General features: G+C 42.3%; 2 protein-coding genes across 2 annotated transcripts; both read right to left on the bottom strand.

The window, feature by feature from the left end:
- Window positions 1–33,918: 33,918 nt before the first annotated feature.
- On the bottom strand, window positions 33,919–58,162 carry LOC129838996 (zinc finger protein 436-like). The gene is made up of 2 exons (XM_055906262.1): window positions 57,554–58,162; window positions 33,919–39,138 (listed from the first exon to the last, which is right to left on the bottom strand). The coding sequence occupies exons 1-2, from the start codon at window positions 57,879–57,881 to the stop codon at window positions 38,006–38,008; spliced, it is 1,461 nt and encodes a 486-aa protein (XP_055762237.1). The 5' UTR covers window positions 57,882–58,162; the 3' UTR covers window positions 33,919–38,005.
- A 10,117-nt stretch (window positions 58,163–68,279) lies between these two features.
- LOC129839612 (zinc finger protein 436-like) lies at window positions 68,280–71,800 on the bottom strand (the record flags this gene model as incomplete). The annotated part of the gene is made up of 2 exons (XM_055907142.1): window positions 68,280–69,872; window positions 71,527–71,800. Coding segments are annotated over 2 exons (891 nt in total), but the record flags the coding sequence as incomplete, so codon positions are not given.
- Window positions 71,801–72,089: the final 289 nt, after the last annotated feature.

Below are 72,089 nucleotides of genomic sequence, written 5' to 3'. Positions count from 1 at the left end.
TAAGATAACTGCATATAGCTAACATTAGCTGGCTGGCTAAGATAACTGCATATAGCTAACGTTAGCTGGCTGGCCAAGATAAATGCATATAGCTAATGTTAGTTGGCTGGCTAAGATAACTGCATATAGCTAACGTTAGCTGGCTAGCTAAGATAACTGCATTTAGCTAAAATTAGCTGGCTGGCTAAGATAACTGCATATAGCTAAAATTAGCTGGCTGGCTAAGATAACTGCATATAGCTAATGTTAGCTGGCTGGCTAAGATAACTGCATATAGCTAATGTTAGCTGGCTGGCTAAGATAACTGCATATAGCTAACGTTAGCTGGCTGGCTAAGAAAACTGCATATAGCTAATGTTAGCTGGCCCGGCTAAGATAACTGCATATAGCTAATGTTAGCTGGCTGGCTAACAAGATAACTGCATATAGCTAATGTTAGTTGGCTGGCTAAGATATCTTCATATAGCTAACGTTAGTTGGCTGGCTAGCATATAGTTAATGTTAGCTGGCTGGCTAAGATAACTGCATATAGCTAATGTTAGCTGGCTGGCTAAGATAACTTCATATAGCTAACGTTAGTTGGCTGGCTAGCATATAGTTAATGTTAGCTGGCTGGCTAAGATAACTGCATATAGCTAATGGTAGCTGGCCGGCTAAGATAACTGCATATAGCTAACATTAGCTGGCCCGGCTAAGATAACTGCATATAGCTAACATTAGCTGGCCGGCTAAGATAACTGCATATAGCTAACGTTAGCTGGCTGGCTAAGATAACTGCATATAGCTAAAGTTAGCTGGCTGGCTAAGATAACTGCATATAGCTAATGTTAGCTGGCTGGCTAACAAGATAACTGCATGTAGCTAATGTTAGTTGGCTGGCTAAGATAACTGCATATAGCTAACGTTAGCTGGCCGGCTAAGATAACTGCATTTAGCTAACGTTAGCTGGCTGGCTAAGAAAACTGCATGTAGCTAACGTTAGCTGGCTGGCTAAGATAACTGCATATAGTTAATGTTAGCTGGCTGGCTAAGATAACTGCATATAGCTAATGTTAGCTGGCTGGCTAACAAGATAACTGCATGTAGCTAATGTTAGCTGGCTGGCTAAGATAACTGCATATAGCTAATGTTAGCTGGCTGGCTAACAAGATAACTGCATATAGCTAACGTTAGCTGGCTGGCTAAGATAACTGCATATAGCTAATGTTAGCTGGGCCGGCTAAGATAACTGCATATAGCTAATGTTAGCTGGCTGGCTAACAAGATAACTGCATGTAGCTAATGTTAGTTGGCTGGCTAAGATAACTGCATATAGCTAACGTTAGCTGGCCAGCTAAGATAACTGCATTTAGCTAACGTTAGCTGGCCGGCTAAGATAACTGCATTTAGCTAACGTTAGCTGGCTGGCTAAGAAAACTGCATGTAGCTAACGTTAGCTGGCTGGCTAAGATAACTGCATATAGTTAATGTTAGCTGGCTGGCTAAGATAACTGCATATAGCTAATGTTAGCTGGCTGGCATAATAACTGCATAAAGCTAACGTTAGCTGGCTGGCTAAGATAACTGCATATAGCTAATGTTAGCTGGCTGGCTAAGATAACTGCATATAGCTAGTGTTAGCTGGCTGGCGAAGATAACTGCATATAGCTAACGTTAGTTGGCTGGCTAAGATAACTGCATATAGCTAACATTAGCTGGCTGGCTAAGATAACTGCATATAGCTAATGTTAGCTGGCTTGCTAAGATAACTGCATGTAGCTAACGTTAGCTGGCTGGCTAAGATAACTGCATATAGCTAACGTTAGCTGGCTGGCTAAGATAAATGCATATAGCTAATGTTAGCTGGCTGGCTAAGATAACTGCATATAACTAATGGTAGCTGGCTGGCTAAGATAACTGCATATAGCTAACTTTAGCTGGCTGGCTAAAATAACTGCAAATAGCTAATGTTAGCTGGCTGGCTAAGATAACTGCATATAGCTAATGTTAGCTGACTGGCTAAGATAACTGCATATAGCTAATGTTAGCTGGCTGGCTAAGATAACTGCATATAACTAATGTTAGCTGGCTGGCTAAGATAACTGCATATAGCTAACTTTAGCTGGCTGGCTAAAATAACTGCATATAGCTAATGTTAGCTGACTGGCTAAGATAACTGCATATAGCTAATGTTAGCTGACTGGCTAAGATAACTGCATATAGCTAATGTTAGCTGGCTGGCTAAGATAACTGCATATAGCTAGTGTTAGCTGGCTGGCTAAGATAACTGCATATAGCTAGTGTTAGCTGGCTGGCTAAGATAACTTCATATAGCTAACGTTAGTTGAATGGCTAGCATATAGTTAATGTTAGCTGGCTGGCTAAGATAACTGCATATAGCTAATGGTAGCTGGCTGGCTAAGATAACTGCATATAGCTAACATTAGCTGGCCCGGCTAAGATAACTGCATATAGCTAACATTAGCTGGCCGGCTAAGATAACTGCATATAGCTAACGTTAGCTGGCTGGCTAAGATAACTGCATATAGCTAATGTTAGCTGGCTGGCTAAGATAACTGCATATAGCTAATGTTAGCTGGCTGGCTAACAAGATAACTGCATATAGCTAACGTTAGCTGGCTGGCTAAGATAACTGCATATAGCTAACGTTAGCTGGCTGGCTAAGATAAATGCATATAGCTAATGTTAGCTGGCTGGCTAAGATAACTGCATATAACTAATGTTAGCTGGCTGGCTAAGTTAACTGCATATAGCTAACTTTAGCTGGCTGGCTAAATTAACTGCAAATAGCTAATGTTAGCTGGCTGGCTAAGATAACTGCATATAGCTAATGTTAGCTGACTGGCTAAGATAACTGCATATAGCTAATGTTAGCTGGCTGGCTAAGATAACTGCATATAACTAATGTTAGCTGGCTGGCTAAGATAACTGCATATAGCTAACTTTAGCTGGCTGGCTAAAATAACTGCATATAGCTAATGTTAGCTGACTGGCTAAGATAACTGCATATAGCTAATGTTAGCTGACTGGCTAAGATAACTGCATATAGCTAACGTTAGCTGGCCAGCTAAGATAACTGCATTTAGCTAACGTTAGCTGGCTGGCTAAGATAACTGCATTTAGCTAACGTTAGCTGGCTGGCTAACAAAACTGCATGTAGCTAACGTTAGCTGGCTGGCTAAGATAACTGCATATAGTTAATGTTAGCTGGCTGGCTAAGATAACTACATATAGCTAATGTTAGCTGGTTGTCATAATAACTGCATAAAGCTAACGTTAGCTGGCTGGCTAAGATAACTGCATATAGCTAATGTTAGCTGGCTGGCTAAGATAACTGCATATAGCTAGTGTTAGCTGGCTGGCTAAGATAACTGCATATAGCTAACGTTAGCTGGCTGGCTAAGATAAATGCACATAGCTAATGTTAGCTGGCTGGCTAAGATAACTGCATATAACTAATGTTAGCTGGCTGGCTAAGTTAACTGCATATAGCTAACTTTAGCTGGCTGGCTAAATTAACTGCAAATAGCTAATGTTAGCTGGCTGGCTAAGATAACTGCATATAGCTAATGTTAGCTGACTGGCTAAGATAACTGCATATAGCTAATGTTAGCTGGCTGGCTAAGATAACTGCATATAACTAATGTTAGCTGGCTGGCTAAGATAACTGCATATAGCTAACTTTAGCTGGCTGGCAAAATAACTGCATATAGCTAATGTTAGCTGACTGGCTAAGATAACTGCATATAGCTAATGTTAGCTGACTGGCTAAGATAACTGCATATAGCTAACGTTAGCTGGCCAGCTAAGATAACTGCATTTAGCTAACGTTAGCTGGCTGGCTAAGATAACTGCATTTAGCTAACGTTAGCTGGCTGGCTAACAAAACTGCATGTAGCTAACGTTAGCTGGCTGGCTAAGATAACTGCATATAGTTAATGTTAGCTGGCTGGCTAAGATAACTACATATAGCTAATGTTAGCTGGTTGTCATAATAACTGCATAAAGCTAACGTTAGCTGGCTGGCTAAGATAACTGCATATAGCTAATGTTAGCTGGCTGGCTAAGATAACTGCATATAGCTAGTGTTAGCTGGCTGGCTAAGATAACTGCATATAGCTAGTGTTAGCTGGCTGGCGAAGATAACTGCATATAGCTAACGTTAGTTGGCTGGCTAAGATAACTGCATATAGCTAACATTAGCTGGCTGGCTAAGATATCTGCATTTAGCCAACATTAGCTGGCTGGCTAAGATAACTGCATATAGTTAATGTTAGCTGGCCCGGCTAAGATAACTGCATATAGCTAATGTTAGCTGGCCCGGCTGAGAAAGCTGCATATAGCTAATGTTAGCTGGCTTGCTAAGATAACTGCATGTAGCTAACGTTAGCTGGCTGGCTAAGATAACTGCATATAGCTAACGTTAGCTGGCTGGCTAAGATAACAGCATATAGCTAACATTAGCCGGCCCGGCTAAGATAACTGCATATAGCTAACGTTAGCTGGCTGGCTAAGATAAATGCATATAGCTAATGTTAGCTGGCTGGCTAAGATAACTGCAGATAGCTAACATTAGCTGGCCCGGCTAAGATAACTGCATATAGCTAACATTAGCTGGCTGGCTAAGATAACTGCATATAGCTAATGATAGCTGGCTGGCTAAGATAACTGCATATAGCTAACGTTAGCTGGCTGGCTAAGATAACTTCTTTTAGCTAACATTAGCTTGCTGGCTAAGATAACTGCATATAGCTAACATTAGCTGGCTGGCTAAGATAACTGCATATAGCTAACGTTAGCTGGCTGGCCAAGATAACTGCATATAGCTAATGTTAGCTGGCTCGCTAAGATAACTGCATATAGCTAACGTTAGCTGGCTAGCTAAGATAACTGCATTTAGCTAATGTTAGCTGGCTGGCTAAGATAGCTGCATATAGCTAATGTTAGCTGGCTGGCTAAGATAACTGCATATAGCTAATGTTAGCTGACTGGCTAAGATAACTGCATATAGCTAATGTTAGCTGACTGGCTAAGATAACTGCATATAGCTAATGTTAGCTGGCTGGCTAAGATAACTGCATATAGCTAATGTTAGCTGGCTGGCTAAGATAACTGCATGTAGCTAACGTTAGCTGGCTGGCTAAGATAACTGCATATAGCTAACGTTAGCTGGCTGGATAAGATAAATGCATATAGCTAATGTTAGCTGGCTGGCTAAGATAACTGCATATAACTAATGTTAGCTGGCTGGCTAAGATAACTGCATATAGTTAACTTTAGCTGTCTGGCTAAAATAACTGCAAATAGCTAATGTTAGCTGGCTGGCTAAGATAACTGCATATAGCTAGTGTTAGCTGGCTGGCTAAGATAACTGCATATAGCTAACGTTAGTTGGCTGGCTAGCATATAGTTAATGTTAGCTGGCTGGCTAAGATAACTGCATATAGCTAATGTTAGCTGGCTGGCTAAGATAACTGCATATAACTAATGTTAGCTGGCTGGCTAAGATAACTGCATATAGCTGATGTTAGCTGGCTTGCTAAGATAACTGCATGTAGCTGACGTTAGCTGGCTGGCTAAGATAACTGCATATAGCTAATGTTAGCTGGCTGGCTAATAACATTCTTTGATTTTTTGTTAGATGGTTGATTTAACGTTAGGTGGTTGGCTAAGATAACTTCATTTAGCTAACATTAGCTTGCTGGCTAAGATAACTGCATATAGCTAATGTTAGCTGGCCCGGCTAAGATAACTGCATATAGCTAATGTTAGCTGGCTGGCTAAGATAACTGCATATAGCTAATGTTAGCTGGCTGGCTAAGATAACTGCATATAGCTAACGTTAGCTGGCCAGCTAAGATAACTGCATTTAGCTAACATTAGCTGGCTGGCTAAGATAACTGCATATAGCTAATGTTAGCTGGCCCGGCTAAGATAACTGCATATAGCTAATGTTAGCTGGCTGGCTAAGATAACTGCATATAGCTAATGTTAGCTGGCTGGCTTAGATAACTGCATATAGCTAATGTTAGCTGGCTGGCTAAGATAACTGCTTATAGCTAATGTTAGCTGACTGCCTAAGATAACTGCACATAGCTAACGTTAGCTGGCTGGCTAAGAAAACTGCATATAGCTAATGTTAGTTGGCTGGCTAAGATAACTGCATTTAGCTAACGTTAGCTGGCTGGCTAAGATAACTGCATATAGCTAATGTTAGCTGGCTTGCTAAGATAACTGCATGTAGCTAACGTTAGCTGGCTGGCTAAGATAACTGCATATAGCTAACGTTAGCTGGCTGGCTAAGATAAATGCATATAGCTAATGTTAGCTGGCTGGCTAAGATAACTGCATATAGCTAATGTTAGCTGGCTTGCTAAGATAACTGCATGTAGCTAACGTTAGCTGGCTGGCTAAGATAACTGCATATAGTTAACTTTAGCTGGCTGGCTAAAATAACTGCAAATAGCTAATGTTAGCTGGCTGGCTAAGATAACTGCATATAGCTAATGTTAGCTGACTGGCTAAGATAACTGCATATAGCTAATGTTAGCTGACTGGGTAAGATAACTGCATATAGCTAATGTTAGCTGGCTGGCTAAGATAACTGCATATAGCTAGTGTTAGCTGGCTGGCTAAGATAACTGCATATAGCTAACTTTAGCTGGCTGGCTAAAATAACTGCATATAGCTAATGTTAGCTGACTGGCTAAGATAACTGCATATAGCTAATGTTAGCTGACTGGCTAAGATAACTGCATATAGCTAACGTTAGCTGGCCAGCTAAGATAACTGCATTTAGCTAACGTTAGCTGGCTGGCTAAGATAACTGCATTTAGCTAACGTTAGCTGGCTGGCTAACAAAACTGCATGTAGCTAACGTTAGCTGGCTGGCTAAGATAACTGCATATAGTTAATGTTAGCTGGCTGGCTAAGATAACTACATATAGCTAATGTTAGCTGGTTGTCATAATAACTGCATAAAGCTAACGTTAGCTGGCTGGCTAAGATAACTGCATATAGCTAATGTTAGCTGGCTGGCTAAGATAACTGCATATAGCTAGTGTTAGCTGGCTGGCTAAGATAACTGCATATAGCTAGTGTTAGCTGGCTGGCGAAGATAACTGCATATAGCTAACGTTAGTTGGCTGGCTAAGATAACTGCATATAGCTAACATTAGCTGGCTGGCTAAGATATCTGCATTTAGCCAACATTAGCTGGCTGGCTAAGATAACTGCATATAGTTAATGTTAGCTGGCCCGGCTAAGATAACTGCATATAGCTAATGTTAGCTGGCCCGGCTGAGAAAGCTGCATATAGCTAATGTTAGCTGGCTTGCTAAGATAACTGCATGTAGCTAACGTTAGCTGGCTGGCTAAGATAACTGCATATAGCTAACGTTAGCTGGCTGGCTAAGATAAATGCATATAGCTAATGTTAGCTGGCTGGCTAAGATAACAGCATATAGCTAACATTAGCCGGCCCGGCTAAGATAACTGCATATAGCTAACGTTAGCTGGCTGGCTAAGATAAATGCATATAGCTAATGTTAGCTGGCTGGCTAAGATAACTGCATATAGCTAACATTAGCTGGCCCGGCTAAGATAACTGCATATAGCTAACATTAGCTGGCTGGCTAAGATAACTGCATATAGCTAATGATAGCTGGCTGGCTAAGATAACTGCATATAGCTAACGTTAGCTGGCTGGCTAAGATAACTTCTTTTAGCTAACATTAGCTTGCTGGCTAAGATAACTGCATATAGCTAACATTAGCTGGCTGGCTAAGATAACTGCATATAGCTAACGTTAGCTGGCTGGCCAAGATAACTGCATATAGCTAATGTTAGCTGGCTGGCTAAGATAACTGCATATAGCTAACGTTAGCTGGCTAGCTAAGATAACTGCATTTAGCTAATGTTAGCTGGCTGGCTAAGATAGCTGCATATAGCTAATGTTAGCTGGCTGGCTAAGATAACTGCATATAGCTAATGTTAGCTGACTGGCTAAGATAACTGCATATAGCTAACGTTAGCTGGCTGGCTAAGAAAATTGCATATAGCTAATGTTAGCTTGCCCGGCTAAGATAACTGCATATAGCTAATGTTAGCTGGCTGGCTAACAAGATAACTGCATATAGCTAATGTTAGTTGGCTGGCTAAGATAACTGCATATAGCTAATGTTAGCTGACTGGCTAAGATAACTGCATATAGCTAATGTTAGCTGACTGGCTAAGATAACTGCATATAGCTAATGTTAGCTGGCTGGCTAAGATAACTGCATATAGCTAATGTTAGCTGGCTGGCTAAGATAACTGCATGTAGCTAACGTTAGCTGGCTGGCTAAGATAACTGCATATAGCTAACGTTAGCTGGCTGGATAAGATAAATGCATATAGCTAATGTTAGCTGGCTGGCTAAGATAACTGCATATAACTAATGTTAGCTGGCTGGCTAAGATAACTGCATATAGTTAACTTTAGCTGTCTGGCTAAAATAACTGCAAATAGCTAATGTTAGCTGGCTGGCTAAGATAACTGCATATAGCTAGTGTTAGCTGGCTGGCTAAGATAACTGCATATAGCTAACGTTAGTTGGCTGGCTAGCATATAGTTAATGTTAGCTGGCTGGCTAAGATAACTGCATATAGCTAATGTTAACTGGCTGGCTAAGATAACTGCATATAACTAATGTTAGCTGGCTGGCTAAGATAACTGCATATAGTTAACTTTAGCTGTCTGGCTAAAATAACTGCAAATAGCTAATGTTAGCTGGCTGGCTAAGATAACTGCATATAGCTAGTGTTAGCTGGCTGGCTAAGATAACTGCATATAGCTAACGTTAGTTGGCTGGCTAGCATATAGTTAATGTTAGCTGGCTGGCTAAGATAACTGCATATAGCTAATGTTAGCTGGCTGGCTAAGATAACTGCATATAACTAATGTTAGCTGGCTGGCTAAGATAACTGCATATAGCTGATGTTAGCTGGCTTGCTAAGATAACTGCATGTAGCTGACGTTAGCTGGCTGGCTAAGATAACTGCATATAGCTAATGTTAGCTGGCTGGCTAATAACATTCTTTGATTTTTTGTTAGATGGTTGATTTAACGTTAGGTGGTTGGCTAAGATAACTTCATTTAGCTAACATTAGCTTGCTGGCTAAGATAACTGCATATAGCTAATGTTAGCTGGCCCGGCTAAGATAACTGCATATAGCTAATGTTAGCTGGCGGGCTAAGATAACTGCATATAGCTAATGTTAGCTGGCTGGCTAAGATAACTGCATATAGCTAACGTTAACTGGCCAGCTAAGATAACTGCATTTAGCTAACATTAGCTGGCTGGCTAAGATAACTGCATATAGCTAATGTTAGCTGGCCCGGCTAAGATAACTGCATATAGCTAATGTTAGCTGGCTGGCTAAGATAACTGCATATAGCTAATGTTAGCTGGCTGGCTTAGATAACTGCTTATAGCTAATGTTAGCTGACTGCCTAAGATAACTGCACATAGCTAACGTTAGCTGGCTGGCTAAGAAAACTGCATATAGCTAATGTTAGTTGGCTGGCTAAGATAACTGCATTTAGCTAACGTTAGCTGGCTGGCTAAGATAACTGCATATAGCTAATGTTAGCTGGCTTGCTAAGATAACTGCATGTAGCTAACGTTAGCTGGCTGGCTAAGATAACTGCATATAGCTAACGTTAGCTGGCTGGCTAAGATAAATGCATATAGCTAATGTTAGCTGGCTGGCTAAGATAACTGCATATAGCTAATGTTAGCTGACTGGGTAAGATAACTGCATATAGCTAATGTTAGCTGGCTGGCTAAGATAACTGCATATAGCTAGTGTTAGCTGGCTGGCTAAGATAACTGCATATAGCTAACTTTAGCTGGCTGGCTAAAATAACTGCATATAGCTAATGTTAGCTGACTGGCTAAGATAACTGCATATAGCTAATGTTAGCTGACTGGCTAAGATAACTGCATATAGCTAACGTTAGCTGGCCAGCTAAGATAACTGCATTTAGCTAACGTTAGCTGGCTGGCTAAGATAACTGCATTTAGCTAACGTTAGCTGGCTGGCTAACAAAACTGCATGTAGCTAACGTTAGCTGGCTGGCTAAGATAACTGCATATAGTTAATGTTAGCTGGCTGGCTAAGATAACTACATATAGCTAATGTTAGCTGGTTGTCATAATAACTGCATAAAGCTAACGTTAGCTGGCTGGCTAAGATAACTGCATTTAGCTAATGTTAGCTGGCTGGCTAAGATAACTGCATATAGCTAGTGTTAGCTGGCTGGCTAAGATAACTGCATATAGCTAGTGTTAGCTGGCTGGCGAAGATAACTGCATATAGCTAACGTTAGTTGGCTGGCTAAGATAACTGCATATAGCTAACATTAGCTGGCTGGCTAAGATATCTGCATTTAGCCAACATTAGCTGGCTGGCTAAGATAACTGCATATAGTTAATGTTAGCTGGCCCGGCTAAGATAACTGCATATAGCTAATGTTAGCTGGCCCGGCTGAGAAAGCTGCATATAGCTAATGTTAGCTGGCTTGCTAAGATAACTGCATGTAGCTAACGTTAGCTGGCTGGCTAAGATAACTGCATATAGCTAACGTTAGCTGGCTGGCTAAGATAAATGCATATAGCTAATGTTAGCTGGCTGGCTAAGATAACAGCATATAGCTAACATTAGCCGGCCCGGCTAAGATAACTGCATATAGCTAACGTTAGCTGGCTGGCTAAGATAAATGCATATAGCTAATGTTAGCTGGCTGGCTAAGATAACTGCATATAGCTAACATTAGCTGGCCCGGCTAAGATAACTGCATATAGCTAACATTAGCTGGCTGGCTAAGATAACTGCATATAGCTAATGATAGCTGGCTGGCTAAGATAACTGCATATAGCTAACGTTAGCTGGCTGGCTAAGATAACTTCTTTTAGCTAACATTAGCTTGCTGGCTAAGATAACTGCATATAGCTAACATTAGCTGGCTGGCTAAGATAACTGCATATAGCTAACGTTAGCTGGCTGGCCAAGATAACTGCATATAGCTAATGTTAGCTGGCTGGCTAAGATAACTGCATATAGCTAACGTTAGCTGGCTAGCTAAGATAACTGCATTTAGCTAATGTTAGCTGGCTGGCTAAGATAGCTGCATATAGCTAATGTTAGCTGGCTGGCTAAGATAACTGCATATAGCTAATGTTAGCTGACTGGCTAAGATAACTGCATATAGCTAATGTTAGCTGACTGGCTAAGATAACTGCATATAGCTAATGTTAGCTGGCTGGCTAAGATAACTGCATATAGCTAATGTTAGCTGGCTGGCTAAGATAACTGCATGTAGCTAACGTTAGCTGGCTGGCTAAGATAACTGCATATAGCTAACGTTAGCTGGCTGGATAAGATAAATGCATATAGCTAATGTTAGCTGGCTGGCTAAGATAACTGCATATAACTAATGTTAGCTGGCTGGCTAAGATAACTGCATATAGTTAACTTTAGCTGTCTGGCTAAAATAACTGCAAATAGCTAATTTTAGCTGGCTGGCTAAGATAACTGCATATAGCTAGTGTTAGCTGGCTGGCTAAGATAACTGCATATAGCTAACGTTAGTTGGCTGGCTAGCATATAGTTAATGTTAGCTGGCTGGCTAAGATAACTGCATATAGCTAATGTTAGCTGGCTGGCTAAGATAACTGCATATAACTAATGTTAGCTGGCTGGCTAAGATAACTGCATATAGCTGATGTTAGCTGGCTTGCTAAGATAACTGCATGTAGCTGACGTTAGCTGGCTGGCTAAGATAACTGCATATAGCTAATGTTAGCTGGCTGGCTAATAACATTCTTTGATTTAACGTTAGGTGGTTGGCTAAGATAACTTCATTTAGCTAACATTAGCTTGCTGGCTAAGATAACTGCATATAGCTAATGTTAGCTGGCCCGGCTAAGATAACTGCATATAGCTAATGTTAGCTGGCTGGCTAAGATAACTGCATATAGCTAATGTTAGCTGGCTGGCTAAGATAACTGCATATAGCTAACGTTAGCTGGCCAGCTAAGATAACTGCATTTAGCTAACATTAGCTTGCTGGCTAAGATAACTGCATATAGCTAATGTTAGCTGGCTGGCTTAGATAACTGCATATAGCTAATGTTAGCTGGCTGGCTAAGATAACTGCTTATAGCTAATGTTAGCTGACTGCCTAAGACAACTGCACATAGCTAACGTTAGCTGGCTGGCTAAGAAAACTGCATATAGCTAATGTTAGTTGGCTGGCTAAGATAACTGCATTTAGCTAACGTTAGCTGGCTGGCTAAGATAACTGCATATAGCTAATGTTAGCTGGCTTGCTAAGATAACTGCATGTAGCTAACGTTAGCTGGCTGGCTAAGATAACTGCATATAGCTAACGTTAGCTGGCTGGCTAAGATAAATGCATATAGCTAATGTTAGCTGGCTGGCTAAGATAACTGCATATAGCTAATGTTAGCTGGCTTGCTAAGATAACTGCATGTAGCTAACGTTAGCTGGCCAGCTAAGATAACTGCATTTAGCTAACGTTAGCTGGCTGGCTAAGATAACTGCATTTAGCTAACGTTAGCTGGCTGGCTAACAAAACTGCATGTAGCTAACGTTAGCTGGCTGGCTAAGATAACTGCATATAGTTAATGTTAGCTGGCTGGCTAAGATAACTACATATAGCTAATGTTAGCTGGTTGTCATAATAACTGCATAAAGCTAACGTTAGCTGGCTGGCTAAGATAACTGCATATAGCTAATGTTAGCTGGCTGGCTAAGATAACTGCATATAGCTAGTGTTAGCTGGCTGGCTAAGATAACTGCATATAGCTAGTGTTAGCTGGCTGGCGAAGATAACTGCATATAGCTAACGTTAGTTGGCTGGCTAAGATAACTGCATATAGCTAACATTAGCTGGCTGGCTAAGATATCTGCATTTAGCCAACATTAGCTGGCTGGCTAAGATAACTGCATATAGTTAATGTTAGCTGGCCCGGCTAAGATAACTGCATATAGCTAATGTTAGCTGGCCCGGCTGAGAAAGCTGCATATAGCTAATGTTAGCTGGCTTGCTAAGATAACTGCATGTAGCTAACGTTAGCTGGCTGGCTAAGATAACTGCATATAGCTAACGTTAGCTGGCTGGCTAAGATAAATGCATATAGCTAATGTTAGCTGGCTGGCTAAGATAACAGCATATAGCTAACATTAGCCGGCCCGGCTAAGATAACTGCATATAGCTAACGTTAGCTGGCTGGCTAAGATAAATGCATATAGCTAATGTTAGCTGGCTGGCTAAGATAACTGCATATAGCTAACATTAGCTGGCCCGGCTAAGATAACTGCATATAGCTAACATTAGCTGGCTGGCTAAGATAACTGCATATAGCTAATGATAGCTGGCTGGCTAAGATAACTGCATATAGCTAACGTTAGCTGGCTGGCTAAGATAACTTCTTTTAGCTAACATTAGCTTGCTGGCTAAGATAACTGCATATAGCTAACATTAGCTGGCTGGCTAAGATAACTGCATATAGCTAACGTTAGCTGGCTGGCCAAGATAACTGCATATAGCTAATGTTAGCTGGCTGGCTAAGATAACTGCATATAGCTAACGTTAGCTGGCTAGCTAAGATAACTGCATTTAGCTAATGTTAGCTGGCTGGCTAAGATAGCTGCATATAGCTAATGTTAGCTGGCTGGCTAAGATAACTGCATATAGCTAATGTTAGCTGACTGGCTAAGATAACTGCATATAGCTAATGTTAGCTGACTGGCTAAGATAACTGCATATAGCTAATGTTAGCTGGCTGGCTAAGATAACTGCATATAGCTAATGTTAGCTGGCTGGCTAAGATAACTGCATGTAGCTAACGTTAGCTGGCTGGCTAAGATAACTGCATATAGCTAACGTTAGCTGGCTGGATAAGATAAATGCATATAGCTAATGTTAGCTGGCTGGCTAAGATAACTGCATATAACTAATGTTAGCTGGCTGGCTAAGATAACTGCATATAGTTAACTTTAGCTGTCTGGCTAAAATAACTGCAAATAGCTAATTTTAGCTGGCTGGCTAAGATAACTGCATATAGCTAGTGTTAGCTGGCTGGCTAAGATAACTGCATATAGCTAACGTTAGTTGGCTGGCTAGCATATAGTTAATGTTAGCTGGCTGGCTAAGATAACTGCATATAGCTAATGTTAGCTGGCTGGCTAAGATAACTGCATATAACTAATGTTAGCTGGCTGGCTAAGATAACTGCATATAGCTGATGTTAGCTGGCTTGCTAAGATAACTGCATGTAGCTGACGTTAGCTGGCTGGCTAAGATAACTGCATATAGCTAATGTTAGCTGGCTGGCTAATAACATTCTTTGATTTTTTGTTAGATGGTTGATTTAACGTTAGGTGGTTGGCTAAGATAACTTCATTTAGCTAACATTAGCTTGCTGGCTAAGATAACTGCATATAGCTAATGTTAGCTGGCCCGGCTAAGATAACTGCATATAGCTAATGTTAGCTGGCTGGCTAAGATAACTGCATATAGCTAATGTTAGCTGGCTGGCTAAGATAACTGCATATAGCTAACGTTAGCTGGCCAGCTAAGATAACTGCATTTAGCTAACATTAGCTTGCTGGCTAAGATAACTGCATATAGCTAATGTTAGCTGGCTGGCTTAGATAACTGCATATAGCTAATGTTAGCTGGCTGGCTAAGATAACTGCTTATAGCTAATGTTAGCTGACTGCCTAAGATAACTGCACATAGCTAACGTTAGCTGGCTGGCTAAGAAAACTGCATATAGCTAATGTTAGTTGGCTGGCTAAGATAACTGCATTTAGCTAACGTTAGCTGGCTGGCTAAGATAACTGCATATAGCTAATGTTAGCTGGCTTGCTAAGATAACTGCATGTAGCTAACGTTAGCTGGCTGGCTAAGATAACTGCATATAGCTAACGTTAGCTGGCTGGCTAAGATAAATGCATATAGCTAATGTTAGCTGGCTGGCTAAGATAACTGCATATAGCTAATGTTAGCTGGCTTGCTAAGATAACTGCATGTAGCTAACGTTAGCTGGCTGGCTAAGATAACTGCATATAGTTAACTTTAGCTGGCTGGCTAAAATAACTGCAAATAGCTAATGTTAGCTGGCTGGCTAAGATAACTGCATATAGCTAATGTTAGCTGACTGGCTAAGATAACTGCATATAGCTAACATTAGCTTGCTGGCTAAGATAACTGCATATAGCTAATGTTAGCTGGCTGGCTTAGATAACTGCATATAGCTAATGTTAGCTGGCTGGCTAAGATAACTGCTTATAGCTAATGTTAGCTGACTGCCTAAGATAACTGCACATAGCTAACGTTAGCTGGCTGGCTAAGAAAACTGCATATAGCTAATGTTAGTTGGCTGGCTAAGATAACTGCATTTAGCTAACGTTAGCTGGCTGGCTAAGATAACTGCATATAGCTAATGTTAGCTGGCTGGCTAAGATAACTGCATATAGCTAATGTTAGCTGGCTGGCTAAGATAACTGCATGTAGCTAACGTTAGCTGGCTGGCTAAGATAACTGCATTTAGCTAACGTTAGCTGGCTGGATAAGATAAATGCATATAGCTAATGTTAGCTGGCTGGCTAAGATAACTGCATATAACTAATGTTAGCTGGCTGGCTAAGATAACTGCATATAGTTAACTTTAGCTGTCTGGCTAAAATAACTGCAAATAGCTAATTTTAGCTGGCTGGCTAAGATAACTGCATATAGCTAGTGTTAGCTGGCTGGCTAAGATAACTGCATATAGCTAACGTTAGTTGGCTGGCTAGCATATAGTTAATGTTAGCTGGCTGGCTAAGATAACTGCATATAGCTAATGTTAGCTGGCTGGCTAAGATAACTGCATATAACTAATGTTAGCTGGCTGGCTAAGATAACTGCATATAGCTGATGTTAGCTGGCTTGCTAAGATAACTGCATGTAGCTGACGTTAGCTGGCTGGCTAAGATAACTGCATATAGCTAATGTTAGCTGGCTGGCTAATAACATTCTTTGATTTTTTGTTAGATGGTTGATTTAACGTTAGGTGGTTGGCTAAGATAACTTCATTTAGCTAACATTAGCTTGCTGGCTAAGATAACTGCATATAGCTAATGTTAGCTGGCCCGGCTAAGATAACTGCATATAGCTAATGTTAGCTGGCTGGCTAAGATAACTGCATATAGCTAATGTTAGCTGGCCCGGCTAAGATAACTGCATATAGCTAATGTTAGCTGGCTGGCTAAGATAACTGCATATAGCTAATGTTAGCTGGCTGGCTAAGATAACTGCATATAGCTAACGTTAGCTGGCCAGCTAAGATAACTGCATTTAGCTAACATTAGCTTGCTGGCTAAGATAACTGCATATAGCTAATGTTAGCTGGCTGGCTTAGATAACTGCATATAGCTAATGTTAGCTGGCTGGCTAAGATAACTGCTTATAGCTAATGTTAGCTGACTGCCTAAGATAACTGCACATAGCTAACGTTAGCTGGCTGGCTAAGAAAACTGCATATAGCTAATGTTAGTTGGCTGGCTAAGATAACTGCATTTAGCTAACGTTAGCTGGCTGGCTAAGATAACTGCATATAGCTAATGTTAGCTGGCTTGCTAAGATAACTGCATTTAGCTAACGTTAGCTGGCTGGCTAAGATAACTGCATATAGCTAACGTTAGCTGGCTGGCTAAGATAAATGCATATAGCTAATGTTAGCTGGCTGGCTAAGATAACTGCATATAGCTAATGTTAGCTGGCTTGCTAAGATAACTGCATGTAGCTAACGTTAGCTGGCTGGCTAAGATAACTGCATATAGTTAACTTTAGCTGGCTGGCTAAAATAACTGCAAATAGCTAATGTTAGCTGGCTGGCTAAGATAACTGCATATAGCTAATGTTAGCTGACTGGCTAAGATAACTGCATATAGCTAATGTTAGCTGACTGGGTAAGATAACTGCATATAGCTAATGTTAGCTGGCTGGCTAAGATAACTGCATATAGCTAGTGTTAGCTGGCTGGCTAAGATAACTGCATATAGCTAGTGTTAGCTGGCTGGCTAAGATAACTGCATATAGCTAACGTTAGTTGGCTGGCTAGCATATAGTTAATGTTAGCTGGCTGGCTAAGATAACTGCATATAGCTAATGTTAGCTGGCTGGCTAAGATAACTGCATATAGCTAACATTAGCTGGCCCGGCTAAGATAACTGCATATAGCTAATGTTAGCTGGCTGGCTAATAACATTCTTTGATTTTTTGTTAGATGGTTGATTTAAGGTTAGGTGGTTGGCTACGCTTGTTGGGCTAATGTTAGCTGGCTGGCTAAGATAACTGCATATAGCTAATGTTAGCTGGCCCGGCTAAGATAACTGCATATAGCTAATGTTAGCTGGCTGGCTAAGATAACTGCATATAGCTAATGTTAGCTGGCTGGCTAAGATAACTGCATATAGCTAACGTTAGCTGGCCAGCTAAGATAACTGCATTTAGCTAACATTAGCTGGCTGGCTAAGATAACTGCATATAGCTAATGTTAGCTGGCCCGGCTAAGATAACTGCATATAGCTAACGTTAGCTGGCCAGCTAAGATAACTGCATTTAGCTAACATTAGCTGGCTGGCTAAGATAACTGCATATAGCTAACGTTAGCTGGCCGGCTAAGATAACTGCATTTAGCTAACATTAGCTGGCTGGCTCAGATAACTGCATATAGCTAATGTTAGCTGGCCCGGCTAAGATAACTGCATATAGTTAACTTTAGCTGGCTGGCTAAAATAACTGCATATAGCTAATGTTAGCTGGCTTGCTAAGATCACTGCATGTAGCTAACGTTAGCTGGCTGGCTAAGATAACTGCATATAGTTAACTTTAGCTGGCTGGCTAAAATAACTGCAAATAGCTAATGTTAGCTGGCTGGCTAAGATAACTGCATATAGCTAATGTTAGCTGACTGGCTAAGATAACTGCATATAGCTAATGTTAGCTGACTGGCTAAGATAACTGCATATAGCTAATGTTAGCTGGCTGGCTAAGATAACTGCATATATCTAGTGTTAGCTGGCTGGCTAAGATAACTGCATATAGCTAATGTTAGCTGGCTGGCTAATAACATTCTTTGATTTTTTGTTAGATGGTTGATTTAAGGTTAGGTGGTTGGCTACGCTTGTTGGGCTAATGTTAGCTGGCTGGCTAAGATAACTTCATTTAGCTAACATTAGCTTGCTGGCTAAGATAACTGCATATAGCTAATGTTAGCTGGCCCGGCTAAGATAACTGCATATAGCTAATGTTAGCTGGCTGGCTAAGATAACTGCATATAGCTAACGGTAGCTGGCCAGCTAAGATAACTGCATTTAGCTAACATTAGCTGGCTGGCTAAGATAACTGCATATAGCTAATGTTAGCTGGCCCGGCTAAGATAACTGCATATAGGTAATGTTAGCTGGCTGGCTAAGATAACTGCATATAGCTAATGTTAGCTGGCTGGCTAAGATAACTGCATATAGCTAATGTTAGCTGGCTGGCTAAGATAACTGCATATAGCTAATGTTAGCTGGCTGGCTAAGATAACTGCTTGTAGCTAATGTTAGCTGACTGGCTAAGATAACTGCACATAGCTAACGTTAGCTGGCTGGCTAAGAAAACTGCATATAGCTAATGTTAGTTGGCTGGCAAAGATAACTGCATATAGCTAACGTTAGCTGGCTAGCTAAGATAACTGCATTTAGCTAACGTTAGCTGGCTGGCTAAGATAACTGCATATAGCTAATGTTAGCTGGCTTGCTAAGATAACTGCATGTAGCTAACGTTTGCTGGCTGGCTAAGATAACTGCATATAGCTAACGTTAGCTGGCTGGCTAAGATAAATGCATATAGCTAATGTTAGCTGGCTGGCTAAGATAACTGCATATAACTAATGTTAGCTGGCTGGCTAAGATAACTGCATATAGTTAACTTTAGCTGGCTGGCTAAAATAACTGCAAATAGCTAATGTTAGCTGGCTGGCTAAGATAACTGCATATAGCTAATGTTAGCTGGCTGGCTAAGATAACTGCATATAACTAATGTTAGCTGGCTGGCTAAGATAACTGCATATAGTTAACTTTAGCTGGCTGGCTAAAATAACTGCAAATAGCTAATGTTAGCTGGCTGGCTAAGATAACTGCATATAGCTAATGTTAGCTGACTGGCTAAGATAACTGCATATAGCTAATGTTAGCTGACTGGGTAAGATAACTGCATATAGCTAGTGTTAGCTGGCTGGCTAAGATAACTGCATATAGCTAGTGTTAGCTGGCTGGCTAAGATAACTGCATATAGCTAACGTTAGTTGGCTGGCTAGCATATAGTTAATGTTAGCTGGCTGGCTAAGATAACTGCATATAGCTAATGTTAGCTGGCTGGCTAAGATAACTGCATATAGCTAACATTAGCTGGCCCGGCTAAGATAACTGCATATAGCTAATGTTAGCTGGCTGGCTAATAACATTCTTTGATTTTTTGTTAGATGGTTGATTTAAGGTTAGGTGGTTGGCTACGCTTGTTGGGCTAATGTTAGCTGGCTGGCTAAGATAACTGCATATAGCTAATGTTAGCTGGCCCGGCTAAGATAACTGCATATAGCTAATGTTAGCTGGCTGGCTAAGATAACTGCATATAGCTAATGTTAGCTGGCTGGCTAAGATAACTGCATATAGCTAACGTTAGCTGGCCAGCTAAGATAACTGCATTTAGCTAACATTAGCTGGCTGGCTAAGATAACTGCATATAGCTAATGTTAGCTGGCCCGGCTAAGATAACTGCATATAGCTAACGTTAGCTGGCCAGCTAAGATAACTGCATTTAGCTAACATTAGCTGGCTGGCTAAGATAACTGCATATAGCTAACGTTAGCTGGCCGGCTAAGATAACTGCATTTAGCTAACATTAGCTGGCTGGCTCAGATAACTGCATATAGCTAATGTTAGCTGGCCCGGCTAAGATAACTGCATATAGTTAACTTTAGCTGGCTGGCTAAAATAACTGCATATAGCTAATGTTAGCTGGCTTGCTAAGATCACTGCATGTAGCTAACGTTAGCTGGCTGGCTAAGATAACTGCATATAGTTAACTTTAGCTGGCTGGCTAAAATAACTGCAAATAGCTAATGTTAGCTGGCTGGCTAAGATAACTGCATATAGCTAATGTTAGCTGACTGGCTAAGATAACTGCATATAGCTAATGTTAGCTGACTGGCTAAGATAACTGCATATAGCTAATGTTAGCTGGCTGGCTAAGATAACTGCATATATCTAGTGTTAGCTGGCTGGCTAAGATAACTGCATATAGCTAATGTTAGCTGGCTGGCTAATAACATTCTTTGATTTTTTGTTAGATGGTTGATTTAAGGTTAGGTGGTTGGCTACGCTTGTTGGGCTAATGTTAGCTGGCTGGCTAAGATAACTTCATTTAGCTAACATTAGCTTGCTGGCTAAGATAACTGCATATAGCTAATGTTAGCTGGCCCGGCTAAGATAACTGCATATAGCTAATGTTAGCTGGCTGGCTAAGATAACTGCATATAGCTAACGGTAGCTGGCCAGCTAAGATAACTGCATTTAGCTAACATTAGCTGGCTGGCTAAGATAACTGCATATAGCTAATGTTAGCTGGCCCGGCTAAGATAACTGCATATAGGTAATGTTAGCTGGCTGGCTAAGATAACTGCATATAGCTAATGTTAGCTGGCTGGCTAAGATAACTGCATATAGCTAATGTTAGCTGGCTGGCTAAGATAACTGCATATAGCTAATGTTAGCTGGCTGGCTAAGATAACTGCTTGTAGCTAATGTTAGCTGACTGGCTAAGATAACTGCACATAGCTAACGTTAGCTGGCTGGCTAAGAAAACTGCATATAGCTAATGTTAGTTGGCTGGCAAAGATAACTGCATATAGCTAACGTTAGCTGGCTAGCTAAGATAACTGCATTTAGCTAACGTTAGCTGGCTGGCTAAGATAACTGCATATAGCTAATGTTAGCTGGCTTGCTAAGATAACTGCATGTAGCTAACGTTTGCTGGCTGGCTAAGATAACTGCATATAGCTAACGTTAGCTGGCTGGCTAAGATAAATGCATATAGCTAATGTTAGCTGGCTGGCTAAGATAACTGCATATAGCTAATGTTAGCTGGCTGGCTAAGATAACTGCATATAGTTAACTTTAGCTGGCTGGCTAAAATAACTGCAAATAGCTAATGTTAGCTGGATGGCTAAGATAACTGCATATAGCTAATGTTAGCTGGCTGGCTAAGATAACTGCATATAACTAATGTTAGCTGGCTGGCTAAGATAACTGCATATAGTTAACTTTAGCTGGCTGGCTAAAATAACTGCAAATAGCTAATGTTAGCTGGCTGGCTAAGATAACTGCATATAGCTAATGTTAGCTGACTGGCTAAGATAACTGCATATAGCTAATGTTAGCTGACTGGGTAAGATAACTGCATATAGCTAGTGTTAGCTGGCTGGCTAAGATAACTGCATATAGCTAGTGTTAGCTGGCTGGCTAAGATAACTGCATATAGCTAACGTTAGTTGGCTGGCTAGCATATAGTTAATGTTAGCTGGCTGGCTAAGATAACTGCATATAGCTAATGTTAGCTGGCTGGCTAAGATAACTGCATATAGCTAACATTAGCTGGCCCGGCTAAGATAACTGCATATAGCTAATGTTAGCTGGCTGGCTAATAACATTCTTTGATTTTTTGTTAGATGGTTGATTTAAGGTTAGGTGGTTGGCTACGCTTGTTGGGCTAATGTTAGCTGGCTGGCTAAGATAACTGCATATAGCTAATGTTAGCTGGCTGGCTAAGATAACTGCTTGTAGCTAATGTTAGCTGACTGGCTAAGATAACTGCACATAGCTAACGTTAGCTGGCTGGCTAAGAAAACTGCATATAGCTAATGTTAGTTGGCTGGCAAAGATAACTGCATATAGCTAACGTTAGCTGGCTAGCTAAGATAACTGCATTTAGCTAACGTTAGCTGGCTGGCTAAGATAACTGCATATAGCTAATGTTAGCTGGCTTGCTAAGATAACTGCATGTAGCTAACGTTTGCTGGCTGGCTAAGATAACTGCATATAGCTAACGTTAGCTGGCTGGCTAAGATAAATGCATATAGCTAATGTTAGCTGGCTGGCTAAGATAACTGCATATAACTAATGTTAGCTGGCTGGCTAAGATAACTGCATATAGTTAACTTTAGCTGGCTGGCTAAAATAACTGCAAATAGCTAATGTTAGCTGGCTGGCTAAGATAACTGCATATAGCTAATGTTAGCTGGCTGGCTAAGATAACTGCATATAACTAATGTTAGCTGGCTGGCTAAGATAACTGCATATAGTTAACTTTAGCTGGCTGGCTAAAATAACTGCAAATAGCTAATGTTAGCTGGCTGGCTAAGATAACTGCATATAGCTAATGTTAGCTGACTGGCTAAGATAACTGCATATAGCTAATGTTAGCTGACTGGGTAAGATAACTGCATATAGCTAGTGTTAGCTGGCTGGCTAAGATAACTGCATATAGCTAGTGTTAGCTGGCTGGCTAAGATAACTGCATATAGCTAACGTTAGTTGGCTGGCTAGCATATAGTTAATGTTAGCTGGCTGGCTAAGATAACTGCATATAGCTAATGTTAGCTGGCTGGCTAAGATAACTGCATATAGCTAACATTAGCTGGCCCGGCTAAGATAACTGCATATAGCTAATGTTAGCTGGCTGGCTAATAACATTCTTTGATTTTTTGTTAGATGGTTGATTTAAGGTTAGGTGGTTGGCTACGCTTGTTGGGCTAATGTTAGCTGGCTGGCTAAGATAACTGCATATAGCTAATGTTAGCTGGCCCGGCTAAGATAACTGCATATAGCTAATGTTAGCTGGCTGGCTAAGATAACTGCATATAGCTAATGTTAGCTGGCTGGCTAAGATAACTGCATATAGCTAACGTTAGCTGGCCAGCTAAGATAACTGCATTTAGCTAACATTAGCTGGCTGGCTAAGATAACTGCATATAGCTAATGTTAGCTGGCCCGGCTAAGATAACTGCATATAGCTAACGTTAGCTGGCCAGCTAAGATAACTGCATTTAGCTAACATTAGCTGGCTGGCTAAGATAACTGCATATAGCTAACGTTAGCTGGCCGGCTAAGATAACTGCATTTAGCTAACATTAGCTGGCTGGCTCAGATAACTGCATATAGCTAATGTTAGCTGGCCCGGCTAAGATAACTGCATATAGTTAACTTTAGCTGGCTGGCTAAAATAACTGCATATAGCTAATGTTAGCTGGCTTGCTAAGATCACTGCATGTAGCTAACGTTAGCTGGCTGGCTAAGATAACTGCATATAGTTAACTTTAGCTGGCTGGCTAAAATAACTGCAAATAGCTAATGTTAGCTGGCTGGCTAAGATAACTGCATATAGCTAATGTTAGCTGACTGGCTAAGATAACTGCATATAGCTAATGTTAGCTGACTGGCTAAGATAACTGCATATAGCTAATGTTAGCTGGCTGGCTAAGATAACTGCATATATCTAGTGTTAGCTGGCTGGCTAAGATAACTGCATATAGCTAATGTTAGCTGGCTGGCTAATAACATTCTTTGATTTTTTGTTAGATGGTTGATTTAAGGTTAGGTGGTTGGCTACGCTTGTTGGGCTAATGTTAGCTGGCTGGCTAAGATAACTTCATTTAGCTAACATTAGCTTGCTGGCTAAGATAACTGCATATAGCTAATGTTAGCTGGCCCGGCTAAGATAACTGCATATAGCTAATGTTAGCTGGCTGGCTAAGATAACTGCATATAGCTAACGGTAGCTGGCCAGCTAAGATAACTGCATTTAGCTAACATTAGCTGGCTGGCTAAGATAACTGCATATAGCTAATGTTAGCTGGCCCGGCTAAGATAACTGCATATAGGTAATGTTAGCTGGCTGGCTAAGATAACTGCATATAGCTAATGTTAGCTGGCTGGCTAAGATAACTGCATATAGCTAATGTTAGCTGGCTGGCTAAGATAACTGCATATAGCTAATGTTAGCTGGCTGGCTAAGATAACTGCTTGTAGCTAATGTTAGCTGACTGGCTAAGATAACTGCACATAGCTAACGTTAGCTGGCTGGCTAAGAAAACTGCATATAGCTAATGTTAGTTGGCTGGCAAAGATAACTGCATATAGCTAACGTTAGCTGGCTAGCTAAGATAACTGCATTTAGCTAACGTTAGCTGGCTGGCTAAGATAACTGCATATAGCTAATGTTAGCTGGCTTGCTAAGATAACTGCATGTAGCTAACGTTTGCTGGCTGGCTAAGATAACTGCATATAGCTAACGTTAGCTGGCTGGCTAAGATAAATGCATATAGCTAATGTTAGCTGGCTGGCTAAGATAACTGCATATAACTAATGTTAGCTGGCTGGCTAAGATAACTGCATATAGTTAACTTTAGCTGGCTGGCTAAAATAACTGCAAATAGCTAATGTTAGCTGGCTGGCTAAGATAACTGCATATAGCTAATGTTAGCTGACTGGCTAAGATAACTGCATATAGCTAATGTTAGCTGACTGGGTAAGATAACTGCATATAGCTAACGTTAGCTGGCTGGCTAAGATAACTGCATATAGCTAACGTTAGCTGGCTGGCTAAGATAACTGCATATAACTAATGTTAGCTGGCTGGCTAAGATAACTGCATATAGTTTACTTTAGCTGGCTGGCTAAAATAACTGCATATAGCTAACGTTAGTTGGCTGGCTAGCATATAGTTAATGTTAGCTGGCTGGCTAAGATAACTGCATATAGCTAATGTTAGCTGGCTAAGATAACTGCATATAGCTAATGTTAGCTGACTGGCTAAGATAACTGCATATAGCTAATGTTAGCTGACTGGGTAAGATAACTGCATATAGCTAATGTTAGCTGGCTGGCTAAGATAACTGCATATAGCTAGTGTTAGCTGGCTGGCTAAGATAACTGCATATAGCTAACGTTAGTTGGCTGGCTAGCATATAGTTAATGTTAGCTGGCTGGCTAAGATAACTGCATATAGCTAATGTTAGCTGGCTGGCTAAGATAACTGCATATAGCTAACATTAGCTGGCCCGGCTAAGATAACTGCATATAGCTAACATTAGCTGGCTGGCTAAGATAACTGCATATAGCTAATGTTAGCTGGCTGGCTAAGATAACTGCATATAGCTAACATTAGCTGGCTGGCTAAGATAACTGCATATAGCTAACGTTAGCTGGCTGGCCAAGATAAATGCATATAGCTAATGTTAGCTGGCTGGCTAAGATAACTGCATATAGCTAACGTTAGCTGGCTAGCTAAGATAACTGCATTTAGCTAAAATTAGCTGGCTGGCTAAGATAACTGCATATAGCTCAAATTAGCTGGCTGGCTAAGATAACTGCATATAGCTAATGTTAGCTGGCTGGCTAAGATAACTGCATATAGCTAATGTTAGCTGGCTGGCTAAGATAACTGCATATAGCTAACATTAGCTGGCCCGGCTAAGATAACTGCATATAGCTAATGTTAGCTGGCTGGCTAATAACATTCTTTGATTTTTTGTTAGATGGTTGATTTAAGGTTAGGTGGTTGGCTACGCTTGTTGGGCTAATGTTAGCTGGCTGGCTAAGATAACTGCATATAGCTAATGTTAGCTGGCCCGGCTAAGATAACTGCATATAGCTAATGTTAGCTGGCTGGCTAAGATAACTGCATATAGCTAATGTTAGCTGGCTGGCTAAGATAACTGCATATAGCTAACGTTAGCTGGCCAGCTAAGATAACTGCATTTAGCTAACATTAGCTGGCTGGCTAAGATAACTGCATATAGCTAATGTTAGCTGGCCCGGCTAAGATAACTGCATATAGCTAACGTTAGCTGGCCAGCTAAGATAACTGCATTTAGCTAACATTAGCTGGCTGGCTAAGATAACTGCATATAGCTAACGTTAGCTGGCCGGCTAAGATAACTGCATTTAGCTAACATTAGCTGGCTGGCTCAGATAACTGCATATAGCTAATGTTAGCTGGCCCGGCTAAGATAACTGCATATAGTTAACTTTAGCTGGCTGGCTAAAATAACTGCATATAGCTAATGTTAGCTGGCTTGCTAAGATCACTGCATGTAGCTAACGTTAGCTGGCTGGCTAAGATAACTGCATATAGTTAACTTTAGCTGGCTGGCTAAAATAACTGCAAATAGCTAATGTTAGCTGGCTGGCTAAGATAACTGCATATAGCTAATGTTAGCTGACTGGCTAAGATAACTGCATATAGCTAATGTTAGCTGACTGGCTAAGATAACTGCATATAGCTAATGTTAGCTGGCTGGCTAAGATAACTGCATATATCTAGTGTTAGCTGGCTGGCTAAGATAACTGCATATAGCTAATGTTAGCTGGCTGGCTAATAACATTCTTTGATTTTTTGTTAGATGGTTGATTTAAGGTTAGGTGGTTGGCTACGCTTGTTGGGCTAATGTTAGCTGGCTGGCTAAGATAACTTCATTTAGCTAACATTAGCTTGCTGGCTAAGATAACTGCATATAGCTAATGTTAGCTGGCCCGGCTAAGATAACTGCATATAGCTAATGTTAGCTGGCTGGCTAAGATAACTGCATATAGCTAACGGTAGCTGGCCAGCTAAGATAACTGCATTTAGCTAACATTAGCTGGCTGGCTAAGATAACTGCATATAGCTAATGTTAGCTGGCCCGGCTAAGATAACTGCATATAGGTAATGTTAGCTGGCTGGCTAAGATAACTGCATATAGCTAATGTTAGCTGGCTGGCTAAGATAACTGCATATAGCTAATGTTAGCTGGCTGGCTAAGATAACTGCATATAGCTAATGTTAGCTGGCTGGCTAAGATAACTGCTTGTAGCTAATGTTAGCTGACTGGCTAAGATAACTGCACATAGCTAACGTTAGCTGGCTGGCTAAGAAAACTGCATATAGCTAATGTTAGTTGGCTGGCAAAGATAACTGCATATAGCTAACGTTAGCTGGCTAGCTAAGATAACTGCATTTAGCTAACGTTAGCTGGCTGGCTAAGATAACTGCATATAGCTAATGTTAGCTGGCTTGCTAAGATAACTGCATGTAGCTAACGTTTGCTGGCTGGCTAAGATAACTGCATATAGCTAACGTTAGCTGGCTGGCTAAGATAAATGCATATAGCTAATGTTAGCTGGCTGGCTAAGATAACTGCATATAACTAATGTTAGCTGGCTGGCTAAGATAACTGCATATAGTTAACTTTAGCTGGCTGGCTAAAATAACTGCAAATAGCTAATGTTAGCTGGCTGGCTAAGATAACTGCATATAGCTAATGTTAGCTGACTGGCTAAGATAACTGCATATAGCTAATGTTAGCTGACTGGGTAAGATAACTGCATATAGCTAACGTTAGCTGGCTGGCTAAGATAACTGCATATAGCTAACGTTAGCTGGCTGGCTAAGATAACTGCATATAACTAATGTTAGCTGGCTGGCTAAGATAACTGCATATAGTTTACTTTAGCTGGCTGGCTAAAATAACTGCATATAGCTAACGTTAGTTGGCTGGCTAGCATATAGTTAATGTTAGCTGGCTGGCTAAGATAACTGCATATAGCTAATGTTAGCTGGCTAAGATAACTGCATATAGCTAATGTTAGCTGACTGGCTAAGATAACTGCATATAGCTAATGTTAGCTGACTGGGTAAGATAACTGCATATAGCTAATGTTAGCTGGCTGGCTAAGATAACTGCATATAGCTAGTGTTAGCTGGCTGGCTAAGATAACTGCATATAGCTAACGTTAGTTGGCTGGCTAGCATATAGTTAATGTTAGCTGGCTGGCTAAGATAACTGCATATAGCTAATGTTAGCTGGCTGGCTAAGATAACTGCATATAGCTAACATTAGCTGGCCCGGCTAAGATAACTGCATATAGCTAACATTAGCTGGCTGGCTAAGATAACTGCATATAGCTAATGTTAGCTGGCTGGCTAAGATAACTGCATATAGCTAACATTAGCTGGCTGGCTAAGATAACTGCATATAGCTAACGTTAGCTGGCTGGCCAAGATAAATGCATATAGCTAATGTTAGCTGGCTGGCTAAGATAACTGCATATAGCTAACGTTAGCTGGCTAGCTAAGATAACTGCATTTAGCTAAAATTAGCTGGCTGGCTAAGATAACTGCATATAGCTCAAATTAGCTGGCTGGCTAAGATAACTGCATATAGCTAATGTTAGCTGGCTGGCTAAGATAACTGCATATAGCTAATGTTAGCTGGCTGGCTAAGATAACTGCATATAGCTAATGTTAGATGGCTGGCTAAGATAACTGCATATAGCTAACGTTAGCTGGCTGGCTAAGAAAACTGCATATAGCTAACGTTAGCTGGCTGGCTAAGAAAACTGCATATAGCTAATGTTAGCTGGCCCGGCTAAGATAACTGCATATAGCTAATGTTAGCTGGCTGGCTAACAAGATAACTGCATATAGGTAATGTTAGTTGGCTGGCTAAGATAACTGCATATAGCTAACGTTAGCTGGCCAGCTAAGATAACTGCATTTAGCTAACGTTAGCTGGCTGGCTAAGATAACTGCATATAGCTAATGTTAGCTGGCTTGCTAAGATAACTGCATGTAGCTAACGTTAGCTGGCTGGCTAAGATAACTGCATATAGCTAACGGTAGCTGGCTGGCTAAGATAAATGCATATAGCTAATGTTAGCTGGCTGGCTAAGATAACTGCATATAACTAATGTTAGCTGGCTGGCTAAGATAACTGCATATAGCTAACTTTAGCTGGCTGGCTAAAATAACTGCAAATAGCTAATGTTAGCTGGCTGGCTAAGATAACTGCATATAGCTAATGTTAGCTGGCTTGCTAAGATAACTGCATGTAGCTAACGTTAGCTGGCTGGCTAAGATAACTGCATATAGCTAACGTTAGCTGGCTGGCTAAGATAAATGCATATAGCTAATGTTAGCTGGCTGGCTAAGATAACGAGTTGTGTGAGTTGTGTGTATAAGAGTTGTGTGACTGAGTCTTAATCTGACGTTTGGACAGTAATGTATAGAAATATGTTTAATCAGATGATTGACATGTGGATAATAAGCTTTGATATAACGTTATCTTGGGGTTCTGTTCCTTCTCTGCCATCATAGAGTATCACGGGGTGGTATTGAGAGCGGGATGATATTTTAGAAAGCAGAGGAAAGTCTGTCTCTGGGAGGTTAGAGAACCGTTGACGATCCGGTCATTGTCCGGGAAACAAACTTATATTTTTTGGGTTCTGCTGGGAGTATGTTTGGAGAGCTGCTTCGTAGCTATGGAGAGTCCTTGAAAAAGCAAATGGAATGGTTGTCGTGAGTACCTGGGTACATGGGTTCTGTGAATATATAAAAATATGATAAATTGTATGTGTGTATAATCGATTACTAGAGATTTGTTAAAAGTAATACTGGGAATATAATTGGATACAATTTAAACAACCCATATGTAGACGAACGTTGGTTTTGAGTTGGTATCTTTAATGGATCATTTGATAAAGATGAGGTTTAAGCATTATTATACTGTCTACAAAGTCTGGCCAATTGTCTGGCAAAAACTGGTGGGAGTGTGTCCACTTCAGGGTAAGTTAGCCTAACGATGCAACTATAAAACGCTAATAGGATTGTCTCCGTCCGGGTACTACAATTGAAATAAAACTGCCCTTAAGGCCTGAAAACTCGGGGAGGGGTTCTTCCCAGTATGAGAGGAGTTGCTATTGTAACAGCATAGCTTCCATCCCTCTCCTCTGCACACATCAACAACAGTTGCGTCAGTATGGCATCAACATACAATGTAATGTAAAATAGAAGAACATATTGGAGAAAGCACTAGCCAACACAGTACTGCCATACAGATCTAATATCACATTTCAAGATATCTTTGTACACAAATTGTTCAATATTTTATCAGGCTGACTTGAAAGATTATGCGCAACATTTTGCTGCGTGGCAATACTGTGTTGGCTAGTGCCTTTATACAATAGAGGTAGTCTAGACACTGTATAAATACCATTATGCATTTGAATCCAGTCTACTGCTACCATCTAAGATATTAATTTCCCTCCACAAGGGGGCGGACATGTAACGTTTTCAAAATGGGATAGTAGTGTACATGTAACGTTATGCCCCCTTGTGAGTTACTAGTATTGCATGCTGTGTTACGCACGCCTCTGAGAAGAGGGAACGCAACTCCCTGCTATAACTCAACTCTCTGAAGTGCAAGAGGTATGGACTGTAGGTGCGAGCAAGGATGACACAAAAGCAGAATTTACCGTTTACTAGAAATTATTTTCTTACACGGTAATATGGGGAAAAGGGGCTGGACGGAACCAAAGCAAAGAAAGTAAATATCAAAGTTCCCCCTCTCCTATCTAACCTGCCTACCCACTTAACTTACCTAACTTAGCACCGCCTGGTGCCCTAACCAAAATACAGGGGGTGGTCCGCCCAGGTCTTACCTAGTGTGCCTAGACAGTAAATATACTATGGGTATATGTATGCCCGCGGGCCTCTTGCCTAAGCACTCCCAAAGTGCCTTCTCCTTCCCCCCTGGGAACAAATGAAACAGAGTAATTATTAACGATTTCACAAACACTCACAAACACAGGACATAGCTAAACTGCTACCAACAACAACAGTACATACCACACTTTCTGATACACAACCAACACTATATCACAATCTAATTTCTCTCAATCTCCAAATCTCTACTCCTTATCTCTACTCCCTCCTCTCTACTCCTTATCTCTACTCCTTATCTCTACTCCCTTATCTCTACTCCCTTATCTCTACTCCCTTATCTCTACTCCCTTATCTCTACTCCCTTATCTCTACTCCCTTATCTCTACTCCCTTATCTCTACTCCCTTATCTCTACTCCCTTATCTCTACTCCCTTATCTCTACTCCCTTATCTCTACTCCCTTATCTCTACTCCCTTATCTCTACTCCCTTATCTCTACTCCCTCCTCTCTCTACTCTCCTGGGCAGAACACTGGCTTTTATCTTCAGGTGGCAATGGTGATTAGTGTCAGCTGCTTCTTGACGAGGGGGCGGGGTCAGCTCCAATCATCAATTAGCCTGGGGTAGACCAATCAGCTGGTTGGGGAGTACTTCCGGAAGCCATCTCCTGAAACACACACTCAAATACAAAACAGAACACAGAAACTGGGGAACGTAACATGCTGTAGCAGGCTATATAAAGAGGAAGACCTCCATTGACAATTCAGTTCGTTGTAACATCTCGTCTGGACAGGTCACCGTCTTTAGTTAGTTAGTTAGTTAGTTAACGTTAGCTAGTTCATTATCACAAAAGTGACAACTGCTCTAGATTGGAAACCTACATTAATGAGTGTAAAGCCATGTTGGCTTTATGGAAACGATATACAATATATGGGAAAGAATACAGTTGAGGAAATAATCCAAACCTAGTTGTGCCTAGTTAGGACATAACGTTAGCTAGCTAGATAACGGTACTGTACTGTAGCTCATACAACGCCGACGGTCAAACCCGGCTTTCTAATATTTACGGTAATTAACTATAGTAAGGTTATGGAAGATATTCACAGAAAACCATAATTGTCTATGTTATTCATCATTAGTATGTTATATTATTATATAAATTGTTTCGAGACATATTCAGAGCCAAACATCAACCCAACTTAACCTTTTTAACTTGTTGTCGCATTCAAACTTGTCACCATCGTCAGCTGCTGCTGCTCCAATACAGTATGAGGTGAGACGGTGAACTGGGCAGTCAGCTGCTACTGCTCCAATACAGTATGAGGTGAGACGGTGAACTGACGTTGAACCGGGCAGTCAGCTGCTGCTGCTCCAATACAGTATGAGGTGAGATGGTGAACTGACGTTGAACTGGGCAGTCAGCTGCTGCAGAATCAATGTGGAGACTATATACAGGGGGTACCGGTACAGAGTCAATGTGGAGACTATATACAGGGGTACTGGTACAGAGTCAATGTGCGGGGGCACCGGTTAGTCGAGGTAATTGAGGTAATATGTACATGTAGGTAGAGTTATTAAAGTGGCTATGCATACATGATAACAGAGAGTGGGGGACGGGCTTCCTCTGACACCGCCTGGTATAGAGGTCTTAGATGGCAGGAAGCTTGGCCCAAGTTATGTACTGGACTGTACGCACTACCCTCTGTAGTGCCTTGTGGTCGGAGGCAGATCAGTTGCCATACCAGGCAGGTATGCAACCAGTCAGGATGCTCTCGATGGTGCAGCTGTAGAACCTTTTGAGGATCTGAGGACCCATGCTAAATCTTTTCAGTCTCCTGAGGGGGAATAGGTTTTGTCGTGCCCTCTTCATGACTGTCTTGGTGTGCTTGGACCATGATAGTTTGTTAGTGATGTGGACACCAAGGAACTTGAAGCTCTCAACCTGCTCCACTACAGTCCCGTCGATGAGAATGGGGGTGTGCTCGGTCTTCTTTTCCTGTAGTCCACAACCATCTCCTTTGTCTTGATCACGTTGAGGGAGAGGTTGTTTTCCTGGCACCACACAGCCAGACCTCCTCCATATAGTCTGTCTCCTCGTTGTCGGTGATCAGGCCTACCACTGTTGTGGCATCGGCAAACTTAATGATGGTGTTGGAGTTATGCCTGGCCGTGCAGTCATGAGTAAACAGGGAGTACAGGAGGGGGCTGAGCACGCACCCCTGAAGGGCCCCTGTGTTGAGGATCAGCGTGGCGGACGTGTTGTTACCTAGCCTTAAAAAACATGAGCTGGCGCACACCCAGAAAAATTGTGTGTGTAGAGGTGCTGACTAACTGCGAATAAACTATAAACTATCAAAATAAAGAAAGCCGCACACTCCATGTATAAACTCCCAGCAATTTAATGGGTATTTACCAACGTTTCGGCATCACTGTGCCTTCCTCAGGGTGATGTCATGAATACTTGAACCAGGTTATGTAGACAAACAGTGCAATTAGTGTAACCAATGACAATAGTGAGGGATGTATCATAGTTATTAAGTTTGTTCAAATGAATTATTGAAACTGTTTAAAAAATACAATATTGTACATATTAAATATATTACGCTATTGTTATCATATAGAAGCATCATGGAATATTGTACATCATATTAGCATCAACATACATTATTGTTTCATTCAATTTCACATAAGGATATTTAATATTTTCAAGTTCAGAAGTCAGAACCCATCACCTGCTATGTAAAAGAGACAGAAGAATGCACAATGGTCAATCCTATCCGGGATCCTTGGGACATCCCTACCCTGAACCCTTTTAAAGGTCAACTTCAATAGGCTAGGGACGTCCCAAGGATGTATCTCTACCTGGAAATACATGATCTAAGTGATTGATAGTTGATATTCATATTTCCCCTCAGGTACACACATTTGTTCTTTGTTATTACCTGAGCCACTGCCTGTTCAGCCCGCTATCATCCAGAAGGCGAGGTCAGTACAGGTGCATCAAAGCTGGAACCGAGAGACAGAAGCTGTTTTTCAATCTCAAGGCCACCAAATTGTTGGCCACTTTAAGGAATGGAACACTAGTCACTTTAATAGTGTTTATATATCTGGCATTACTCACCTCATTTGTACAGTTGAAGTCAGAAGTTTACATACATCTTAGACAAATACATTCAAACTCAGTTTTTCACAATTCTTGACATTTAATCGTAGTAAAAATTCTCTGTCTTAAGACAGTTAGGATCACCACTTTATTTTAAGAATGTGAAAAGTCAGAATAATAGTAGAGAGAATGATTTATTTCAGCTTTTATTTCTTTCATCACATTCCCAGTGGGTCAGAAGTTTACTTACACTCAATCGGCAAACTTAGGATATTTCATATTTTCAAGTTCAGAAGTCAGAACCCATGACCTGCTATGTAAAACAGACAGAAGAATGCACAATGGTCAATGCTATCCGGGATCCTTGGGACATTCCTACCCTAAACCCTACCTTAACCATTTTAAAATGTCAACTTCAATGGGCTAGGGACATCCCAAGGATGTATCTCTACCTGAAAATACATGATCTAAGTGATTGATCGTTGGTATTCAGCAGTCATAAAGCCTTATTTACTTTAATGAACTACTAAAATAGTAATTTTGTCAAACAGCATAGACAGCAGCTCTACACTTTTTTGACTGACTGATCCATTCATCCTTCCATCCCTCCTCAGCCTTCCTCTCCTCTGAAGACCCAGTGAAGGTGGAGCTCAGTCAGAGCTGTTGAGGGACTGGTTAGGAAGAACACTTCTACAGCCAGAGAGGTGAGAGGTCACACATGGTTTAGATGGTAAATATTTATATCCTCTTAGTGGTTCATCACGTCAGCAAAAGGGAATATGTTCCATCATCTATGTTAATTTACATTAGTGCAAATTGTCCACTGATATGGGTGTAATTTCTCACCCCTTTTTGCTGTATGAAAGTTGATTTCCCCTCAGACACACATTTGTTCTTTGCTATTATGAAGATAATTTGTGTAGAATGTACTTTTCCCCAAACATTCACCCCATCTCTTTACATTGCTGATGCATATTCAGTGGCCTGACTGCATCCAGACTATGTCAAGGCCCATCCTGGTAGATCTGAACCGAATGCAGCTTGGAGTGATCAGATGAGAAGTCATATTTAGGTGCCAGGTGTAACTGAGGCCATAGATGCTCCATATCCATTACTTTGAATGTTTTATATAATATGACTAAATGTGTTTCTTTCTGTGTTGCAGGGGCAGTCAAGAAATGGAACGGCAAGGCCACAAACATGACATAAGCAGAGCTGTGGGAGACCACCTCAAGCTCTTGGTAGAGCCGGGGGTGGTGTTTACCACTCCACCACGCCTTCAGCAGGCTGGAAAATGGATACTGTTTTTCATACTAAGACGGACCAAGAGTCTGTTGATTGGTCAGTCATTGGGTTAATTTGTTGAAATTAAATCAAGCTTTATTTATACAGCACATTTCAGACATGGATTCAACAGAATGGCTTCACAGGAGAAAAAATAATAAAAAATAAACAGAAATATTTAGTACACATCAAACAGAAGACTAACAACTGAGAGACTAATGAACATTCTAAGGAAATTCCATTGATTAAAATATTAATTGGATGCAATATCCAACCCAAAATATAAGTTTGTTTTTTAGGAGGGGCTCTGAAAGACACTATGGGGGTGTCCACTGAAAGTTGACTAGTTACAACAACTGGGACCTAAAAGACACCCACCATAAGACCCACTAAATCTGCCAAGAAGAGACAAACAACAGAAAAACCCACACCAAATTTATAGACAGGAAGCAAACCAAAAAGGTGGAGCAACTAAAGGTGTTGAATCTCCACATCTATCAAGACAACTGGAGCACTGGGCCAGACACTCTTAAATAGAACCTGGACCAGCTCAGGTGAAACACCTTCCCACTAACGAGATGGACAAGCCAGCACAGGTGTAACACATACTGACTAGCGAGGTGACACCAATCAGTGCGTCCTATGTGCTAACGAGCTGTATGTGCTAACGAGCTAGACGTGCTAACGAGCTAAAGTCCATCCTCAAAACCAAAGTCTGTAACACCTTCCCCTTAGGACCACAAATATATTTTATATTTATGACTCAATTTATTAGGATTATTAATAAAATTGATTATAGACCGATTTATTATACTGCGTCCATGTGTATAAGCTGCAAGTACGTTGAAATTAAACAAAAATTAAATAGTTTTCTTTTCAACTTTCAACTAAAACCAAACTTATATTGTACGTTGGTCATAGTCTTATTTTCAACGACATTTTGCTAGGTGGGATATCCCCAATGTCACAGTTTAAACGTGTCCAAATCAATAGTCCAAATGCAGAAAGTTTGTGATAAATTGAAAACCTAAACGTAAAATGTACTATATACACGAACATCTGCCACAATAATCATATTACTTGTATTTTTTTTAAACAAGCACCTTATTAACTGCGCAAGCACCAGAAACGCTGTTGTTTTGACAAATAGCAATAAATCACTGATATCAATTAGGGGGGAAATCAGGTTGTTCGTGCTGTTGAAACGAACACAACTAAAAAATACATGGAAATGGGAGATATATTTTACCTCGCTGGTTAGAGGAAGACAGTCAGCTACATTTTGGAGTGATGCATTTAAATTTAGGGGTTGATAAACAAAGGAACACAACACTCTTTTCTCTGTATATATCAATGATGTCGCTCTTGCTGCGGGCGATTCCCTGATCCACGCAGACGACACCATTCTGTATACTTCTGGCCCTACCTTGGACACTGTGCTAACTAACCTCCAAACGAGCTTCAAAGCCATACCACACCACCCTGGACGGTTCCGACTTAGAATATGTGGACAACTATAAATACCTAGGTGTCTGGCTAGACTGTAAACTCTCCTTCCAGACTCATATTAAACATCTCCAATCCAAAATCAAATCTAGAATCGGCTTTCTATTTCCCAACAAAGCCTCCTTCACTCACGCCACCAAACTTACCCTAGTAAAACTGACTATCCTACCGATCCTCGACTTCGGCGATGTCATCTACAAAATAGCTTCCAACACTCGACTCAGCAAACTGAATGCAGTCTATCACAGTGCCATCCGTTTTGTTACCAAATCACCTTATACCACCCACCACTGCGACTTGTATGCTCTAGTCGGCTGGCCCTCGCTACATATTCGTCGCCAGACCCACTGGCTCCAGGTCATCTATAAGTCTATGCTAAGGTAAAGCTCCGCCTTATCTCAGTTCACTGGTCACGATAACAACACCCACCCGTAGCACACGTTCCAGCAGGTATAATCTCACTGATCATCCCCAAAGCCAACACCTCATTTGGCCGCCTTTCCTTCCAGTTCTCTGCTGCCAGTGACTGGAACGAATTGCAAAAATCGCTGAAGTTGGAGACTTTTATTCCCTCACCAACTTTAAACATCAGCTATCTGAGCAGCTAACCGATCGCTGCAGCTGTACATAGTCCATCTGTAAATAGCCCACCCAATCAACCTACCTCATCCCCATACAGATTTTATTTACTTTTCTGCTCTTTTGCACCCCAGTATCTCTACTTGCACATCATCATCTGCTCATTTATCACTCCAGTGTTAATCTGCTAAATTGTAATTATTCGCTCCTATGGCCTATTTATTGCCAACTTTCCTCATGCCTTTTGCACACACTGTATATAGACTTTCTTTTTTCTATTGTGTCATTGACTTGTTCATTGTGTTATTGGCTTGTTTATTTTTTACTCCATGTGTAACTTTGTGTTGTTGTCTGTGTCACACTGCTTTGCTTTATCTTGGCCAGGTCGCAGTTGCAAATGAGAACTTGTTCTCAACTAGCCTACCTGGTTAAATAAAGGTGAAACAAAAAAATAAATAAAGAACATGTCATCACTCATCAATATCATCTTGAAATCAATTGTGCCAAGAGGAGGGAGATGAGGTTGCACGTCCTGTTTAAACTAACAGCTCAAAAAAAACACGTAATCTGGGAATAATGTGTACATCACTTGTTAGAGGACAATTTGTAGAAAACAGCTAGCTACATTTTGAAGTTTTGCATTTTGATTCAAGTGGGTCACCAACATGGTAAGTGTAACACAGCTATTTTTGTGTTAGTCATTTTTTGTTAAATCATATAAATAGTACTCTTCCAATTCAGAGCCTGGATTTCCCCCCTGAGGCTAATATCCATATCATGTTGAAATCAATAGATAAGGGGAAAAACGTTTAGGGTTCTACATTGTGACATTATTCAAAATACTCCTACTACAATGTTAAAACATTCTACATTGTGACATTTATTCATTGATATCATGAAACAACTCCATCATGTATTTTCTGATGTTTGATCAGAGATCTTTTATCAAAGTATCTCTTGTCACATTGATCACAGCTATAAGACTTCTCTCCTGTGTGTGTTCTCTTGTGGAGAGTCAGAGAGCCAGATCGACCAAAACTCTTCCCACATTGACCACAGCTATAAGGTTTTTCTCCTGTGTGTGTTCTCTGGTGTAGAGTCAGAGTGCCAGATGTAGTACATCTCTTCCCACATTGACCACAGCTATAAGGTTTCTCTCCTGTGTGTGTTCTCTGGTGCACTGTCAGCTCTCCAGATCGACCAAAACTCTTCCCACATTGATCACAGATGTAAGATTTCTCTCCTGTGTGTGTTCTCTGGTGTTGAGTCAGATGGCCAGAATGACCAAAACTCTTCCCACATTGATCACAGCTGTAAGGTTTCTCTCCTGTGTGTATTCTCTGGTGTTGAGTCAGCTCTCCAGATTGACTAAAACTCTTCCCACATTGATCACAGCTATAAGGTTTCTCTCCTGTGTGGATTCTCTGGTGCACTGTCAGCTCTCCAGATTGACGAAAACTCTTCCCACATTGATCACAGCTATAAGGTTTCTCTCCTGTATGTGTTCTCTGGTGCAGAGTCAGAGAGCCAGATGTAGAAAAACTCTTCCCACATTGACCACAACTATAAGGTTTCTCTCCTGTGTGTGTTCTCTGGTGCAGAGTCAGAGAGCCAGATGTAGAAAAGCTCTTGCCACATTGATCACAGCTATAAGGTTTCTCTCCTGTGTGGATTCTCTGGTGCACTGTCAGCTCTCCAGATTGACGAAAACTCTTCCCACATTGATCACAGCTATAAGATTTCTCTCCTGTGTGTATTCTCTGGTGTTGAGTCAGATGGCAAGATCGACCAAAACTCTTCCCACATTGAACACAGCTAAAAGGTTTATCTCCTGTGTGTGTTCTCTGATGAATTTTAATACCTGATGAGGTGAATCTCTTCCCAGAGCTGCTGTGAGTTCTCTTCCCTGTGGATCTCTGCAGGTGTTTATTGAGGTGTTCTGATCTGCAGAGACTCTTCTCTGCCTCATCAGCATCATGAGGTAGTTGAGGCACCCCAGAGGATCCACTATAGTGTAGTATCTCTCCTGTGTGAACAACAAAGTCAGACAGATGATTAAAGGCCCACAACAGCGGAAATCCATTGTAAAAGGTGATGCCAAAAGCGTAGCCATGATGTTGTACAACAATTGACGTCTGTAATGAATGTTAAAGTTATTTGACAAATGTCTTAAAATGAACAACAATAATCATATTTTGTATTGTTTTCACATTAGTAGTAACATCGATGATTGTAGGCTAGAAATAAGTTATTAATGTTTTGAAACTCCAAGCAGTGTGCCAGACGACTTTTGGTCTCCAATATAGGCCCCTTTCTGTGTTTAATAAAATTGCGGCACGAGGGCAAAGCACATACAATTTGATTGTAGAAACTCCTTTCTGCTAATGAGGAAACCGATAGTTATGGATGTAGTATATCTGGTAATGAGGAAACCACTAGTTATGGATGTAGTATATCTGGTAATGAGGAAACCACTAGTTATGGATGAAGTATATCTGGTAATGAGGAAACCATTAGTTATGGATGTAGTATATCTGGTAATGAGGAAACCACTAGTTATGGATGTAGTATATCTGATAATGAGGAAACCACTAGTTATGGATGTAGTATATCTGCTAATGAGGAAAACAGTAGTTATGGATGTAGTATATCTGGTAATGAGGAAACCACTAGTTATGGATGTAGTATATCTGGTAATGAGGAAACCACTAGTTATGGATGAAGTATATCTGGTAATGAGGAAACCACTAGTTATGGATGTAGTATATCTGGTAATGAGGAAACCACTAGTTATGGATGTAGTATATCTGATAATGAGGAAACCACTAGTTATGGATGTAGTATATCTGCTAATGAGGAAAACAGTAGTTATGGATGTAGTATATCTGCTAATGAGGAAATAACTAGTTATGGATGTAGTATATCTGGTAATGAGGAAACCACTAGTTATGGATGTAGTATATCTGGTAATGAGGAAACCACTAGTTATGGATGTAGTGTATCTGGTAATGAGGAAACCACTAGTTATGGATGTAGTATATCTGCTAATGAGGAAACCACTAGTTATGGATGTAGTATATCTGCCAGGAGCAAAAATGGTGAGCAAAGATTTTAGTTTTTCACAATGTATTCTGAATGTGAATGGGGGAAAACTCAGGGGAGTAACCTCCATTTCCAGGTTGCTTATGAGTACATTTCACACTACTTTGGATTATAATTGTAACGCTCCCTTGAATGTCCTGCTTAATATAATGTTTGTGTCATCATCGCAAATCAACCGCTTTGTATTTAAAAAACCACTTCAACCAGGAAAATGCTCTTTGGCTTTTTCACCAACCTGACAATGAGGGTTTGTACACTGTTTGCAAAATTGGCCCATAACTTCACTTAACAACAAATATGCCTGTAATGAACAAAGACGCACTTTGGTTGTTGTTGCATAGTGTACTCTAGGACCCATAACAACATAGACCTACTGTAGGACCCATAACTTCACCTAACAACAACATAGACCTACTGTAGGACACATACCAATAACATAGACCTACTGTAGGACCCATAACTTCACCTAACAACAACATAGACCTACTGTAGGACACATACCAATAACAGACCTACTGTAGGACACATACCAATAACAGACCTACTGTAGGACACATACCAATAACAGACCTACTGTAGGACCCATAACTTCACCTAACAACAACATAGACCTACTGTAGGACACATACCAATAACATAGACCTACTGTAGGACCCATAACTTCACCAAACAACAAATAAAGGAAAATAGCTCTGTGTGTTGTACAATAGCCTATCCATCAAGGAACAGTTCTGTACACATTATGAGCTAAGTATCTCCGTGTCCAAACAGACTAATGAGACCCTACTGTAAATCAAGCAGACAATAACACATTATAAACATCAATTTGTTAGGGATGTTGGATCCAACGTGGAGCACGGCATAACTGTCTTTACCAGAGTAATGAATGAAGAAGCACTTTGGTTGTTGTTGCAAGTCGTGATGTTTGTCATTTGACTGTCATTCAGAAAATGATTTCCTGGATCAGCTGATGATAGTTGAACATGTGACTAACTAAACAGCTACAGTATTAAGAATGATGTGTAATTATTGAAGAACCACGTTAATGACAGTATCCATTTGGGTGTTGTCAATAAAGTTACGATTATTATTATTAGAATTTTTTTATTTCAGCTTTATTTAACCAGGTAGGCCAGTTGAGAACAAGTTCTCATTTACAACTGCGACCTGGCCAAGATAAAGCAAAGCAGTGCGAGAAAAGCAACACAGAGTTACACGTGGGAAAAAACAAATGTAGAGTCAATAACACAAGAGAAAAATCTATATACAGTGTGTGCAAATGGAGTACGGAGGTAAGGCAATAAATAGGCCATAGTAGCGAAGTAATTACAATTTAGCAAATTAACACTGGAGTGATAGATGTGCAGATGATGATGTGCAACTAGAAATACTGGTGTGCAAAAGAGCAAAAAAGTAAATAAAAACATGGGGATGAGGTAGGCAGTTGGATGAGCTATTTACAGATGGGCTGTGTACAGCTGCAGCGATCGGTAAGCTGCTCAGATAGCTGATGCTTAAAGTTAGTGAGGGAGATATAAGTCTCCAACTTCAGCAATTTTTGCAATTCGTTCTAGTCATTGGCAGTAGAGAACTGGAAGGAAAGGTGGCCAAAGGAGGTGTTGGCTTTGGGGATGAACTGTGAGATATACGTGCTGGAGCGCGTGCTACGGGTGGGTGTTGCTATGGTGACCAGTGAGCTGAGATAAGGTGGAGCTTTACCTAGCAAAGACTTATAGATGACCTGGAGCCAATTGATTTGGCGACGAATATTTAGCGAGGGCCAGCCAACAAGAGCATACAGGTCGCAGTGGTGGGTGGTATATGGGGCTTTAGTGACAAAATGGATGGCACTGTGATAGACTGCATCCAGTTTGCTGAGTAGAGTGTTGGAGGCTATTTTGTAAATGACATCACCGATCCGTTTTACGAGGGTGTTTGGCAGCATGAGTGAAGGAGGCTTTGTTGCGAAATAGGAAGCCAATTCTAGATTAAATTTAGGATTGGAGATGCTTGCTGTGAGTCTGGAAGGAGAGTTTACAGTCGCACCAGACACCTAGGTATTTGTAGTTGTCCACATATTCCAAGTCACAACCGTCCAGAGTAGTGATGCTAGTCGGGTGGGCGGGTAGCGATCGGTTGAAGAGCATGCATTTAGTTTTACTTGCTTTTAAGAGCAGTTGGAGGCCACAGAATGAGTGTTGTATGGCATTGAAGCTCGTTTGGAGGTTTGTTAGTTGGTGAACCAGGCGAGTCAGTCTTTTGAGAAACCAAGGCTGTTGAGTCTGCCGATTAGAATACGATGATTGACAGAGTCGAAAGCCTTGGCCAGGTCGATGAAGATGACTGCACAGTACTGTCTTTTATCGATGGCGGTTATGATATCGGTTAGTACCTTGAGCGTGGCTGAGGTGCACCCATGACCAGCTCTGAAACCAGATTGCATAGCAGAGAAGGTACGGTGGGATTCGAAATGGTCGGTAATCTGTTTGTTAACTTGGCGTTCGAAGACCTTAGAAAGGCAGGGTAGAATAGATATAGGTCTGTAGCAGTTTGGTTCTAGAGTGTCTCCCCCTTTGAAGAGGGGGATGACCGCGGCATCTTTCCAATCTTTGGGAATCTCAGACGATACGAAAGAGAGGTTGAACAGACTAGTAATAAGGGTTGCAACAATTTCGGCAGATAACTTTAGAAAGAGAGGGTCCAGATTGTTTAGCCCGGCTGATTTATAGGGGTCCAGATGTTGCAGCTCTTTTAGAACATCAGCTATCTGGATTTGGGCAAAGGAGAAATGGTGAGGCTTTGGCGGGTTGCTGTTGAGGGTGCCGGGCAGTTGACCGGGGTAGGGGTAGCCAGGTGGAAAGCATGGCCAGCCGTAGAAAAATGCATATTGAAATTCTCAATTTTAGTGGGACACTGGGTGAAGGAGAAGCTGGGGAGGCTTTGGCAAGTAGCTGCGGGGGGTGCGGAGCTGTTGGCAGGGGTTGGGGTAGCCAGGAGGAAAGCATGGCCAGCAGTAGAGAAATGCTTATTGAAATTCTCGATTATCATGGAGTTATCGGTGGTGACAGTGTTTCCTAGCCTCAGTGCAGTGGGCAGCTGGGATGAGGTGCTCTTATTCTCCATGGACTTTACAGTGTCCCAAAACTTTTTTAGAGTTAGAGCTACAGAATGCAAATTTCTGTTTGAAAAAGCTAGCCTTTGCTTTCTTAACTGACTGTGTGTATTGGTTCCTGACTTCTCTGAAAAGTTGCATATCGCTGGGACTATTCGATGCTAGTGCAGTACGCCACAGGATGTTTTTGTGCTGGTCAAGGGCAGTCAGGTCTGGAGTGAACCAAGGGCAATATCTGTTCTTAGTTACACATTTTTTGAAAGGGGCATGATTATTTAAGGTGGTGAGGAAATTACTTTTAAAGAACAACCAGGCATCCTCTACTGACGGGATGAGGTCAAAATCCTTCCAAGATACCCGGGCCAGGTCGATTAGAAAGACCTGCTTGGCCTCCCGGGTGGCGCAGTGGTCTAGGGCACTGCATCGCAGTGCTAGCTGCGCCACCAGAGTCTCTGAGTTCGCGCCCAGGCTCTGTCGCAGCCGGCCGCGACCGGGAGGTCCCTGGGGCGACGCACAATTGGCATAGCGTCGTCCGGGTTAGGGAGGGTTTGGCCGGTAGGGATATCCTTGTCTCATCGCGCTCCAGCGACTCCTGTGGCGGGCCGGGCGCAGTGCGCGCTAACCAAGGGGGCCAGGTACACAGTGTTTCCTCCGACACATTGGTGCGGCTGTCTTCCGGGTTGGAGACGGAGACGGAGTCTACAAACCACACAAGTGGCTCAGGTAGTGCAGTTCATCCAGGATGGCACATCAATGCGAGCTGTGGCAAAAAGGTTTGCTGTGTCTGTCAGCGTAGTGTCCAGAGCATGGAGGCGCTACCAGGAGACAGGCCAGTACATCAGGAGACGTGGAGGAGGCCGTAGGAGGGCAACAACCCAGCAGCAGGACCGCTACCTAGTCGACGCGTTATAATTCCTGTAATAACTTGCGGCTGAATTTGAAAGGGGTTCTGTGTTTCGTGCAGGTCTGTGTTTCGTGCAGGCTTAAACCGCCTCGACGTTTGATACCCGTGTAAATCTCACTAGGATAAGGTAACGTTTGTCAACTCCACTCGCCGTTTGACCGGAGGTAGCGGTCCTGCTGCTGGGTTGTTGCCCTCCTACGGCCTCCTCCACGTCTCCTGATGTACTGGCCTGTCTCCTGGTAGCGCCTCCATGCTCTGGACACTACGCTGACAGACACAGCAAACCTTTTTGCCACAGCTCGCATTGATGTGCCATCCTGGATGAGCTGCACTACCTGAGCCACTTGTGTGGTTTGTAGACTCCGTCTCATGCTACCACTAGAGTGAAAGCACCACCAGCATTCAAAAGTGACCAAAACATCAGCCAGGAAGCATAGGAACTGAGAAGTGGTGTGTGGTCACCACCTGCAGAACCATTCCTTTTTTGGGGGTGTCTTACTAATTGCCTATAATTTCCACCTTTTGTCTATTCCATTTGCACAACAGCATGTGAAATTTATCGTCAATCAGTGTTGCTTCCTAAGTGGTCAGTTTGATTTCACAGAAGTGTGATTGACTTTGAGTTACATTGCGTTGTTTAAGTGTTCCCTTTATTTTTTTGAGCAGTGTATATATATATATATTTTTTTTAAAGGCCTGCTGGCTGTGTTTGAGGGAGAGTTTGACAGTGATGAGGGGTGGTCGTTTGACCGCAGACCCATAACGGATGCAGGCAATGATCGCTGAGATCCTGATTGAAAACAGCAGAGGTGTATTTGGAGGGCAAGTTGGTCAGGACAATATCTATGAGGATGCCCATGTTTACGAATTTAGGGTTGTACCTGGTGGGTTCCTTGATAATTTGTGTGAGATTGAGGGCATCTACCTTGGATTGTAAGACGGCCGGGGTGTTAAGCATATCCCAGTTTAGGTCACCTAATAGAACGGACTCTGAAGATAGATGGAGGGGCAATCAATTCACATATGGTGTCCAGGGCACAGCTGGGAGCTGAGGGGGGTCTGTAACAGGCGACAACAGTGAGAGACTTATTTCTGGAAAGATTCATTTTTGAAGATTCATACTGAAGAGTCTGCTTAGGAGACAAATACTCTCAACTGTTTGAATAAAAATAGAGTTTAAGTTACCTGTGATGAATGCTGAAAACAAAAACCTTAATTTCTATATGCAGGAAATCTTATTTTAATAATGGGCATGGTAAGAATTGACAACCAAAGTGCGAGTCATAATTCAAATGACACCTAGCAAAATCTGAAAAGCGGTTCCTTCATTTATTGCATAGGATATTTTTAGATTCACTTAAAATAAGGTCTGTGTTTCGTGTAGGCTTACATCACCGTGCCAATTTTATAACTGTGTAGATATCCATAGGACAAGGTAACTCTGATCAATATTGGCTAAATATAAGCGAAGAAATTGTAGAGTGGATTTATGAAAATATGTTGACAAACGTTACCTTATCCTAGTGAGATTTACACGGGTATCAAAACGTCGAGGCGGTTTAAGCCTGCACGAAACACAGACCTTATTTGAAGTAGAACAAGACATTCTCTATGGAAGACATGAACGGTAAAATAACAAATGAACCCCTTTCAAATTCAGCCGCAAGTTATTACAGGAATTATAACGCGTCGACTATTTCTCTCTAAACCATATACCTTTGACTAATCCGGAAACTATCACCTCGAAAACAAAACGTTTATTCTGTTCCGTATTTTATCTAACGGGTGGCATCCACGAGTCTAAATATTCCTGTTACATTGCACAACCTTCAATGTTGTCATAATTACGTAAAATTCTGGCAAATTAGTTCGCAAAGAGCCAGGCGGCCCAGACCGTTGCATATACCCTGACCCATATACTCTGCATGCAATGAACGCAAGAGAAATGACACAATTTCACCTGGTTAATATTGCCTGCTAACCTAGATTTCTATTAGCAAAATATGCAGGTTTAAAAATATATACTTGTGTATTGATTTTAAGAAAGGCATTGATGTTTATGATGGTTAAGTACACATTAGAGCAATGACAGTCATTGATTGATTGTTTTTTATAAGATAAGTTTAATGCTAGCTAGCAACTTCCCTTAGCTTACTGCATTCGCCAACAGGCAGGCTCCTTGTGGAGTGCAATGTAATCAGGTGTTAGAGCATTGGACTAGTTAACTGTAAGGTTGCAAGATTGGATCCCCCGAGCTGACAAGGTTAAAAATCTGTCGTTCTGCCTCGTTCCTAGGCCGTCATTGAAAATAAGAATGTGTTCTTAACTGACTTGCCTAGTTAAATAAAGATTAAATAAAGGTGTAAAAATATATATATATAAAAATAAAAATACAAATAAAAAATACAAATAAATGTTTAAAAAAATAAAAATCGGCAAATCGGCGCCCAAAAATACAGATTTCCGATTGTTATGAAAACTTGAAATCGGCCCCGATTAATCGGTCGACCGCTAGTCTGGGGCTCCATGCAAGATCTCACATCGTGGGGCATCAATGATCATGAGGAAGGTGAGGGATCATCCCAGAACTACACGGCAGGACCTGGTCAATGACCTGAAGTGAGCTGGGACCACAGTCTCAAAGAAAACCATTAGTAACACACTACGCCGTCATGGATTAAAATCCAGCAGCGCACGCAAGGTCCCCCTGCTCAAGCCACTGCATCTCCAGGCCCGTCTGAAGTTTGCCAATGACCATCTGGATGATCCAGAGGAGGAATGGGAGAAGGTCATGTGGTCTGATGAGACAAAAATGTAGCTTTTTGGTCTAAACTCCACTCGCCGTGTTTGGAGGAAGAAGAAGGATGAGTACAACCCCAAGAACACCATCCCAACCGTGAAGCATGGAGGTGGAAACATCATTCTTTGGGGATGCTTTTCCGCAAAGGGGACAGGACGACTGCACCGTATTGAGGGGAGGATGGATGGGGCCATGTATCGCGAGATCTTGGCCAACAACCTCCTTCCCTCAGTAAGAGCATTGAAGATGGGTCGTGGATGGGTCTTCCAGCATGACAACGACCCGAAACACACAGCCAGGGCAACTAAGGAGTGGCACCGTAAGAAGCATCTCAAGGTCCTGGAGTGGCCTAGCCGGTCTCCAGACCTGAACCCAATAGAAAATCTTTGGAGGGAGCTGAAAGTCCGTATTGCCAAGCGACAGCCCCGTAACCTGAAGGACCTGGAGAAGGTCTGTATGGAAGAGTGGGCCAAAATCCCTGCCGCAGTGTGTGCAAACCTGGTCAAGAACTACAGGAAACGTTTAATCTCTGTAATTGCAAACAAAGGTTTCTGTACCAAATATTAAGTTCTGCTTTTCTGATGTATCAAATACTTATGTCATGCAATAAAATGCTAATAAATTACTTAAAAATCATACAATGTGACTTTCTGAATTTTTGTTTTAGATTCCGTCTCTCACAGTTGAAGTGTACCTATGATAAAAATTACAGTCCTCTACATGCTTTGTAAGTAGGAAAACCTGCAAAATCGGCAGTGTTTCAAATACTTGTTCTCCCCACTTTATTTAAATTTTATTTTCACTCTTTTCCATTTTAATTCCATTATTCCTTCCGGTAATCTGCCTCACCCAATGTGATACGGAATCGCTATTATTTTTAATTTTAGAACACATTCTAGAACCACCAGAAGCTAACAAGCTAATTAGCTACAAGCTATTTAGGGATTGTTAGCCAATGCTAGCGGCTTTTACCTTCTGCACAGATACCAGCCCTGTTTTTAGCCTGGATAATAACCTGTTGTTAGCCTGGATAATATTCGCCAATCTACCAGTATTGGACTGTCTCTCCACTACAACGCCGGTTTCCTGTTTCCTGCCGTAATCCCTGGACCACTACTTCTGATCTTCACAGCTAGCTAGTGGCCAACACCCCTGCCACGAAGCTAGCACCAGTTAGCCGTGAGCCAGGCACATCTCCCGGCTAGCAAACTAAATTCTAAAATACCTCTTTCGCCTTCTGGCTTGGATCCTCTGTCGACAGGGCGCCCCGCCACACCATCACGACTGGTCTGGCGAAGAATAGTCCATCCGCTGTGCCTTCAACCGGCCTCCGTCGGAGCAGACGCTCCCACTAGCCCCGGGCTACTAACTTTAAACACCGTGTGGCGACTACTCCGCGGCTTCCCTGTTCCATCTACTGCTGCCCCCTGGACACTATGATCTCTTGGCTACATAGCTGATGCCTGCTGGACTGTCCATTAATCACGGTACTCCATTCTGTTTATTTTTTATCTGTCGGCCCCAGCCGTGAACTCAGGCTCTGGGTGTAGTTAATCCGACACCTCTCTGCGTAGTCATCGCCATTTTACCTGCTGTCATTGTGTTAGCTGATTAGCTGCTGTTGTCTCACCTGTTGTCTTAGCTAGCTCTCCCAATCAATACCTGCGATTACTTTATGCCCCGCTGTATGTCTCTCTCAAATGTCAATATGCCTTGTATACTGTTGTTCAGGTTAGTTATCATTGTTTTAGTTTACAATGGAGCACCTAGTTCCACTCTTCATACCTCTGACACCTCCTTTGTCCCACCTCCCACACATGTGGTGACCTCACCCATTATAACTAGCATGTCCAGAGATACAATCCCACTTATCATCACCCGGTTCCTGGGCTTACCTCCGCTGTACCCGCACCCCACCATACCCGTATGCCCTGAATCTATTCTACCACTCCCAGAAATCTGCTCCTTTTATTCTTTGTCCCCAACGCTCTCGGCGACCAGTTTTGATAGCCTTTATCCGCACCCTCACCCTACTCCTCCTCTGGTCCTCTTGTGATGTGGAGGTAAACCCAGGCCCTGCATGTCCCCAGGCACCCTCATTTGTTGACTTCTGTGATCGAAAAAGCCTTGGTTTCATGTATGTCAACATCAGAAGCCTCCTCCCTAAGTTTCTTTTACTCACTGCTTTAGCACACTCTGCCAACCCCGATGTCCTTGCCGTGTCTGAATCCTGGCTTAGGAAGGCCACCAAAAATTCGGAGATTTCCATACCCAACTATAACATTTTCCGTCAAGATAGAACTGCCAAAGGGGGAGGAGTTGCAATCTACTGCAGAGATAGCCTGCAAAGTAATGTCATACTTTCCAGGTCCATTCATCAAACAGTTCGAACTTCTAATTTTAAAAATGAATCTCTCCAGAAATAAGTCTCTCACTGTTGCCGCCTGCTACCGACCCCCCTCAGCTCCCAGTGTAGGAGAAAAATTAGACACATGGATAACATATAAAGACATAAGATAGCTGAACAGTAAAATAACATACATGTCAGACAGATAGGCGCCTAAAGCAATTGGACACTAGACATATAGTCTGACCATTCCATTAAGTACATACATGTCAGACACATAGGCGCCTAAAGCAATTGGACACACTAAGGATAGGGGAGAACAGAACAAAGAGTGCATTGATTTAGTGGTGAAGGGAAGGGGCATGGTTGACACACTGGGATAGAGGGTCCGGCCACCATTATAAACTAATTGAAAGCAGATGGTGGTGAATGACTTCATAAGGGATGGACATAACGATATGTGGGTATAAATATAAAGGACTGGACTTCTGAGAATTGGGTGTTCCGCGGACATTCCAGATTGCAATACAATTGTATTAAAAATTATGTTTGAGTTCACAAGTTCTTGTAAGTTATATTTGAATTGATTTTCCACGACACCAGCTGTGCCCTGGACACCATTTGTGAATTGATCGCCCGCCATCTAGCTTCAGAGTTTGTTCTGCTAGGTGACCTAAACTGGGATATGCTTAACACCCCGGCAGTCCTACAATCTAAGCTAGATGCCCTCAATCTCACACAAATCATCAAGGAACCCACCAGGTACAACCCTAAATCTGTAAACATGGGCACCCTCATAGACATTATCCTGACCAACTTGCCCTCCAAATACACCTCTGCTGTCTTCAATCAAGATCTCAGCGATCACCGCCTCATTGCCTGTATCCACTACGGGTCCACGGTCAAACGACCACCCCTCATCACTGTCAAACTCTCCCTAAAACAATTCTGCGAGCAGGCCTTTCTAATTGACCTGGCCCGGGTATCCTGGAAGGATATTGACCTCATTCCGTCAGTTGAGGATGCCTCTTCATTCTTTAAAAGTAACTTCCTCACCATCTTAGATGAGCATGCCCCTTTCAAAAAACACAAAACTAAGAACAGATATAGCCCTTGGTTCACTCCAGACCTGACTGCCCTCGACCAGCACAAAAACATCCTGTGGCGGACTGCAATAGCATCGAATAGTCCCCGCGATATGCAACTGTTCAGGGAAGTCAGGAACCAATACACGCAGTCAGTCAGGAAAGCAAAGGCTAGCTTTTTCAAACTGAAATTTACATCCTGTAGCTCTAACTCCAAAAAGTTCTGGGACACTGTAAAGTCCATGGAGAACAAGAGCACATCCTCCCAGCTGCCCACTGCACTGAGGCTAGGTAACACGGTCACCACCGATGAATCCATGATAATCGAAAACTTCAACAAGCATTTCTCAACGGCTGGCCATGCCTTCCACCTGGCTACTCCAACCTCGGCCAACAGCTCTGCCCCCCCCCCGCAGCTACTCGCCCAAGCGTTCCCAGCTTCTCCTTTACCCAAATCCAGATAGCAGATGTCCTGAAAGAGATGCAAAACCTGGACCCATACAAATCAGCTGGGCTTGACAATCTAGACCCTCTGGTTCTGAAACTATCCACCGCCATTGTCACAACCCCTATTACCAGCCTGTTCAACCTGTCATTCATATCGTCTGAGATCCCCAAGGATTGGAAAGCTGCCGCGGTCATCTCCCTCTTCAGAGGGAGAGACACCCTGGACACAAACTGTTACAGACCTACATCCATCCTGCCCTGCCTATCTAAGGTCTTCGAAAGCTAAGTTAATAAACAGATCACTGACCAGCTCGAATCCCACCGTACCTTCTCCGCTGTGCAATCCAGTTTCCGAGCCGGTCACGGGTGCACCTCAGCCATGCTCAAGGTACTAAACGATATCATAACCGCCATCGATGAAAGACAGTACTGTGCAGCCGTCTTCATCGACCTGGCCAAGGCTTTCGACTCTGTCAATCACCATATTCTTATCGGCAGACTCAGTAGCCTCGGTTTTTCTGATGAATGCCTTGCCTGGTTCACCAACTATTTTGCAGACAGAGTTCAGTGTGTCAAATCGGAGGGCATGTTGTCCGGTCCTCTGGCAGTCTCTATGGGGGTACCACAGGGTTCAATTCTCGGGCCGACTCTTTTCTCTGTATATATCAATGATGTTGCTCTTGCTACGGGCGATTCCCTGATCCACCTCTACGCAGACGACACCATTCTGTATACTTCTGGCCCTTCCTTGGACACTGTGCTATCTAACCTCCAAATGAGCTTCAATGCCATACAACACTCCTTCCGTGGCCTCCAACTGCTCTTAAACGCTAGTGAAACCAAATGCATGCTTTTCAACCGTTCGCTGCCTGCATTCGCCCGCCCGACTAGCATCACCACCCTGGATGGTTCCGACCTAGAATATGTGGACATCTATAAATACCTAAGTGTCTGGCTAGACTGTAAACTCTCCTTCCAGACTCATATTAAACATCTCCAATCCAAAATCAAATAAAGAATCAGCTTTCTATTTCGCAACAAAGCCTCCTTCACTCACGCTCCCAAACTCACCCTAGTAAAACTGACTATCCTACCGATCCTCGACTTCGGCGATGTCATCTACAAAATAGCTTCCAATACTCTACTCAGCAAACGACATGCAGTTTATCATAGTGCCATCCGTTTTGTTACAAAAAACACATTATACCACCCACCACTGCGACCTGTATGCTCTAGTCAGCTGGCCCTTGCTACATATTCGTCGCCAGACACACTGGCTCCAGGTCATCTATAAGTCCATGCTAGGTAAAGCTCCACCTTATCTCAGTTCACTGGTCACGATAACAACACCCACCCGTAGCACACGCTCCAGCAGGTATATCTCACTGATCATACCAAAAGCCAACACCTCATTTGGCCGCCTTTCCTTCCAGTTCTCTGCTGCCTGTGACTGGAACGAATTGCAAAAATCGCTGAAGTTGGAGACTTTTATTTCCCTCACCAACTTTAAACATCAGCTATCTGAGCAGCTAACCGATCGCTGCAGCTGAAAATAGTCCATCTGTAAACAGCCCACCCAATTTACCTACCTCATCCCCTTACTGTTCTTATCTATTTACTTTTCTGCTCTTTTGCACAACAGTATCTCTACTTGCTCATGATCATCTGATGATTTATTACTCCAGTGTTAATCTGCTAAATTGTAATTATTCGCTCCTATGGCCTATTTATTGCCTACCTCATGCCTTTTGCACACAATGTATATAGACTAATTTTGTTTTTTTTCCTACTGTGTTATTGACTTGTTTATTGTTTACCCCATGTGTAACTCTGTGTTGTTGTCTGTTCACACTGGAATACTCTTCCTAGAGCTGACCACCTGGCCAAACTGAGCGATTGAGGGAGAAGGGCCTTGGCCAAGAACCCGATGGCCACTCTGACAGAGCTCCAGAGTTCCTCTGTGGAGATGGGAGAACTGTCCAGAAGGACAACCATCTCTGCAGCACTCCACCAATCAGATCTTTATGGTAGAGTGGCCAGACGGAAACCACTCCTCAGTAAAAGGCACATGACAGCCTGCTTGGAGTTTGACAAAAGGCACCTAAAGGACTCTTTGACCATGAGAAACAAGATTCTCTGGTCTGATGAAACCAAGATGGAACTCTTTGGACTGAATGCCAAGAGTCACGTCTGGAGGAGACCTGGCACCATCCCTATGGTGAAGCATAGTGATGGCAGCATCATGCTGTGGGGATGTTTTTCAGCAGCAGGGACTGGGAGACTAGTCAGGATCGAGGGAAATATTAACGGAGCAAAGTGCAGAGAGATCCTTGATGAAAGACCTGCTCCAGAGCCCTCAGGACCTCAGACTGGGACAAAGGTTCACCGTCCAACAGGACAACGACCTTCAGCACACAGCCAAGACAACGCAGGAGTGGCTTCGGTAGAAGTCTCTGAATGTCCTTGAGTGACATAGCCAGAGCCCGGACTTGAGCCCGACCTAACATCTCTGGAGAGACCTGAAAATAGCTGTGCAGTGATGTTCCCCATCCAACTTGACAGAGCTTGAGAGGATCTGCAGAGAAGAATGGGAGAAACTCCGCAAATGCAGGTGTGCCAAATAAATTAGCTAACTGAAAGGGGGGTAAGAATTTAATCAAGTTTAGAATAAGGGTTTAACTTCACTAGGGTAGGGGGCACTATTTTCACTTCCGGATGAAAAGCGTGCCCAAAGTAAACTGCCTGCTACTCAGGCCCAGAAGCTAAGATATGCATATAATTGGTAGATTTGGATAGAAAACACTCTAAAGTTTCCAAAACTGTTAAAATAATGTCTGTGAGTAGAACTCATTTGAGAAAAATCCATCCAGGAAGTGGGATTTTTTGATGTTTCTAGTTTTCTATTGAATGCCATTACAGTATCCATTGACTTAGGACTCAAATTGCACTTCCTGTGGCTTCCACTAGACGTCAACAGTCTTTAGAAATGCTTTCAGGCTTTTATTCTGAAAAATTAAGGAGTAAGACCACTCTGTATGAGTGGACCATTCAGTGTCCGAGCTTTTTCATGCGCGCGACCGAGAGCGTGCCTTTCTTGTTTACCTTTTATATTGACAACGTTATTCTCCGGTTGAAATATTATTGATTATTATGACTAAAAACAACCTGAGGATTGATTATAAACATTATTTGACATGTTTCTACGAACTTTATGGATACTATTTACATTTTTCGTCTGCTCCCTGTTGTGACTACGTTTGAGCCTGTGGGTTACTGAACAAAACGCGCAAACAAAACTGAGGTTTTTGGATATAAACATAGACTTTATCAAACAAAACAAACATTTATTGAGTAAATGCGAGTCTTGTGAGTGCAACCATATGAAAATCATCAAAGGTAAGTGATTAATTTTATCACTATTTCTGACTTGTGTAACTCCTCTACTTGGCTGGTTACTGTTTGTAATGATTTGTCTGCTGGGCGCTGTTCTCAGATAATCGCATGGTATGCTTTCGCCGTTAAAGCCTTTTTGAAATCTAACACCGTGGTTGGATTAACAAGAAGTTAATCTTTAAACCAATGTACAACACTGTGTGTTTATTAATTTTTACAATGAGTATTTCTGTTTTTGAATTTGGCGCTCTGCAATTTCACTGGATGTTGGCCATACATTGTGCTTCTTGTTCACATAGGGTAATTAATGGCAATGTTATTTTCTTTAAGCTGTTAATACAAATTGAAAGGAGTTTCTGATATCCTAATTTCTTAAAGTATTTCTGGTGATAGCAAGTGATAGTGATACACAAGCTAGGTCTATTTGAAACATTGCCATCACATTGCAGCATTTACCAGCCACCAGGTTCAGAAGATTTAAAACCCACGTAAAATATTTTTAAAACCCAATTCTATTTTTGTCCAAAGTTAAGATATAAATTATTCAAACGGAACATAACTCATGCTGGTTATTATTTTAGGCTATTTTAGTTTTGGAGTCAAACAGGTTTGTTATTTTATTTCAGTTTCCTAAACAGATTTCCCCTAATTACTGTTTCTATAATAAGCATGGAGGTTCCCCTATCAACCAGTCAAGGTACTGGTGACAAAGCGGGACAGATGGGACAGACGGAACCCTTCTGTGGTAACAGACAGGGGCGATTTGTAATCAAATCTAATTCCCAGGAATGGGGTTCATATGAAACACAGAGACTGTGTGTGGGATAATAACATGGCCGTGTCCAACCCTGCTTGTTCCCTCGACTCCACCACCAACCACCAATCTCCAACAGGGCCCTTAACCTGTATCACTAGACACTTCATAGTGAGCTACAGGTAGGAATCAGCAATGAATCTGTCAGCAACATTTAAAAATATATGTATAGTGTTTTAACCATTTGTTACAAATCCGTCAAGACACCAACTTAGACTTTACTGTGAAATGCTTTACTACAAGCCCTTAACCAACAGTGCAGTTCAAGAAGAAGAAAACGTTTAATATGTATACTAAAATAAAAAGTAATAATAAAAAGTAACACAATGAGAATAACAATAACGAGGCTATATACAGGGGGCACCGGTACCGAGTCAGTGTGGAGGCTATATACAGGGGGCACCGGTACCGAGTCAGTGTGCGGGGTTACAGGCTAGCTGAGGTAATCTGTACATGAAGGTGGGGGCGTAGTGACTATGCATAGGTAAAACAACCAGCAAGTATCAGCAGTGCACAAAAGGGGGGGGGGGGGGGGGGCAATGTAAATTGTCCGGTGGCGATTTTATGAATTGTTCAGCAGTCTTATGGCTTGGGGGTTGAAGCTGTTGAGGAGGCTTTTGGTCCTAGACTTGGTGCTCCGGTACCGCTTGCCGTGCGGTAGCAGAGAAAACAGTCTATGACTTGGGTGACTGGAGTCTCTGACAATTTTGTGGGCTTTCCTCTGACACCGCCTATTATATAGATCCTGGATGGCAGGAAGCTTGGCCACAGTGATGTACTGGGCCTTTCGCACTACCCTCTGTAGTGCCTTCACTGTCAAATCCCGAGCAGTTGCCATACCAGGCGGTGATGTAACCGGTCAGGATGCTCTCGATGGTGCAGCTGTATTACCTTTTGAGGATCTGGGGCCCCATGCCAAATCTTTTCAGTCTCCGGAGGGGGAAAAGGTTTCGTTGTGCCCTCTTCATGACTGTCTTGGTATATACCCACGTGGGTGATTAAAATATGAACTGAGGTCCACACTCCAGTCCAGTTGATGGTGGTAATGCACCTTAAAGTTGGCTGCCATATAAAGTCCAAAGAAGAAAAAGAAGCCCGAAGGAAGGAGAAATGACGAGAAACTAATTTGGTTTACCTTTTGGGGCATCGCGACTGGTTACCTATTTTTTTTTTTTTTTTTTTTTTAATTGTATCCCCTTTTCTCCCCAATTTTCGTGGTATCCAATCGCTAGTAATTACTATCTTGTCTCATCGCTACAACTCCCGTACGGGCTCGGGAGAGACGAAGGTCGAAAGTCATGCGTCCTCCGAAGCACAACCCAACCAAGCCGCACTGCTTCTTTAACACAGCGCGCCTCCAACCCGGAAGCCAGCCGCACCAATGTGTCGGAGGAAACACTGTGCACCTGGCCCCCTTGGTTAGCACGCACTGCGCCCAGCCCGCCACAGGAGTCGCTGGAGCGCGATGAGACAAGGAAATCCCTACCGGCCAAACCCTCCCTTACCCGGACGACGCTAGCCCAATTGTGCGTCGCCCCACGGACCTCCTGGTCGCGGCCGGCTGCGACAGAGCCTGGGGGCGAACCCAGAGACTCTGGTGGCGCAGTTAGCACTGCGATGCAGTGCTCTAGACCACTGCGCCACCCGGGAGGCCCCTCTGGTTACCTATTTTGATGTGATATGAAAGTATTGTGTGAAATTATTTTCATGTGATATGCAAGTATTGTGTTAACTTATGTTGATGTGATATGAAAGTACAGCGATGTAGGTTTCTGGAAACGTATCGCAAATGAGAATCGATTCACATTTAGGTGGATTATTTGACCATTTTACCTGCCAGAGCCAGTCTACCTCTTAAAATAACATACAGTCCTTGGACCTTGAGGAGTAACGTGGGCAGCAATCAGCAGTAGAAACAATAACAAAGCGTACTCCCTGCCCGTTTCAGTAAAAAGCTGAGGGATGGGGCTGGAGAAATGCAACCATCCATGATACCAACATTATAGTTTTAACCATGTTTTGAGGATATACAGCGTTCATTTATATTTACTGACAAACATTGGAGTAAAAACAAGCTTATATTTTGGGTTCTGATGGGGTACGATAGTTGAACTAAGCTCATGAGGCATTTATAAGTGAATTCTTAAAGAAACAGATGGGTACATATGATTAATGTATAAGTCCCAAAATGGATGTAACAACTGCTGATTGCCCCTTTAAGACTACATATTGGGCTTTTCGAATTGGAGATATTGAGGACTACAGTATTTCAGGTATTGTCATTGGATGCATTTGATTATTGTTAATGTTTTGTTGATGGTCCACTCTTGATGTTCTACACGTTACAGTGTAGCTTCAGCCATTCCTACAAAACAACATTAAAGTGTAGAACCTCTTTACTGCATATTGGTTCAACGACTGCAGAGACGGTACTTACTGGTGTTAAACAGATCTCCAACCTCCTCCTCTTCATCCAATGTGACAGTAATCTCCCCCTCCTCCTCTTTCACTCCAAAAACTGCATCCTCCTCTTTCTCTTCCTCCTCTTCTTTTACTGTAACATCTTCCTCCTCTTTCACTCTCAACGCATCTGCCTCTTCTTTCACTGTAACGTATTTCTCTTCCTTCACAGTAACAGTCTCACCCTCTACTTGTTTTTGTATTGTAACATCCGTCTCTTCCTCCTCCTCTTTGACGAGACCTTCTTTCTCCGTCCAGCAGACCACCTTTTCTTTATCAGGAGGTGAGTAACTTAGTGAACTCATGGTCGGGGATGTTAGCTAGCTAGCATTAGCGACTAGCCTAGTTCAAAGCTAACTTAGCAAACCAGCTAGCTGACAAACAACGTAAATATATAATTAAATGGGCCAACAAGTACATACGACAGAAGTGAGTTTAAAACACATCGACTAATATACACCAAAAAGGTGTAAAGAGCGTGAATGTTATAGCTATGTTTGCTAGAAAGCTACCGAGGTGTCTGACTAGCTGTTGTTGTTGAAGGAGCGTCCCGTCCACTAGATTATACGTCACACTGGCAGCATCGCCTGAACCAAAAATACGCACATCGCCATCTGCTGACTTTAGTGGGTAACGCAGTTGAGGAACCAAAAGTATATTTTCATTTATTTCATAAAAGTTTAATAATATATTAAGTCGTTCAAAGATAAGCATGTGTTGATTGATTCGTGTTTAATGAGTGAGAGTTTAAAACAAACTTTAGACCCACTTTATATTTGCATTGAACCATACTTCTGACATGGATCATTTTGACCCCAGAGGCATTTCTTTTATCATAGCCTAAATGTGGTTTATTCAATTCTTCCAATTTTTCATGACTTTGTCAATCAACTTGTTCTTAAAAAATCTAAATCATGGTTTAGTGTTTCTGTATCAAAACGGACTTTTAACAAATTCAAATCCTATGGAGTCATTTTGACCCCAGGCAAAAGCACCTTTGATAAATAGGATGTTTATTTCAAATCGAAATCACATTTTATTGGTCACATGGACCTGTTTAGCAGATGTTATTGCGGGTGTAGCGAAATGCTTGTGTTTCTAACTATGACAGTGCCGTAATATCTAACAAGTAATATCTAACAATTTCACAACATATATCCAATACACACACATCTAAATATTTGAATCTAGGTTTCTCTGTAGACATGATCCATCCCACCAGAGGGTGGGGGGGCTCCTGTATCAGTGGTTTTGACCAGATAGACACCTGCAGACACACATTATAGTGCCTCCCATGTACTCTCCTAAGATTGGACTTTTCTATACCACGTATCACGTGACTGTGTACGAAACTGCCAATGGTAGAAAACTCTCCCAGCGGTAGAAAACTCTGCCAGTGGTATACAGCGCATTCGTAATATATTCAGACCCCTTCACTTTTCCACTTTTTGTTACGTTACAGCCTTATTCTAAAATTGATTAAGTATTCCCCCTCATCAATCTACACACAATACCCCATAATGACATCACAATACCCCATAATGACAAACCAAAAACATTTTTTTCACATTTTTGCAAATGTATTTAAGTATTCAGACCCTTTACTATGAGACTCGAAATTGAGCTCAGATGCATCCTGATTCCATTGATCATCCTTGAGATGTTTGTACAACTTGATTGGAGTCCACCTGTGGTAAATTCAATTGATTGGAGATGATTTGGAAAGGCACAGACCTGTCTATATAAGGTCCCACAGTTCACAGTGCATGTCAGAGCAAAAACCAAGCAATGAGGTCAAAGGAATTGTTCATAGAGCTCTGAGACAGGATAGTGTCGAGGCACAGATCTGGAGAAAGGTACCAAAAAATGTATTCAGCATTGAAGGTCCCCAAGAACACAGTGTCCTCCATCATTCTTAAATGGAAGAAGTTTGGAACCACCAAGACTCTTCCTAGAGCTGGCCGCCCGGGCCAAACTGAGAAATCGGGGGAGAAGGGCATTGTCCAAGGAGGTGAACAAGAACCCGATGTTCACTCTGACAGAGCTCCAGAGTTCCTCTGTGGAGATGGGAGAAACTTTCAGAAGGTCAACCATCTCTGCAGCACTCAGGCCTTTATGTAGCAACGATTACATTTTCAATATTTATTTCAATGGACAATTCTGTGAACTGTTCTGTAAAAGGTGTAGGCTAGAGATGACATGCAGGAGCTGGCAGGGATTTGTAGTCTTGCATGTCATCTACTTTGATGCTAATTAGCATTTTAGAATTCGAGAGTAAAGAGACACAAAAATATTGATTCAAGTATTTGTATTTATTATGTATCCCCATTAGTTCCTGCCAAGGCAGCAGCTATTCTTCCTGGGGTTTATTATGGATCCCCATTAGTTCCTGCCAAGGCAGCAGCTACTCTTCCTGGGGTTTATTATGGATCCCCATTATTCCTGTCAAGGCAGCAGCTACTCTTCCTGGGGTTTATTATGGTTCCCCATTAGTTCCTGCCAAGGCAGCAGCTACTCTTCCTGGGGTCCAGCAAAATGAAGGCAGTTATACCATTTTAAAAACATTACAATGTCATACAATATGTATTTTGTATGTTTTCAGTGTATTTTTAACCAGACAATGGATTAATTGTAAATTAAAGTTCTCAAGTCTGACAGCCCAAACAAAAACACAAATTCTCAGTCAAAAACACAAGTCAGAACACAGCCTCTCGATTCTCTCATGTGTTTTCAGGTCCTCTGACTGGGAAATTGTCTTTCCACAATGAGAGCAGTGTTACAGTAGGGCAAAAAAGTATTTAGTCAGCCACCAATTGTGCAAGTTCTCCCACTTAAAAAGATGAAAGAGGCCTGTAATGTTCATCATAGGTACACTTCAACTATGACAGACAAAATGAGAAAAGAAAATCCAGAAAATCACATTGTAGGATTTTTTATGAATTTATTTGCAAATTATGGTGGAAAATAAGTATTTGGTCACCTACAAACAAGCAAGATTTCTGGCTCTCACAGACCTGTAACTTCTTCTTTAAGAGGCTCCTCTGTCATCCACTCGTTACCTGTATTAATGGCACCGTTTGAACTTGTTATCAGTATAAAAGACACCTGTCCACAACCTCAAACAGTCGCACTCCAAACTCCACTATGGCCAAGACCAAAGAGCTGTCAAAGGACACCAGAAACAAAATTGTAGACCTGCACAAGGCTGGGAAGACTGAATCTGCAATAGGTAAGCAGCTTGGTTTGAAGAAATCAACTGTGGGAGCAATTATTAGGAAATGGAAGACATACAAGACCACTGATAATCTCCCTCGATCTGGGGCTCCACGCAAGATCTCACCCCGTGGGGTCAAAATGATCACAAGAACCGTGAGCAAAAATCCCAGAACGACATGGGGGGACCTAGTGAATGACCCGCAGAGAGCTGGGACCAAAGTAACAAAGCCTAGGGCATTGAAGATGAAACGTGGCTGGGTCTTTCAGCACGACAATGATCCCAAACACACCGCCCGGGCAACGAAGGAGTGGCTTCGTAAGAAGCATTTCAAGGTCCTGGAGTGGCCTAGCCTGTCATGTTTTGTCATTTGATTATCATGTCTTGTCCCTGTGCTTCCCTTCCATTTGTCTCCCTCTGCTGGTCTTAGTAGGTTCTTTCCCTCTTTCTATCCCTCTCTCTTCCCCTCCCTCTCTTCCTCTCTCGCTCTCTCTCTATCGTTCCGTTCCTGCTCCCAGCTGTTCCTCATTCTCCTAACTACCTCATTTAATCTTTCACACCTGTCCCCTATTTTGCCCTCTGATTAGAGTTCCTATTTCTCCCTCTGTTTTCCGCTTCTGTCCTTGTCGGATCTTTGTTTGATGTTTGCTGTTCTGTGTCCTGGTTCCGCCCTGTCGTGGTTTTGCCTTCATCAGATGCTGCGTGTGAGCAGGTGTCATCTAAGATATATCCTGGAGTACCGTTTTGTTTAAGACTGGAATAAAGACTCTGTTTTTGTTAAGTTGCTTTTGGGTCCTCATTCACCAGCATAACAGAAAGATCCGACCACAATGGACCCAACGACTACGGATTCTCGCAACACTGCCATCAAGATCCAGGGAGCAATGCTCGGCAGACACGAGCAGGAATTGTCTGCTGCTCGTCATGCCGTTGAGACCCTGGCCGCTCAGGTTTCCAACCTCTCAGGACAGTTTCAGAGTCTTCGTCTCGTGCCACCTGTTACTTCCTGGTCTTCCGAGTCTTCGGAACCTAGGGTTAATAACCCACCATGTTACTCTGGGCAACCCACTGAGTGCCGCTCTTTTCTCACCCAGTGTGATATTGTGTTTTCTCTCCAGCCCAACACATACTCACGAGAGAGAGCTCGGATCGCCTACGTCATATCACTCCTTACTGGTCGGGCTCGGGAGTGGGGCACAGCTATCTGGGAGGCAAGGGCTGAGTGTACTAACGATTATCAGAGCTTTAAAGAGGAGATGATACGGGTTTTTGATCGTTCAGTTTTTGGGAAGGAGGCTTCCAGGGTCCTGGCTTCCCTATGTCAAGGTGATCGATCCATAACGGATTACTCTATAGAGTTTCGCACTCTTGCTGCATCCAGTGACTGGAACGAGCCGGCGTTGCTCGCTCGTTTTCTGGAGGGACTCCACGCTGAGGTTAAGGATGAGATTCTCTCCCGGGAGGTTCCCTCCAGCGTGGACTCTTTGATTGCACTCGCCATCCGCATAGAACGACGGGTAGATCTTCGTCACCGAGCTCGTGGAAGAGAGCTCGCGTTAACGGTGTTTCCCCTCTCCGCATCTCAACCATCTCCTCCCATCGGCTCAGAGACTGAGCCCATGCAGCTGGGAGGTATTCGCATCTCGACTAAGGAGAGGGAACGGAGAATCACCAACCGCCTTTGTCTCTATTGCGGTTCTGCTGGACATTTTGTCATGTCATGTCCAGTAAAAGCCAGAGCTCATCAGTAAGCGGAGGGCTACTGGTGAGCGCTACTACTCAGGTCTCTCCATCAAGATCCTGTACTACCTTGTCGGTCCATCTACGCTGGACCGGTTCGGCTGCTTCCTGCAGTGCCTTGATAGACTCTGGGGCTGAGGGTTGTTTTATGGACGAAGCATGGGCTCGGAAACATGACATTCCTCTCAGACAGTTAGGGAGGCCCACGCCCATGTTCGCCTTAGATGGTAGTTCTCTCCCCAGTATCAGATGTGAGACACTACCTTTAACCCTCACAGTATCTGGTAACCACAGTGAGACCATTTCCTTTTTGATTTTTCGTTCACCTTTTACACCTGTTGTTTTGGGTCATCCCTGGCTAGTATGTCATAATCCTTCTATTAATTGGTCTAGTAATTCTATCCTATCCTGGAGCGTTTCTTGTCATGTGAAGTGTTTAATGTCTGCTATCCCTCCTGTTTCTTGTGTCCCCTCTACTCAGGAGGAACCTGGGGATTTGACAGGAGTGCCGGAGGAATATCATGATCTACGCACGGTCTTCAGTCGGTCCAGAGCCAACTCTCTTCCTCCTCACCGGTCGTATGATTGTTGTATTGATCTCCTTCCGGGGACCACTCCCCCTCGGGGTAGACTATACTCTCTGTCGGCTCCCGAACGTAAGGCTCTCGAGGATTATCTGTCTGTTTCTCTCGACGCCGGTACAGTGGTGCCTTCTTCCTCTCCCGCCGGAGCGGGGTTTTTCTTTGTTAAGAAGAAGGACGGTACTCTGCGCCCCTGCGTGGATTATCGAGAGCTGAATGACATAACGGTTAAGAATCGTTATCCGCTTCCCCTTATGTCGTCAGCCTTCGAGATGCTGCAGGGAGCCAGGTTCTTTACTAAGTTGGATCTTCGTAACGCTTACCATCTCGTACGCATCAGAGAGGGGGACGAGTGGAAAACGGCGTTTAACACTCCGTTAGGGCATTTTGAATACCGGGTTCTGCCGTTCGGTCTCTCTAATGCTCCAGCTGTCTTTCAGGCATTAGTTAATGATGTACTGAGAGACATGCTGAACATCTTTGTTTTCGTTTACCTTGACGATATCCTGATTTTTTCACCGTCACTCGAGATTCATGTTCAGCACGTTCGACGTGTACTCCAGCGCCTTTTAGAGAATTGTCTCTACGTGAAGGCTGAGAAGTGCGCCTTTCATGTCTCCTCTGTCACTTTTCTTGGTTCTGTTATTTCCGCTGAAGGCATTCAGATGGATCCCGCTAAGGTCCAGGCTGTCAGCGATTGGCCCGTTCCTAAGTCACGTGTCGAGTTGCAGCGTTTTCTCGGTTTCGCTAATTTCTATCGGCGTTTCATTCGTAATTTCGGTCAAGTGGCTGCCCCTCTCACAGCTCTGACTTCTGTCAAGACTTGCTTTAAGTGGTCCGGTTCCGCCCAGGGAGCTTTTGATCTCCTCAAGAAGCGTTTTACATCCGCTCCTATCCTTGTTACTCCTGACGTCACTAAACAATTTATTGTCGAGGTTGACGCTTCAGAGGTGGGCGTGGGAGCCATTCTGTCCCAGCGCTTCCAGTCTGACGATAAGGTTCATCCTTGCGCTTACTTTTCTCATCGCCTGTCGCCATCGGAACGCAACTATGATGTGGGTAACCGCGAACTGCTCGCTATCCGCTTAGCCATAGGCGAATGGCGACAGTGGTTGGAGGGGGCGACCGTTCCTTTTGTCGTTTGGACTGACCATAAGAACCTTGAGTACATCCGTTCTGCCAAACGACTTAATGCACGTCAAGCTCGTTGGGCGTTGTTTTTTGCTCGTTTCGAGTTCGTGATTTCCTATCGCCCGGGAAATAAGAACACCAAGCCTGATGCCTTATCCCGTCTCTTTAGTTCTTCTGTGGTTTCTACCGACCCCGAGGGGATTCTCCCTGAAGGGCGTGTTGTCGGGTTGACTGTCTGGGGAATTGAGAGACAGGTAAAGCAAGCGCTCACTCACACTGCGTCGCCGCGCGCTTGTCCTAGTAACCTTCTGTTTGTTCCTGTCTCTACTCGTCTGGCTGTTCTTCAGTGGGCTCATTCTGCCAAGTTAGCTGGCCACCCCGGTGTTCGGGGTACGCTTGCTTCTATTCGCCAGCGGTTTTGGTGGCCTACTCAGGAGCGGGACACGTGCCGTTTCGTGGCTGCTTGTTCGGACTGCGCGCAGACTAAGTCAGGTAACTCTCCTCCTGCCGGTCGTCTCAGACCGCTTCCCATTCCTTCTCGACCATGGTCTCACATCGCCTTAGACTTTATTACCGGTCTGCCTTCGTCTGCGGGGAAGACTGTGATTCTTACGGTTATCGATAGGTTCTCTAAGGCGGCACATTTCATTCCCCTCGCTAAGCTTCCTTCCGCTAAGGAGACGGCACAAATCATCATTGAGAATGTGTTCAGAATTCATGGCCTCCCGTTAGACGCCGTTTCAGACAGAGGTCCGCAATTCACGTCACAGTTTTGGAGGGAGTTCTGTCGTTTGATCGGTGCTTCCGTCAGTCTCTCTTCCGGGTTTCATCCCCAGTCTAACGGTCAAGCAGAAAGGGCCAATCAGTCGATTGGTCGCATTTTACGCAGCCTTTCGTTTCGAAACCCTGCGTCTTGGGCAGAACAGCTCCCCTGGGCTGAGTACGCTCACAACTCGCTTCCTTCGTCTGCTACCGGGCTATCTCCGTTTCAGAGTAGTCTTGGTTACCAGCCTCCTCTGTTCTCGTCCCAGCTCGCCGAGTCCAGCGTTCCCTCCGCTCAGGCTTTTGTCCAACGTTGTGAGCGCACTTGGAGGAGGGTCAGGTCTGCACTTTGCCGTTACAGGGCGCAGACTGTGAGAGCCGCCAATAAACGTAGGATTAAGAGTCCTAGGTATTGTCGCGGTCAGAGAGTGTGGCTTTCCACTCGTAACCTTCCCCTTACGACAGCTTCTCGCAAGTTGACTCCGCGGTTCATTGGTCCGTTCCGTGTCTCTCAGGTCGTCAATCCTGTCGCTGTGCGACTGCTTCTTCCGCGACATCTTCGTCGCGTCCACCCTGTCTTCCATGTCTCTTGTGTCAAGCCTTTTCTTCGCGCTCCCGTTCGTCTTCCCTCCCCCCCTCCCGTCCTTGTCGAGGGCGCACCTATTTACAAGGTACGGAAGATCATGGACATGCGTTCTCGGGGACGTGGTCACCAGTACTTAGTGGATTGGGAGGGTTACGGTCCTGAGGAGAGGAGTTGGGTTCCATCTCGGGACGTTCTGGACCGTTCGTTGATTGATGATTTCCTCCGTTGCCGCCAGGGTTCCTCCTCGAGTGCGCCAGGAGGCGCTCGGTGAGTGGGGGGTACTGTCATGTTTTGTCATTTGATTATCATGTCTTGTCCCTGTGCTTCCCTTCCATTTGTCTCCCTCTGCTGGTCTTAGTAGGTTCTTTCCCTCTTTCTATCCCTCTCTCTTCCCCTCCCTCTCTTCCTCTCTCGCTCTCTCTCTATCGTTCCGTTCCTGCTCCCAGCTGTTCCTCATTCTCCTAACTACCTCATTTAATCTTTCACACCTGTCCCCTATTTTGCCCTCTGATTAGAGTTCCTATTTCTCCCTCTGTTTTCCGCTTCTGTCCTTGTCGGATCTTTGTTTGATGTTTGCTGTTCTGTGTCCTGGTTCCGCCCTGTCGTGGTTTTGCCTTCATCAGATGCTGCGTGTGAGCAGGTGTCATCTAAGATATATCCTGGAGTACCGTTTTGTTTAAGACTGGAATAAAGACTCTGTTTTTGTTAAGTTGCTTTTGGGTCCTCATTCACCAGCATAACATAGCCAGTCTCCAGATCTCAACCCCATAGAAAATCTTTGGAGGGAGTTGAAAGTCCTGTTGCCCAGCAACAGCCCCAAAACATCACTGCTCTAGAGGAGATCTGCATGGAGGAATGGGCCAAAATACCAGCAACAGTGTGTGAAAACCTTGTGAAGACTTACAGAAAACGTTTGACCTCTGTCATTGCCAACAAAGGGTATATAACAAAGTATTTAGATAAACTTTTGTTATTGACCAAATACTTATTTTCCACCATAATGTGCAAATAAATTCATTAAAAATCCTACAATGTGATTTTCTGGATTTTTTTTCTCATTTTGTCTGTCATAGTTGAAGTGGACCTATGATGAAAATTACAGGCCTCTCTCATCTTTTGAAGTAGGAGAACTTGCACAATTGGTGGCTGACTAAATACTTTTTTGCCCCACTGTATGTCTTCTCCTCCTGTGTATTTGTATGTATTCTTTCATGCTCTTTCAGGTACTTTAACCGGGAAAATCTCTTTCCACAGTGGGAGCAGTGGTGCATCTTTTTTCCTGTGTGTGTCCTCTCATGCTGGTTCAGGTTTCCTAACTGGGCAAAATGCTTTCCACAATGGGAACATTGGTAAGACTTTTCTCCTGTGTGTATTCTCTCATGCTCCTTCAGGCTCCCTAACTGGGTACAACTCTTTCCACAATGGGAACATTCAAAAGGCTTTTCACCTGTGTGTGTCCTCTCATGCCTTTCCACGCTACCTAACCACTTAAAACTCTTTTCACACAAGGAGCAGTGGTAAGGCTTCTTTTCTGTGTGTATTATCTTATGTGTTTTCAGGCTCCCTAACTGAGTACAACTCTTTCCACACTGGGAGCAGTGATGTCGTCCTGCTGATTTGGAAGTCTCAGGGTCTGGTTCCCCTGAAGGACTCTTCCTGCTGTCAGAAGGAGAGTCTGGTCTCTCTCCTGTCAAAGACAAACAGATTATTTAATTAAACAGACTTGAATGAAACCTCCACATGATAAAACTTCCTATGACATTTAATCTAGATTAGATCCCTCAATCACCTGAAGTCAGTTTTCACAAGTATTACTAAAACGACTTCAAAATGCAGGTCTCTGTGGGCTTCTTAGGATGTCCAGGCAGGTGATTCACTTCTAACTTAAGTCTAGCAGGTGTTTACATGGTTTGACACATCTGCCAGGTGATTAAAAATCCAATTTCAGTACCAGTGTATTATATATATTTTTCTTTCACCAATGTCATGAAATCCAATTGCAACTCCTCTACGGACTCGGGGGAGAGGCGAAGGTCGAGAGCCATGCGTCCTCCGAAACACGACCCTGCCAAGCCGCACTGCACATCTTGACACACTGCTCGCTTAACCTGAATGTGATACTGCCTGGATTAGAACCATAAAATGATGCAGCTGATGATCATTAGATTAGAACCAGGGACTGTAGTTACGCCTCTAGTGACGCCAATGACAAGCATACCCATTACATGATGCAGCCACCACCATGGTTGAAAATATGTAGTCAGTGATGTGTTGAATTTGCCCCAAACATAATGCTTTTGTATTCAGGATATAAAGTTAATTGCTTTGCCACATTGTTTTTCAGTATTACTTTAGTGCCTCATTGCAAACAGAATGCATGTTTTGGAATATTTGTATTCTGTACAGGCTTCCTTCTTTTCACTCTGTCATTTAGGTTAGTATTGTGGAGTAACTACAATGTTGTTAATCCATCCTCAGTTTTCTCCTATCACAACCATTAAACACTAACTATTTTAAAGTCACCATTGGCCTCATGGTGAAATCCCTGAGCGGTTTCCTTCCTCTCCAGCAACTGAATTAGTGACTGGGTATATTGATACACCATCTAAAGTGTAATTAATAACTTCACCATGCTCAAAGGGATATTCAATGTCTGCTTTTTTTACCCATTTACCAACACATGCACTTCTTTGTGAGGCGTTGGAAAACCTCCCGGGTCTTTGTGGTTGAATCTGTGTTTGAAATTCACTGCTCGACTGAGGGACATTACAGATAATTGTATGTGTGGGGTACAGAGATGAAGTAGTCATTCGAACATCATGTTAAACACTATTATTGCACACAGAGTGAGTCCATGCAACTTATTATGTGACTTGTTAAGCAAAATCTTTATTCCTGAACTTATTTAGGCTTTTAATTAAATTTGTAAACATTTCCAAAAACATAATTCCACTTTGACATTATGGGGTATTGAATCCATTTAACCCCAGTATCTCTACTTGCACATTCATCTTCTGCTATTCACATTCACATTCCCTACCATTCCAGTGTTTAATTGCTATATTGTAATTACTTCGCCACCATGGTCTATTTATTGCCTAACCTCTGTTATCCTACCTTATTGGCACATGCTGTATATAGATTTTTCTACTGTATAATTGATTGTATGTTTGTTTATTCTATGTGTAACTCTGTGTTGTTGTATGTGTCATTGCAAGTGAGAACTTGTTCTCAACTAGTCTACCTGGTTAAATAAAGGTGAAATAAAAATACATTTTAAATTCAGGATGTAACACAACAACATGTGGGACCAGTCAAGGGGTGTGAATACTTTCTGAAGTCTCTGTATATATAAAACTCCCCCCACCCAGCAATCTAATAGTATCAGTAAAATCTGTTAAAATAAAACCACAGATAAATATACCTAACATAGTACAATCTAATAGCATCAGTAAAATCTGTTGAAATAAAAACACAGATAAATATACCTAACATAGTACATCTATTAAACAATACATCAGAAATAGTTTACACATTATAGAGATCCATTCATGGATGTACAGGTCTGTTGGATAAACCTTCAGAAATGTCCGCTGCTGATTTCTTCCAGGTGTCCATAGCGGACACCCTGGCCCTGTGAATCCTGGCCGTGGACAAATTCTCAGTCAAAAACATAAGTCAGAACACAGCCTCTCTATTCTCTCGTGTGATTTCAGGTCCTCTGACTGGGAAAATGTATTTTCACAATGAGAGCAGTGGTATGTTGTCTCCTTCTGTGTATTAGTATGTTGGAAAGGCTTTACTCCTGTGTGTTTTCTCTCATGCTTTTTCAAACTCCCTGACCACCTAAAACTCTTTTCACACTGGGAACATTGGAAAGGTTTTTCTCCTGTGTGTGTTCTCTCATGCGTTTTCAGGCTCACTAACCACCTAAAACTGTTTCCACAGTGAGAACAGTGATAAGGCTTCTCTCCAGTGTGTATTCTTTCATGCTTGTTCAGGACCCATAACCACCTAAAACTCTTTCCACAGTGGGAACAGTGATAAGACTTCTCTCTAGTGTGTGATCTCTCATGCCCAACCAGGGCCCCTAACTGAGTAAAATTCTTTCCACAGTGAGAACAGTGGTAGGGCTTTTCTCCTGTATGTATTCTCTCACGCATTTTCAGGCTCCCAAACCACCTAAAACTCTTTCCACAGTGGGAGCAGTGGTGTTGGTTAGGCGTCTCCAGGTCTATTTCCTCTGAGGAACTCTTCCCGCTGTCAGAGTCAGGTCTCTCTCCTGACAAAAGACAAACAGATTATTCAGTTAAACAGAGAGATCTGAATGAAACCTGTATTAAATAAAATTGTCTTCCTATGAGGTTTAATCTAGACTAGATCCCTCAATAACCTGAGGTCAGTCTTCACAACATTACATCATTAAAAATAAACTTGGTGACGGTGAGATTTAAAAACAAATGATGTAGAGCTCCAAATCTAATCTCTCAGGGAATGTCATGATGTCATAATAATAGAGCTCTATAATAATATATAATGTCGTGTTTATAGGCTGAGCAGAACTCTATAATAATAATGTCATGTTTACAGGCTGAACAGAGCTCTATAATAATAGATAATGTCATGTTTTAGGCTGAGCAGAGCTCTATAATAATAGATAATGTCATGTTTCTAGGCTGAACAGAGCTCTATAATAATAGATAATGTCATGTTTTAGGCTGAACAGAGCTCTATAATAATAGATAATGTCATGTTTCTAGGCTGAACAGAGCTCTATAATAATAGATAATGTCATGTTTCTAGGCTGAACAGAGCTCTATAATAATAGATAATGTCATGTTTTAGGCTGAACAGAGCTCTATAATAATAGATAATGTCATGTTTCTAGGCTGAACAGAGCTCTATAATAATAGATAATGTCATGTTTTAGGCTGAGCAGAGCTCTATAATAATAGATCATGTCATGTTTAGGCTGAGCAGAGCTCTATAATAATAGATAATGTTATGTTTATAGGCTGAGCTCTATTATCTGTCTATAGCTTGACAACATTCAACTGTATTCGTGATATGTATTATCTAACACTCACAATTTCTTTCCTTTTTGGTTACTAAGCAGTTCTATCAACATTTAGCAACTACGTTAAACTAACATCATCAGCAAACCAGTTAGCTATATTTCAGAGGTTAAAAGTTGGATATTAAATTAAATGTGGTCTGTCACGCAGTCGAATTTTACAATATACAGAATGTCCCACAAAATGTGTACATATGACTTTTTTGAAAACTCTCATAACCTAACTTAACTTACATGAATTGCAATACAAATCGGTGGTCAGCTAGCAGGGTGTAGAAGGGTGTATGTAGTCGTAGTTAATATTATTATTGTTTCTTGTTGACTATTTTAATTGAAATCATTCACGGTAAGGTAGTTATGTTGGATAAATATAACACATAAGAAGCCGTATGTATCTTACATTAAAGGGCCAATGCAGCCGTTTTTAATCTCAACATCAAATCCTTGCTGGTTAACGATGACGTAGCTCCCTGGTTTTGTTTTAAAAAATGTCCATTGTCTGGGTGTTCACTCCCCCCCACGGGTTACTATAGCAACACACATCACAACCCCACGGGTTACTATAGCAACACACATCCCCTGTCATTTATATCTTGTTTGTCAATTCTGAGTGACATTAAGTTGTGAATTTGCTAATCGATTGTTAAGGTTTTGTTGGTGACCCGCTCTTTGGTGGTATACACATCTTACAGTGTAGTTATCAATTCCTACATTACATAATAACTTAATAATAATTCAATACTAATTAATAATAATAATAAATAATAAATAATTCAAGCATAAACATTCAGTATAACGCTGCTTTAAAACCACGCATCAGTTCAACAATAGTTTGTGCTCCTGTTTTTAAGACAGTACTTACTGGTCTTAATCAGATCTCCTGTCTCCTCCTCCTGTTCTTCCTTCTCCTCCTTCAATGTGACAGTTATCTCTTGGCCCTTTACTTCAAAAACGGCATCCTCCTCTTTCTCTTCCTCCTCTTCTTTTACTGTAACATCCTCCTCCTCTTTCACTCTGAACGCGTCTTCCTTTTCTTTCACTGAAAAGTCTTTCTCTTCTTCTTTCACAGTAACTGTGACATCCTCTTCTCCCTCCTCCTCTTTCACGACTGTGTTCAGCCCCAGACCCCCTCTTCTTTAACAGGAGGAGAGTAGCTTCGTGAACTCATGGTCGGAGATGTTAGCTAGCTAGTTAGCATTAGCGACTAGCCTAGCACTAGGCAAATTTAAGACATCTGCCCGACTAACAAAGTAAATACGAAAATAAATGGGGCAACTCGCTATAAAACAGAAGTATGTCTAAAACACATAGGCAAATATGCACTGAAACAGTCCAAAAGCTTGAATGTTTAGGCCATGTCGCCTAGCAAGCTACTGAAGTGACTGACTCGCTGTTGTTGTAGAAGTGTCCCGTCCACTAGATTAT

Source organism: Salvelinus fontinalis, chromosome 40 (assembly GCF_029448725.1).
Source record: "Salvelinus fontinalis isolate EN_2023a chromosome 40, ASM2944872v1, whole genome shotgun sequence".
In the NCBI taxonomy this organism is placed as follows: domain Eukaryota; kingdom Metazoa; phylum Chordata; class Actinopteri; order Salmoniformes; family Salmonidae; genus Salvelinus; species Salvelinus fontinalis.
This window is presented reverse-complemented; position numbering and strand designations above follow the sequence as displayed.

Coding starts and splice junctions, on each gene's coding strand:
- LOC129838996 (XM_055906262.1), bottom strand. CDS start 57,881: ATGAGTTCACTAAGTTACTCACCTCCTGATAAAGAAAAGGTGGTCTGC. Junction 39,139..57,553: donor TGGAGATCTGTTTAACACCA/GTAAGTACCGTC, acceptor TTGTTCACACAG/GAGAGATACTACACTATAGT.